This window comes from Podarcis muralis, chromosome 16 (assembly GCF_964188315.1).
Source record: "Podarcis muralis chromosome 16, rPodMur119.hap1.1, whole genome shotgun sequence".
Lineage (NCBI taxonomy): Eukaryota > Metazoa > Chordata > Lepidosauria > Squamata > Lacertidae > Podarcis > Podarcis muralis.
In genome coordinates this window covers 23,776,361-23,845,127 of record NC_135670.1, presented here as the reverse complement: position 1 = coordinate 23,845,127, position 68,767 = coordinate 23,776,361, and the positions used below count along the sequence as shown (strand labels likewise).

Below are 68,767 nucleotides of genomic sequence, written 5' to 3'. Positions count from 1 at the left end.
TTTCCATCTGGCCACTAAGGATTATCCCCATGTTACAGATTCTCCCCCTTGCACCAGTACCAACAGGTGACAAAATAGCATCCTGAACCACACCTGAGGTCAATAGACCTAGTTTGGTGGGGGTACCATACAGGACAGGTCATGTAGCGCATAGCAGTCTCTTTCCCCACCCCTCATCACCTAGCAGTGAAGCCAGCCCTGTTCATAGTACAGTGGTACCTCGATTCTTGATTGTAATCCATTCCAGAAGACCGTTCGAATTCCGAAACATTCGAAAACCGAGGCGCAAAGGACTGGCTGTATATGCAACAGAGAAAATTGAAAAACATGCAGCGGAAACCATTCGACTTCTGAGGCGTGTTTGAAAACGGAACCATTTATTTCTGGGTTTTCGGTGTTTGGGTTCCGAAATGTTAGTCAACGGAGACGATCAGGAACCGAGGTACCACTGTATATCCTACAACTCTAAAACAATTCAGCTATGTCTTTTTGATCATCGTGTATCACAGTCCTTATGAATTCAAGTTCCACTTATCTCTCTGGGATAGCGTCCCTTGTTATGTGTCCACTGGATAAAAACTTTTAAATCAGCCAAGGCACCAGGCTTAAAAATAATTGCAGAAGCAATTACGCTGGGCTTTCTGATGGATACGCCCAAAGCTCTATAGCAGAGACTTAGGCAAATGAACACTGTTGCAGAACAGGATGAAACAACCAGAATCGCGAACACTCCAAGCCGTAACAATTTCTTGCTGTTGTCGGTGGCAGCAGTTGCCCATTTTAACACAGGGAATGATCCACAGTGGATGGCTCAAAACCATCACGGCGTAATTAATTCGTGTAGGTGGGTGTGTTCATCTGCCTTGTTCAGCATGTTAATCTGTTGGCACGCTGCCCTTTGTTTCAGCTGTGAATACTGTATAGTTAAACATCAAAACAACCTCAGAAGGGAGTGGCGTCTTTCCTCCTCCACTCTTGCACCCATGAACTTACTGTGATTAGCGTAAAAGAAGGAGCTCAATTTAAAGCCAGTCCAGATTTGAGTGGGTGGAGATTAGACAACGCGGGAAGATGGCGTCCTTGATTTTTTAATCAAAATGGTTTCGGAAACAACATAAAACTTTATCTCCAACCCCATAAGAGTTTCGCTTCAGTTCCACGTGCGCAAAACATTGTACAGGGTAGGATTTGTCGAACGGTTGGTGGTAGAGTGTCTGCTTTGCCTGAGAAGATCTGAGGTTCAGTTCCCGGCATTCGTAGAAAGGGCAGCGAAAGACTTTGCCTGAAATCCTGAATAGCTGCTGCCAGCCTGTGTGTACAACACTGACCTAGACAGACTAATGGTCTGGCTTGATACAATGAAGGGCCACAGCTCAATGTCAGACCATCTGATTTGCCTGCATTCAATTACCAGCATCTCCAAGTCGAATTGAGACTGACTCTTGGCACTGTGGGTTAAACCACAGAGCCTAGGACTTGCCGATCAGAAGGTCAGCGGTTTGAATCCTCACGACGGGGTGAGCTCCCATTGCTCGGTCCCTGCTCCTGCCAACCTAGCAATTTGAAAGCACGTCAAAGTGCAAGTAGATAAATAGGTACCACTCCGGCGGGAAGGTAAACGGCATTTCCGTGCGCTGCTCTGGTTTGCCAGAAGCGGCTTAGTCATGCTGGCCACATGACCCGGAAGCTGTACGCCGGCTCCCTCGGCCAACAAAGCGAGATGAGCGCCGCAACCCCAGAGTCGGCCACGACTGGACCTAATGGTCAGGGGTCCCTTTACCTTTACCTTCTCTTAAAACCCTGAAATTCCTGGCCCTGTGAATTATAACCCTAAAATTATAATGCTCACCCAGTATTAGGAGTGGCCAATATTTGTATTTCTTCATCTGAAAATATAGTAACATCACTTTTTTTAATAAAAAAAAATGTTCTAGCTTATTATTTTTCTGCTAACCCAAGTTGTGCATTTGTTAGTTACCTTGAGAATCCTGTACTCAAAAGTGGCAGAAAGTATTTTAAATGAACAGAGGTGCCAGGAATTTTATGTGGAATATTTGGCGTACAAAATGTGTATGGTGGTCCATCCTAATTTAGGAAATGAAATGTCTGAGCTGCCTTTGACAATTATACATCTTGAATCTTATTGATAATGTAAGACTCTGCTGTTTACTTTGCTATCTTTCCCTCTTTACCAGGATTGGGGAACTTCAGGGCCTGGATCCAGATGTGGCCCTAGTCTAATGTTCAAAGACAAGCGTCTTTTTGGTTTCAGCCCTGTCCACCTGCCTCTTGGAAAGTGACCCAGGAGGGAATGCAGACCTCAAGCCAAGGAAGCGTGGAGAAAGGGGTAGAATACCCAGGTCACCAACACTGGAATGTCAAATTGGTTAGAACATGGTGCTGACAGCAGCAAGGTTGCAGGTTCGATCCCCATATGGGACAGCTGCATATTCCTGCAATGCAGGGGGTTGGACTAGATGATCATCAGGGTCCCCAGCCTTCGCCAACCTGCCACCCACCAGCTGTTTTGGACCACAACTCCCATCAGCCAGCCACGCCGAGGCCATGCTCAGCAAGAAGCAATAGGAGGGGCAGAAGCTGACAGCAGGAAACATTTAACTAAAGGCACAGGAACCCCCAAAAGTCTCAGTTGTGCTTTGCCTGTCCCCACTTGAGAGAACACAGCAATCACATTCAATTTTTTAAAAAAAATGATAAATAAAATCTCAACAAATCATTATTTAGCAACAGTGTCATTGAGATATTCTGCAAAATGTGGGTGAACATTTGGGAAATGTGGGTGCCATGCTAGTTTGAAAATATCTTTACTAATGCATAGAAGAGCAGGCACAATCTAATCCCTAGGGCAGATCGAAGAAGCTCCAGTTCAGAATTATCTAGGAGCAGGGTTTGGGGGTTTTTTTGGTGGGGTGAGGGGTTGCTGTAGTTTCCAAGCAGTGTTGCTAGGCTACAAAGAAAAGGATAACCTAAAAAAGAAAAGGGAAAAAAGAGTGATTCAGAACCAGTTGCTAGAATTTTGTGTGTGAGAGAGAGTAAATCCAGAATTGCTTTAGTATAAATTGGTAGTTATAAGTTTAAATTTAGTATAACTTGGACACGGGTGGCACTGTGGGTTAAACCACAGAGCCTAGGACTTGCCAATCAGAAGGTCGGTGGTTCGAATCCCCGCAACAGGGTGAGCTCCCGTTGCTCGGCCCCTGCTCCTGCCAACCTAGCAGTTCGAACGCACGTCAAAGTGCAAGTACATAAACAGGTACCGCTCCGGCGGGAAGGTAAACGGCGTTTCCGTGCACTGCTCTGGTTCGCCAGAAGCGGCTTAGTCATGCTGGCCACATGACCCAGAAGCTGTACGTCGGCTCCCTCGGCCAATAAAGCGAGATGAGCACCACAACCCCAGAGTCGGCCATGACTGGACCTAATGGTCAGGGGTCCCTTTACCTTTACCTTTAAATTGGTAGCATCCTTTCCACTTAACTGTTCACACTTTCCCTGGAAGGCATCAAGAAGTCAGCTTGTCAAGGCTAGATGTGGGAGAGAGAGGGACACTACTGCAAAAACAGTTGCAGGTCTTCGACTGCCTACAGCCCCAGACCCCAATACCTCTGCTCATGGTCAGTTTATCAGTGCGCCACCCCTCCACAAAATTGTGCCCCAGTCACCTCACAGTTACCAAATAAACAACAAGAAAATTAATGTGTAAACGATAAAAAAAGAACCAGGTCCACAAGTGCAGAGAATATTCCATAAGTTTGTGTATCCATTAAGTTTTTGTATGAAATATGCAGAAATGTGCAGAAATATGCAGAAAATTACCGGAATAATAAATCAAGATAACAAACTTTTTTATAAAAGAATGGAAATGGTTTATTTGATATTTACAGATAAGTTTCAAACAGATAAAAACATTGGCAAGATTATTGTAACAACCTGCAGTTTCATAAGAGTATATATTTAAAGTAGACAATTAAATGAGCGAATTAAATGAATTTGGATCTTCAAAATATATTAAAAAATAAATTTAAGGAACCGCAGAAAGAGGGGGAAGGAAGTCAAAATCTGAAATGTTAAATTGATTGTAAAACTAATGAAGTGTATAAACCTGACAAGTATAAATAAAAACTTTTTAAAAAGAAAGTACATAAAATAAATCCATAGAGCCTCATACAAAACAATGTAGAAAAGCTAACCTAATTTAACTGCTTAAAATGTAGCATCCTAGTACCAGCGATAGACGAGAACAGCCTATTTTAGGATATATTTGTTTGTGAGGTTCTTTCACGGTCTTAAGACAGGTATGAGGAACCAGTGGCCCTTCCATCATCCCTGGCCATTGGCCGTGTTTCCTGGGGCTGATGGGAGTTGTAGTCCACCAACATCTCTCTGTAGGGCCAAAGATTCCCTACTCATGCTTTAAAAAGGTAAAGGGACCCCTGACCATTAGGTCCAGTCGTGGCCAACTCTGGGGTTTCGGCGCTCATCTTTCTTTACTGGCCAAGGGAGCCGGTGTACAGCTTCCGGGTCATGTGGCCAGCATGACTAAGCCGCTTCTAGCAAACCAGAGCAGCGCACGTAAATGCCGTTTACCTTCCCGCCGGAGTGGTACCTATTTATCTACTTGCACTTTGACGTGCTTTCAAACTGCTAGGTTGGCAGGAGCAGGGACCAAGCAACGGGAGCTCACCCCGTTGCGGGGCTTCGAACCGCCAACCTGATCGGCAAGCCCTAGGCTCTGTGCTTTAACTCACAGCACCACACCACCCATGTCCTTTACAGACCTTTTAATGTGTTGGCCTGGCGGAACTCTGATAACACCCCTTCCTTGCTGGTTGGAGCATAGAGACAGGTGTGGGTTTGTGGGTGGGTGTAAACTATCCTATGGAAGAAAGGTAAATTAGACATTTGTTAGACAACCTACATTTGTTTCCAGCCCCACCCACCACTGGCAAACGGCCCCCAGAAGCTTGCCAAGAAGGAAATGTGGCCCTCATCTTGAAACACCTTCCTGGCCTGTTTTGTTTGGCTGTATTAATTGGTTTAATGGTTAGCTTGGTTGTTTCAATATGAATAAATAATGGCAGAGAATGTTTACAGTTAGCTCCTGTCGGGTGACTCTCCCTTTGAAACCTGCTCAGGTATCAGAATGGTTAACATCCAGAGATGGCAGACCTACTCCCAGGGCGAAACTGCTGAGCAACCCTCATTAGCGCAACAGCACCACAAAGACTTAATTTGTTATGTTGTTGTCAGAGCATCAGACCTGCAGTCATGAGGAAATCCTTGGAAAGGAGCCCAAGAGAGACGGACAGCATTGTCTCACTCAAAATGTTTCTGACAGGAAAGAAGCGGGGATGAAGAAATAGCAGTGCGTGCCCAGCAGGCCTGTCCCAACCGTTCTGTAAGCTGGCAAAGGACCATGGTGCAAACTGTTTCTGCCCCAGTTCCAGGAACCAAAGCTGGCAGGTGAATCTCATTTCAACAGGACAGTGGGATCCTCTGAGCTAGGCATGGATTGATCCATCAGTATCAGTTCTCTATGCTTCTTGTTTTTTCTGCACTTTTCTAAACCAATTTGGATTTATTTTTTTTTAAGTATCCTCAATAAAGCTTCACAGCGAATTTCCCCTAATATACAAATTTTTGCAAAGCAATTTTCTGTACAGGCAACTCCTCATTTATGCATATATTGGGAACACCACTGGAAAAAGCCTTCAAACAACCCTTTGAACCTCTGGAAACCTTTGAAAACCTCTACAGAACAAAAAACCACCAAACTCCACCACAAACCTCCTTGCTCTCCACAGGCCTCAAATGTCAGTGCAAAGGGTCCTGGGATTGCACTTGCAAAGGTTCGAGAGATTACTAGATCCTATTTTTGTGTGACTTTTGCCATTTTTGTGCTCTTTCAGGGCCATTTTTGCCCCTTTTCATGCCACTTCCAGGTTTGCGGTGATGCGCATGGGCGCAGTCATGTGTGTCTTGAACACGCATCAGTGGTGAGTTGCCTATAATTTAATACATTAATGCAACTTTCATTAATATGTGCATTTATATGCACACAATTCCCAGAGCGGTTTAACCGTCAATCCCTCTTCCCCAGGGAAGTCTGAGAAGTTTAATCCCTCAAAAATACTGATCTCCAGCAGTATAGAGGCTGCACCCTGGAATGCCGACCCTATCAAACCTGTTTGTTGAACCCTCTTGTCGCTTTTAGTGTGTCTGACCCTGCGCTTTTGTTCCAGTGTCTGAAAGGGGTGGAGAACGTCTCCTTGAATAGGAATGCAAAGTGAAGTGTGGTGTGGAATTATGTTAGTCTGGTCTCAGGGCCAAAACATAAATGTGCAGGCTTAGCTGCAGAGAGAAATAAAAATGGCTTTCGATACCTTCAACCATGGTATCCTTCTGGAGTGGCTGTCTGAGTTGCGGGTGGGTGGCACTGTTTTGCAGACATTCTGGTCCTACAGTGGTACCTCAGGTTAAGAACTTAATTCGTTCTGGAGGTCCGTTCTTAACCTGAAACTGTTCTTAACCTGAAACACCACTTCAGCTAATGGGGCCTCCCACTGCCGCTGCACCACCACGTGTGATTTCTGTTCTCATCCTGAAGCAAAGTTCTTAACCCAAGGTACTATTTCTGGGTTAGCGGAGTCTGTAACCTGAAGCATCTATAACCTGAAGCATCTATAACCTGAAGCATTTGTAACCCGAGGTACCACTATACTTGGATGGTCATCTCAACACCTGATTGTAAGAAAACTTGGTTGGCCTCTGGACCAAGCCCATCCACAGCTCACCTGGTCAAATTCCTTCCCACCACGGTGAGGTTTAATGAACAGTAAGCCCGCAACTTAACACTCACGTTTCTTAGGTGATCGCAACCTTACACAGGCAATCGAAAAATAAATAATTGGGGAAACGTGGGGGAAATTAAAAGATGTGGTAGCAGAAATGTCAAAAGGAGGTGGGAGAGTGGGAATCCACAGTTGGCATTGCCATCAACCATTGCACTCATCCTGGGAGAGTGTTTGGGTGTCATCAGAGAGTTGAAGAGTGCGTCAGGGCCTAGAGAGACCACGGAGGTGGTCTGAGAGCGACAGTGAGTGCTGGTTATTTTTACATCAGGTTTTTAATGGGTTGTTTAAGGGGCTTTCCTAGCTTTATGCATTTTTGTGTTTGTGCACAGTTCCCGGAAACCAAGGCTTTGCGTAAGTTGCGGGCTTACTGCGTTTCTATTTAAACGGATAACACTGGTTTCTAAATTTGCATCTGCGCAAAATTTTTCCAAATCTGTGCTCATGCTTTGCAGCAGCAAGTATCCTATTTCTGCAGGATACCAACCTCAGCAGAAGGTGCCATTTTTCAGGAGATCAAATGTCTAAGCCAGGACGGTAGGTGGAGGAGCAGCTTAAGAAAATGAGGTGCCTCCTTCTGAAAGTATGGGAGTTGGCCCCCAAACCTTAAGACTAAGGGAGATTCAAATGGGTGTTGGCCTCATTAGGCAAAACTGAGAATGACCCAAAAACTTTTGGCGTTTCAACAGGGCTTTCCTTCCCAAGAAACTGAACTAATCGGTAGAGCTACACTTTGTGGGTGTCACTAAGCAGACAACTGACTCTGCAGGATCTATAGGGGCGTGGATTCTGCCCAGCAATAATGCAGCATGTGGAACACAACACGCAACCCATTTTAGTAGGGTCATAAACAATAATGTGCTTCTTGGAACCAATGGGGCAATTGTCAAACAGAGTAAATGAGCATTGCTTTCCCTAATTGCATCATGTGTCACGTTTCATGATATGGTGCCCACCAGCCTCCCCCAGTCTGGCACCTTGCAGATTTTTTGGGACAGCAACTCTCATCAGGCTCGAAGACGACAGCCAACTTATGAAGCTGAATTCTTCTGAGGTAGACTACGGATGGATCAAAGAAAGGACTTCTTCACACAGCACATAGGAGGCAGTGATTGCCACCAACCCAGATGGCTTTAAAACAGAACCTGACAAATTCACGGAGAAGGCTATCAGATGGCTATGCTCTGCCTGCACAGTCAAAGGCAGCAACACTTCTGAATCCTAGCTGCTGGAAACTACAAGTGCTCTTCTGCTCAAGTCTTGCTTGCAGATTTCTCACAGGCATCTGGTTGGCCACTGTGAGAACAGGATGCTGGACTAGATGGGCCATTGGCCTGATCCAGCAAATTCTTCTTACTTTCTTGATAGACATCTTAGATTTAAGACCTGGAGAACTTGGTAGTAAAAGGAAGAAAACTCTGCTTCTAAAGAGAACTATAGCCAGGAGATAATAATAATATAAAAAAAAATAATAATAAATTTATATCCTGTCCTCCCCAGCCAAAGCCAGGCTCAGAGTGGCTAACAACAATAAAAGTAACAGAGTTTACATAAAATCACAATCAATTAATTGAAATGCATTCTAAAATCAATTCATTCTAAAATCAATCCAGAATCAAATTGATGGCAACCATTGGGCTAGAGTTCTATGAGGATTACCAAAGGAGGGGGTCAGACTGTTCCTTGGCCAAAGGCCTGGTGGAACAGCTCTGTCTTGCAGGCCCTGCGGAAAGATGTCAAGTCCCGCAGGGCTCTAGTCTCTTGTGACAGAGCGTTCCACCAGATTAGGGCCACAGCCGAAAAAGCCCTGGCTCTGGTTGAGGCCAGCCTAACCTCCCTGTGGCCCGGGACCTCCAAGATGTTTTTATTTGAAGACTGTAAGGTCCTCCGTGGGACATACCAGGAGAGGCGGTCCCGTAGAATGATAAACTCAGGATAATACCTTCCACACTCAGTGATACCCCACACTGATTTTTTTTAATTTTTATTTTTAAGAAGGGGTGTCGTTCACTTGTTCTCAAAAAAAGTCTCAGGATCAATCCTTAGGATCTCCAGCTAGGCCTAAAAGGGGGGGGGGGGGAATAACATGCCTGAGAGCCATTGCCAGTCAATGTAAACAATACTGAGTGATATGGACCATAGGTAGACAGCAGTTTCCTGGGTTGCTAATTACAATACTCTTTTGGGGGGTGGGGGGTGTAGCTAAGTGATAAGAGCATCTGAGGTAAGGTTACCAGATGTCCCCGTTTCCCGGGGACAGTCCCCAGATTTTGTCCCCTGACAAAATCCACTGAATTCGACTGAAGTTGAAAAGTGTCCCCGGAGTCATTGAAAAAAAAATCTGGTAACCTTAATCTGAGGTGCTCTACCGTTTGGAACCCCTGCTCTACATTTTTCTGATTAAGACCCAGAAGATCCCCCAACTAAAGAATCATGGCAAGAAAAATTGATGGACTATGCAGAGCTGGCAAAACTGACATATAAGCTACGGGACAAGGATAACTGTGACTTTAAGGATGAATGGGAACCCTTTACAAAATATTTGAAGACGCAACAAAGCGAACTGGACTCCTTGGCAGGTTTTGAATAAACATTCGCAAACTTTTTATTGATAATAATCAGCTATATAGTTTGAGGATCTATACAACTTTGTAACATGCAGAAAACAGCATTTTTAGAGAAACCAAAGACTGGAACTGAGGGAAGTCGGGGGGTGGGGTTATGTGTGGGAGGGGGAGGGAGGAAAAATGGGGGGGACCAAGGATGATATGTTTTTGGATAATATGTCTTGTTATAATTTTTGAATTAAAAAAAAAAAAAGACCAGGAAGATCATCCCTACAGAAATTGCAGGCTTAGCCTTTGTTCGTTGCAATTCCACCTCTGACTGCAATGTCCCTCCTTTATCCGACCAGCTCCAACTGTGCAAGACAGCTCCCCACTCCTCTGTTTTGTTCTTCTCCAGAACATCTGCCTATTGGGTTACTTCTCTTCTGGGTTTCCAACACGTCCATTGCTTTCCCACCCTTCTCAAAATACTTCCCACAATGGGGGATTTACACACTTGCATGATTTCTGTTGGCAGCTCAGTTGAGCGGCTGTAGCTGTGACCAGGTGGCCTCCGATTCAAGGTAGTAGGCCAGCCTTCGCCAACGTGGCGCCCTCTGAATCGTTTGGAGTTCAGCTCCCATCATCAGCCCCTGTCAGTGTGGCCCTGCTGGCTGGGGATGATTGATGAGAGTTGTGTAGTGAGAGCTGGACCCTAAAGAAGGCTGATCGCCGAAGAATTGATGCTTTTGAATTCTGGTGCTGGAGGAGACTCTTGAGAGTCCCATGGACTGCAAGAAGATCAAACCTCTCCATTCTGAAGGAAATCAGCCCTGAGTGCTCACTGGAAGGACAGATCCTGAAGCTGAGGCTCCAATACTTTGGCCACCGCATGAGAAGAGACGACTCCCTGGAAAAGACCCTGATGTTGGGAAAGATGGAGGGCACAAGGAGAAGGGGACGACAGAGGACGAGATGGTTGGATAGTGTCCTCGAAGCTACCAGCATGAGTTTGACCAAACTGCGGGAGGCAGTGGAAGACAGGAGTGCCTGGCGTGCTCTGGTCCATGGGGTCACGAAGAGTCAGACACGACTAAACGACAACAACAACAAAGATCTGGAGGGGACCAGGCTGCTCTCTCAAGCTCTCAAGCCTGCAGGGTGGAGAGCAATATTGACCCACTTTGCAGGACTGTTAGGAATACAGGGTGCTGCTTCATACTGGGCCAGACCATTGGTCCATCTAGCTCAGGGTTTCTCAAACGTGGGTCTCCAGCTGTTTTTGGGACTACAGCTCCCATCACCCTTAGCTAGCAGGACCAGTGGGCAGGGATGATGGGAATTGTAGTCCTAGCTGGAGACCCAAGTTTGGGAAACCTTGATCTAGCTCAATACTGTCTACAGTGACTTCAAGACTTCAGTCACGGAACGCTTCCAACCCTACCTTGAGAATGAATTTGGGGCCTTCTGCATAAGGATAATCAAGAGTACAGTGGTACCTCGGGTTACATAAGCTTCAGGTTACATACGCTTCAGGTTACAGACTCTGCTAACACAGAAATTGTGCTTCAGGTTAAGAACTTTGCTTCAGGATGAGAACAGAAATCGTGCTCCGGAGGCACGGCAGCAGCAGGAGGCCCCATTAGCTAAAGTGGTGCTTCAGGTTAAGAACAATATCAGGTTAAGAACGGACCTCCAGAACAAATTAAGTACTTAACCCGAGGTACCACTGTATAGTCTATTGCTGTTAGCTTGTAAGAAACAGCTCCCCACTTGCAATTCCCAGCAACTTTAACTGAGAGGCAAATTGCCTCCAACCATGGAGGCTGAACATAGCCACCAGGGCTAGTAGCCTAGCCATGGATAGCTATACCAGCTTGCCTGTTTCTGTCTTTCCACTTGCCTACTTCACGTGGAGAGCTCATTGCTTTTGCCTGCTGAGCTAAATCTCACTGGTTCCTAATGCAACTCTGCTAAGTTGTTATCGCTTCATCCTGCACTGCACGCCCAAGATCAGGCTCGGATTTAATTCCCTTCCAATCCTCTACAAATCCCTCACATGACCCATCTACTACCTGACACATTTATCCCTCCCTGGGATCAAATGGGAAGGTGGAATTTTGAAAAAGGCCCCAATAGGACATGGGAGACCATTCTTGGAACCCTCTCCCCAGAAAAACTCGCCAGGCACCAACACTGTCCATTTTTAGGTACCAAGCAAAAACATGCCGGTTTACCCAGCATAACACTGTATGAGTGTGGACTGCTCCACACTTTAGTGGAGTACAAGTCTTTTTATTTTTGTTAATGGATTACTACTTTTATATTCTTATGTTTTATTCTGTGTTAGAGGTTTTTAATGTTTGAGAAGTTTTCTGTTTTAATGCTCTATAAGTCACTTTGAGGCATTTTGCAAACAACGATGAACAAGTATAAATAATAAGTGACGATAATTGAATCTAAAACAATTCTTCAGCTTAATGGACAATTTGATGTTATTTTCAGCTCCAAGCCATGGCGGTGCATTAAGAAGTTTCTTCTGAAATTCACTGCAATTTCTTAAGATCCATGTACATAATACATAATACCTTTAACCAAACCCAAATGATTTATTTATTGATAAAATAATTATATGCTGTCATTCATTTTAAAAAATGCCAGAGCGGTTTGAAACAATGGTTCATAAAAGCCATACAATAAACCATATTAAAAAGTCAGAAACATAAACCAGCTAATTGCTGCAGAAATATGTACTGTATCCTTAATTGCTTGCAGAAGCATGGCAGCAGGTATTTAAAAGTCACATCAGAAGACACCTGCTGAATCTCTATTGGCAGAAGATTCTACAGGCCTGGGACAATGACACTAAATGATGTTCTCGCTGTTGTCAGATAGGCCTCACCAACCTGGGGAATAATAATAGTAATATAACACCAACAACAACTTATACCCCGTCCATCTGGCTGGGTTTCCCCAGCCACTCTGGGTGGCTTCCAACAGTTGATTAAAAATACTTTAAAACATCAGTCATTAAAAAAACTTCCTTAAACAGGGCTGCCTTCAGATGTCTTCTAAACATCATAAAGTTGTTTACTCCTTTGACATCTGATGGGTGTTCCACAGGGCAGGCGCCACCACCGAGAAGGCCCTCTGCCTGGTTCCCTGTAACTTTGCTTCTCGCAGTGAGGGAACCGCCAGAAGGCCCTCGGCACTGGCCCTCAGTGTCAATGATGGGAATGGTCAATGATGCTTCTCCAGATGATCTCAGTGATGGAGCTGGGATATAATTATATATTCCACAACAGCTCCATAGCAGGGAGCTCCATCCAGTTAAGAATCTTATATGTTCCTATGTAAGTGGTTACCAACCTTTTTGGGCCCATGGGCACATTTGCAAACTGGAGAAACTGTTGGGGGCACAGCACACACACAGCAACCAAGCAGTGGTACAACAGCATGCTTCTCTGAAGCCTAATTTCAGTAGGAGAACGGCTATGTGGTCATATGGGCACCATGTTGGTGAGCCCTGGTATTTATCCTTCTTGATTCAGGGTAGTCCAACATAGCTAGACTCTCTCCAACTCTCTCATTCAGAGCGTTTTAGATGATATAATATTGATACAGTTGAATTAATACAGTAGGGAGATTGTGTCAATTGGAACAATTGATTGATTGCTTTTGGTGGAATGGAAATATAAGGGAGAAAGGGGGGGCATTTAATATATATCACTGAGCTTCTGAGGCAAATTTTGAGAACAACCAAATATTGAAAGATCATCAGCATCTGCTGGTGTCTATCTGTCCCAAAGCCGGGGAAATATACATCACAAATAAAAATAAACCTAGAGAGTCCTACTCACTCAAAATAAAGTTTGACTGTAGCCCATGGGGTTTCCTCGCTATCCAGTTTGTTGAGCTAGGATGCAACCCCTATTGCGTTTAATCTATGAGATTATTTTAAAAATGCTTTTTACCCTAACGAAAGGTCCCAGATCAGTTTCTAAAGCAAATAAAAGTAATACAAATTAAAAAAAAAACAATCACAATTAAAATCAGAGCCAGGTAACACAAAATCAAGCAATGGGCCAGTTAAAACCCCATATACCCCCACTTCTTTAGGGATAAGTCCCGTTGAGGCTTATTTCTGAGTAGACAACAGGATTGTGCTGTTTGTTTGTTTTTTAATATCAAACCTTTTATTTATTTATTTATTTTTTATTTGCATTTTTAATATAGAGATGGAAAAGAAAAACAAACACATCCCACACCCCCTTCCTCCCCCACCAGTTGTACAACTTTCATATCAATCTTGACATACAACTTAATACCCGGTGACTTCCCTTCCACCCTTTTCCTGGTTCTTTTTATTTTTCTATTAAATGGAATATTCCAAATTCTTCATATTGCAGAAATATTCAAATTTCTTCATCAGTTGTAAATCCCATTAACTTCTATGCTGTTGGATTTACTCAAGACCTGCTAGGTTATTCACTTGTTTATACTGGTTCTGAAAATATACAGCAAAAATTCCCCAGTCCTCCTTTATATTCTTTATCCTCCTTTCATCTCTCTCTCTCTAATTTTTATTTATAAAATTTCTTTACAATTTCAAATATTCATTTTACATCCTTAAGATCTTCATCCTTCTCTTTCCATGGTTCATTTTACACATCATATAAATCCCTGCATACTTTACAAAAGCTATACCATTCAGTCTTCCATTACTGCATCCATCAAAACTTGTTTACCCTGCTGAAATGATCTGAATGCTGCCAGCCTTTTCAGCTGTGATCTCTTTTTGTGCGTGCTTGTTTTATAGTTAGGCAGCTCCCAGCACTTCACCTGACAGCAAGCAAGTCGCCTTGCAAGCGCGCACGGCTTCACTTGCTGAGCAACACAGGAAAAAGGTTGCTGCTGCCGCTGCGCCCAGATGGCGCGCATGATCCTTTCCCCACCGACCTCGACGGGGCTTACTTCCGAGTAAGCACCACCAAGATCTGCCCCATTTTCAGGCTGCCCATCCTATTCAAGGCTAACTTGGGAGTGGGGGGGGGGGGTCTTGCGCACCGTTTTGCGCTACCAGCAGGCTGCCCATCCCGCGCGCCCTCTTTGCTTCAGAACACAAGCCCGGCTGAGCTCTACACCGGGCTTACTCCCGAGTAGACCTTTCCTTTGGCTGCCGGAAGGTTTCGCAACCCGTCTGGCTCCCGGGCAGACTTTGCTCGGTGTGCCCGACCTGGGCTCCCCTTCTCGGGCCGTTGCTTCCGCGAGGGAGGCGGATTCCTCCTGCTCTTCCTCCTCCTCCTTCTCCTCCGCTCCAGGGCGAAGAAGGGCAGGAGAGGCGGGCCTGCTGCTCGACGACGCGATGATGGCGGCGGCCGCGGCGGCGGCTTCGGGCTCGGCCGGCCGGGCGCCGGTGCTTCTCTCGTGCCTGCTGAGCCACCTGGGCGGCCTCCTGGTGGCGGCGGCGGCGGGGCAGGCGCAGGTGGAGGTGCTGCTCTTGCCGCCTCCTCCTTCTCCGCCGGCGCCCGAAGAGCAGCCGGCGCAGGCCGAGGGAAGCGGCCCCGGCGGCAGTAGCTACACTCTGCGGGGCGCGCTGCTGGGCAGGCCCGGCCTGGAGCCGGAGCCGGAGCGCGGGGAGAAGCGGCCTCAGGAAGAGGGCGAGGAGGAGGCGGCGGAGGAGGAAGCCATCCGGGGCAGCCTTGTCCTGGTGAGCGGCGGCCCCCGGACGACCCACTTCCCCCCCGTCGCCCTTCTCAATGTACCCCCTCCCCTCCCCAGATCTACTTGGGGATCCCCCCTTCCCCGTTAAAGATTCACCCTCAGGGCCCATGCCAACCCCTCCACTCCCTGTACAGAATAATAACAGCAACAAAATACCATCCCCTTTCCCTCCCCCTCACTAAAATGGCTGGGTAAGAACCTGCTGCTCCCTGCAAATAATTATAATTATAACCATTGTCTGTCTGTCTCTCTCTTCCCCCCCACCGCCCCACAACAAAAGGGCTAGGTAGAAACAGGCTCCCTGTAAATAATAATACAGTAATAAAAACAATAACAGTAACAAATGCCATTCTCTTTCGCTTTCCCATGGCTGGGTAGGTACCTGCTCCCTGCAAATAGTAGTAGTAGTAGTAGTAGTAGTAGTAGTAGTAGTAGTAGTAGGAACCTGCTCCCTGCAAATAGTAGTAGTAGTAGTAGTAATAATAATAATAATAATAATAATAATAATAATAGTAATAATAATAACAACCATTGTCTCTTCTCCCACCCCCCAACAAAAGGACTAGGTAGAAACAGGCTCCCTGTTAACAACAGCAGCGGCAGCAGCGGCAGCAACAACAAATACCCTTTTCTCCCCCCCCCCCAAAAAAAATGACTGGGTAGGAACCCGGCTCCTGTTAAATAATAGTAATAATGATAATAGCAGCAACAAATACTGCCCCCCCAACAGACCCCATGATTAGGTAGGAATCTGCTCCATGTAAATAGTAATAATAGTAATATAATAATGACAGCAACTTGCCCTTCAGTATCAGGACCCCTGGGGCAGGCTACCCTAATTTAAAATCTGATATTGAAAACAGTTAAAACAAGCCACAGGAATAGGGTGGGCCGTAAAGCTCCCATCTCAGGTGTCAAAGGTCAGGGTGGACCCCTCTTTGCCTTCCACTCACTCAGTTGAGTGGTGATGGTGATCCTCCAATATCTGCTGGAACCCCCTTGGAGGTTGTCTTCTGCAACTTGTCAGTCAAATGGCATCCCCTTCCCTGCAGATAGGCGGAGAGAGTGGCCTGTCATATCCCTTTCCTCTTGGGAGTGTTGGCAAGCTGGTCATGACCACGGGTGGCTACAGACCCTAACTTTGAGTGCTCACCTCTTTCTCTAGGTGGGGGACACCGACCCCGAGCTGAAGGATGATGACAGTTGGATTGGCGTCGTCCCAGTGGGCGAGGAGCAGGCGGATCTCCCACGAGGCAGCAAGGAAGAGTCCTTTACCACTGCTGTGGTCAACAAGGTGAGTCTCCTATTCTCCCTCCAGTTGCTGTGACCCAACCTTCTTCTTTTGGGGTAGGTTCCTAGGATGCTGCGTATACGGAATCAGATGACCATTGGTCAGTCCAGCTCATTATGGTTCACAATGACAGGCCGCAGCCCTCCTGGATTTCAAACAGGGGAAACTACTTAGAAATGCTGGGGATTGAACCTGGGACCTTCTGCATGCCATTTTAGCTTGGTTTAGAGCAGGCATGGCCAAACCTGGCCCTCCAGCTGTTTTGGGACTACAGCTCCCATCATCCCTAGCTAACAGGACCAGTGGTCAGGGATGGTGGGAATTATAGTCCCAAAACAGCTGGAGGAGGGCCAAGTTTCACCATGCCTGGTTTAGAGCATGGTTTCCCAAACTTGGGTCTTTCAGCTGCTTTTGGACTCCAATTCCCATCATCCCTGATCACAGGTCCTTCTAGCTAGGGATGATGGGAGTTGTAGTCCCATCTTGGAAAATTCAGTACAGGTGAAAGAGAGCAAGTGCTTTTTCACGTAGCACATAGTAAAGCGGGTTAGACAAATTCATGGAGGAGAAAGCTATCGGTGGCTACCAACCATGATAGGCATGCTACAGTTGGAATACCATTTTCTGGAAACCACAGGAGGGGACAATTCACTTGTGCTCAGGTCTTGTTTGCGGGCTTCTCAAAGGGGCATTTGGTTGGCCACTGTGGGAAGAGGATGCTGGTCTAGATGGGCCATTGGCTTTATCCAACAGGCTCTTAACATTTTTACATTCTTATTTGAGTGAGGGAAAGTTGCTGTTTCTCGAGACAGGGTCAGCATTGAACATTTAACTACAGTTGTACCTCGGGTTAAGCACTTAATTCATTCCGGAGGTCCGTTCTTAACCTGAAACTGTTCTTAACCTGAAGCACCACTTTAGCTAATGGGGCCTCCTGCTGCCGCTGCACTGCTGGAGCACGATTTCTGTTCTCATCCTGAAGCAAAGTTCTTAAGCTGAAGCACTATTTCTGGGTTAGCAGAGTCTGTAACCTGAAGCGTATGTAACCTGAAGCGTATGTAACCTGAGGTACCACTGTATGGCGACCCTGTCAGTAGTGAGGTGTTATGTAACACATCCCTCTGATGTGTCCCCCAGAATCAAGTGCTTCTCAGATTGCTGGGGTTTTATACGTTCTTCTGTTTTGAGATACATTTTCTCGTTGCAAAGGCAGCAAGAGACTATCGATATAAGGCATGGGTGAGGAACCTCAGGCCTTGGGGGCCAAATGTGGCCCTCCAGGTCTCTCCGACTGGCCCTTGGGACTTCACAAGGCCACACCCCTCACTGGCCCCATGTCACACCCTCCAGAAATGCTTTTGCCAAGCTGGAATTTGTCCTTGAGCTCTGATCATGCTTCTTGCTTGCCTGGGTTGACTATAGTACTGTATTGGCCCGAATATAAGCCGCACCTGAGTATAAGACGCACCTTTAAAATTCAAGGGTGGGGGGAAGAAAAGAAAAAGACAGTACCCGAATATAAGCCACTCCCTTAAAATTCCGCAGGCACTCACACCCGTTTCATGTGTCTGTTTTAGCAGCAATATCGTAAAAAAGCCAGTTTTTGTAAGGTCACGAATTTAAGCCGTGCTTTATCTTTTCATGGTCGGAATTTGGAAAAAAAGTGTGGTTTAAATTTAGTCCAATACAGTGTATAAAAACTAGCTTGCTGTAGCTCTGCGATTTCTCCCTCTGCAGATGAAGCGCGCCCTTGTCTTGGGGGCCTCGGCTTTGCTCATCCTCGCGCTGAATCAGAACGCCATCCGTGAGGTGAGCAGCATCCCTCCCTCTCCTTTGTCCTTCTGGCTGAAGGGTGGACCTCAGTTGGCCTGAAGGAGCCACCAGCGGCCCTACCAGCGGCCCCTTTAACCTCTCGCTTTCCTCTTCCCTGCTGCAGTTGGATGTCTCCCAGGTTCTCTCCAAGCCTGTGATTGTTGTCCAGACTTCAGAAAATGTTACCAAGCTCCTCGGTGCATTGCTACGGTGAGACTGGTTGGGTTTTGGGGAGGGCAGGAGATCCCACATGAGGTTCCCATTGCTGGCTCGGGCAGGCAGGTCAACGTTGGTTTGTTTTACAGTGGTACCTCGGGTTAAGTACTTAATTCGTTCCGGAGGTCCGTACTTAACCTGAAACTGTTCTTAACCTGAAGCACCACTTTAGCTAATGGGGCCTCCTGCTGCTGCAGTTCTTAACCTGAAGCACTATTTCTGGGTTAGCGGAGTGTGTAACCTGAAGCGTATGTAACTCAAGGTACCACTGTACTTTCTTGAAGGATCCGGAGCAGCTGATGAGAGCAATTTAAAAGCAATGGAGAATGTTGCTAAAGAGCACCTGTCTTGGCCTGTCAATGCAGAATGATTAGGGATGGAGGCAGGCAGGCATCTTTGGGGAAAGTCAACCCCATCACCCCCACTGTGCTCTGTCACAGAGAGAAGCTCTTTGCACCTATCCTCTGTTCTGAACAGAAAGAAGGGGTGGTGTCTCTTATGCATTGAATATTTTCCAGGGTATTTTTACGGAAATCTTTTGTGGGCACCCTTTGAGGTCCTGGCAGACATAACTGGTGCCTGCAGGGGCCACATTGGTGACCCCGATCTGACAATTCTTAATTTTCTTCTTAATTTTTGCCTGCAGAGGTCTTCGGGCAACAGCAAAGATAACATACCAAGCGGTGCTACTGGAAAATGTGGTATGTAATCCTCAAGGGAAATGGGAGCTTATCTTCCAGTTGGCACAGTACATATTTAAACCCCCAATTCCCCCATTGTTCAGCAGGGGAACAAGATGTGTGGGCTGGTCATCCAATGGGTTAAATATTTGCTATCTATCCTCTTGCCTGTTGGGTGCCTCCCCTTTGTCCGCTTCCATGATTGGACTTCAGCCTGAAAACTTTCTCTGTGTGTTTCTTCTTTATAAGGGAGTGACCTTGACTCTGTGGTCAACCTGTGGCCTGTCCCGGGGGGGTCTCTATGGAGAGTGGCAAGGAGTCATCTGCACAGGAGAGAACAGCTCAAGAGTCCAGGTTGGTACCCCTTGCTGGATCAAAGGGGGCGGGCATTCTGCTTAAAACCATATTGATCCCTGCGCCATAGCCGAATTGGGCCAACTGCTCTGTGAAGGGCCTCCCTGCCCAGGAAATGAGAGCAGCAGTCGTCTACTATAATTAAGATTACTTTGTTATACGCCAATGGCAAAAGTACTGCACGAGATGATGTGCAGGAATTTCATTTTGTGACAGAGAGATGGGGTAGGGCTGTAGGTGTGTCTTTAAAAAGTATTTCTGTTCAGCTTGGACATTCCTGGGAAAAATGGTTTCCAAGAGGATAATGAGAGCATATATTGTATTTCATTAGTGTGTTCCCACCCCAACTCATATAGGAAGTATATAAGATCTGTTCTTACATCAGCTGTTGCATGCTTTCCTCTCTTTTTTTTAAACTGGCTGGTTTAGCAGAAGGGCTAAAATTCTAGATTAAAGATCTCCCTTCATAGGACAAGTTCTGGGGTACGTTGACTGGGAAACTTTCCAATCTGTACGGTCTGCATTTCAACATGCCATGCCTTTGCATAAATCGCAGGCATTTTACGGAGCTTGGGAGACCCATCAGCACCTCACCTGTCTGTCTTCCAGGGAACTGCAGTATCTCAACAGTATTCCAGTACCCGGAAGCGCGTTGCACGGCTATTCTTTTTAACTATCAACAGGTGGAGTTTTTCTTGCTGTGCTGTTAAGAAATGCCCTCATATTTAGTGGTGGTTCTGGTGCCCCCCCCCCAAATGAAAATGATGCGCCCCTCTGCACCATCGCTATAAGAATGTAAGAAGAGCCTCCTGGAATCAGGCCAATGGCCCAGCTTAATCCAACGTCCTGTCCTCACTGTTATCAACCAGATGCCCATGGAAAACATCTTGAGCTGTATAAATTGCATTGGTAGATCTGGTGCCGGGGTCAGTCCACCAACCCTTGTAATAGACAACAGTCTGATGCCATCTTGGGCTACTTCCTTTCTCTCCTGACCTAGAACTGTTATATGTGATGGGGCCATACTTCTTATGTGGTGTGTGTCCTCCTTGCAGAAGTATCTCCAACAGCTGTGGAACGCCATCTTGCTCATTGCCTTGATCCTGTGCACAGGCGTGATCATGCAGGCACAGCGACAGTCTCGGCACAGCCGGCTCGACCAGGACTCCGAGGTAAGTTTGCTCTCTGCCCTGCTCACCCCTGGCAGAAAGCTCCCATCTGGGTTTCAGGCTGAGGCTCACCCCGGGCTTTACTCCTGCAGCTCGATCTCAAGCAGCACATTGTGCAGAGGCTCTCAGCACTGAAGACTCGGCGCTACCACCCCGGGAAGCTGCCCCGGAGCTGGGCTCACGAGATCGACAGCTGCGCCATCTGCTTGGACCGGTTCCACAAGAACCAGGTAGCGCTTGCCGAAAGGCTGGCGCGTCTCGGTGCCTCGCAGGATGCAGCAGGGTTTCTGTGGGAGGGCTTCTGCATCCTCTGTGTTTTTAAAGTCTGCATCTAGAAGCTATGAGTGGAGTTGGAAGTCTATGGTGTATCTAGTCAGACACGGTGCATGCGCAGCCACAGCTCTGCATGTGCAAACTCTCGCACATCACCACCTCCCAGCTTGTGTGCCTTAATATTGCGGATGCAACCTTTCATAGACTTCACTGCCACAAAGATTAAAAGGTTATTTTAGCCACTAAAAATGAACATAAGAACATTGGAAGGGTCCTGCTGGATCAAGCCAAATAACAGTCTGATCCCAGATTCTTTTCTCACATCTGTCAACCAGATGTCTGTGGCAAGCCTGCAAGCAGGAAAACAGCAGAAGATAGCCATCGTGGCTAGTAGCCTTTGATAGACGGATCCTCCATGAAATTGTCTAAACCCCTTTTAAGGCCATCCAGCTTGATGGCCATCGCTCCTTTTTGCAGGAGCAAGTTCCATAGTTCAGCTATGTGCTGTGTGAAGAAAGAAGTGGTCTGTCCTCGGTCTGTCCTCCATCAGGTATCCAAGATACCTGAGTTTTCAGGGATGCATTTATAAAACCTTCAGGCCACAAGCCTTCCACAGTGGTGTTTGCTAGAACTCAGTGCCTGCTTAATGTAACAGCAAAAGAAGGGTGCTGCCCGATAAAGGCTCTTCCACCCCCCTCTAGCCATGAGCAAATTTGAAAGAGACATAAGACGGGGAACAGATCAGACTATTGGTCCATCTTGTCCACGTCTTTGACAGAGAGCATTAAGTTGTCAAAGGCAATCTGACCACTTAAATCGGTTCTGCTGGGAAGTGAACCCAGACCTTCTGCATTCAAAGTTTGTGCTCTCTTACTGAATTACAGCTCTTCTCTTAGAGTAGTCGACAAGCCCACACAATTAACCTACCTAAGATTTCTCTAATCAGGTAACGGGCCCTGCTTAATGTGCATTACATTGTAGTTGCCCCATATGGTGATCTTTCCCTTTTTCAAATGGGAGCCGGGGGTGGGGTGGGGTGGGTGAGACTCTTTCCTTCTTCCCTGCCCCACAGCCTCTGGGTTGAGCTCTTCAAAGTGGGACATGCAGCTCTTGAAACTGTCTCAATCTGCCCAACAGTGTCTCCGGGTGCTTCCATGCCTGCATGAGTTTCACCGGGACTGTGTGGATCCGTGGCTCCTCTTGCAGCAGACCTGCCCCCTCTGCAAACACAATATTTTAGGTAAGCCCCTTTCCCCACCCGCCACGGGACCAGCTGCTGCCCAGATCTTCCCACTTCTGCTTTTCACCAGCCACTTCTGCAGACGTGGGGCTGGGAAGGTTAAACACACTTGGGAGCTGAAACACCATATATAGACCTAGTTGGCTGCCCTCTCCCTTTCCAGTGCCCTGCCTTGGCGCTGACGGACAGCAGAAAATTGCCCCGTCTTGAGTCTTGTCTGGAAGTCGCATCCTCTAATCCTGGCTGCATGGAGGCTGACATACTTGGCGGCAAGGGAAAGGCACTCTGCATATCCTCAGAGGCAGTCTTTATTATTGCTTTACAATCCCAGCATCACAACTTGGGTTGAGCCCCAAATGTCAGCCCACAATTTGTATTTTCAGTTCATGCTCTCCTGTGAGGTCACAATGGCCAGAGATTACTAGAAGAGCGACCTAGAATTGGCTTTGGTGATCTAGTTGCCGAGGTGGGAGCCCCATTCTGCCCTACCTACCAAGCCCAGAATTTCATCTTCCCATTCAGCCGCCGGAACAGGAGGATGGAAAGCCATAATGATGTTTGCTGTTACTTCCTCATTTCTTAAATGTGTGTCCCTTAAAAGGGGGAAGTGGCCTCCTTTCTCGGGTGGAGGAAGCAAACGCACTGAGCCTTGGTATTGGTTGGTCTGTCTTTCTTTTCTTTAAAACAGCTTTCTCTCTGAAGGCTCAGGCCTTTTGCTCTTGGGTCTTTTTAAAAAGAACAGCAAGCAAGCAATCGAATTCTCCATTCGGGGAGTTTTGCTCTTTCTCAGAGGCACTCTTCTTCTATTTTGTTTTCTGCTGCCCATGCCAACCGTTCATCCACTTCCCCTCCTGGGATCCATGTTGCACATCCCCCTCTCACCTTCCCCAACCCTGTGGCCCTTAGAGCAAGGTTGGGGAACTTGCAGCCCTTGAGATGCTGCGACTCTGTACTCCCAGCCAGCATGACCCCAGTGGTCACGACACCCGACACCACAAGGACCACAGCTTCGCAATAGCGGCCGGAGCGCTGTCTCACCAACAGCCTCATGGCCTGGGGGATCTCTGCCTTTCTAGTAAAATACCCCCTTCTCTTTTATTTCCTTCCCTGCCTAGGAAACTGCTGTCAAGACAGTTAGCACGACGATTGCCCGCCTTTACGGATCAATCTGCTTGTATTTCAAGGGAGAGAGCAATTTTCCCCAGTGTGTTTGGACGCCGTGGCAGCTGCTCGGGACATGGAGGAAATGACTCTCTTGGAACTTGGGGCTCCTTTGAGATGGGAAGCGTGTGTGTGTGTGTGTGTGTAAAAATAATAATGTGTTTGTTCTCTGGCCTTTTCTGTGCTGGGCTAAATCAATTGCACCATTGGTGGAGCATCTGTGCAGTATGAACCCGGGGAGGAGGGTGTATGTGTGTGCTGAGGTTTTCTTGAAACTCTGCTTGTACCTTGTTTTGCCACCTTGCAAGTCCCCCCCCCTTCCCAGCTTGGACTGTTCCTGATGGGAGGAGGCTTCGCTTGCTTAGGGTTGGGGAGGGTGGGGATTTTGAAATGCTTGCTTTATTTATACTAACTTATTAGAGAGAAGGGGCTGGGCAAGACTGCAGGGGGTTATGGAGGGGCTGCAGAGCCCTCTCTGGAGAGCGCCGCGGCACTCGAGGCACTGCTGGGGTGTGTAAAGAGCCACCTGTACTAATAAAAAGGAGGAAAAAATCTAAGCAACAAGACGCTTGACTCAGCAGCATTCCATTGCAATCCCGTCTTTCCCCCTGCCTAGAACATTCCCCTTGGCGATGGAAGGGCTACAGGTGGGGCAGCCTGACCCCCACTTGCCTTGCAGGGGCCTCTGTCAATGGGGGGAGGAGACAGCAGGGATCCCTTGGTGGGACAGAGGACAGTCCTGAGCACATCCCTGGGCTGCAACTAAGTTGAGATTCTGTTTGGGATGGTTGTTGTTTTTTTAAAACACTTTTAAGAATATGACCCCCCTGCATGAACCCCCCCCCCCCCAGGTTTAGTTGTCTCATACCGATTGATTGATGTCATAATTTTATTGCACATGGTATTATTTTAATTATGTCCACAACTGTAATTAATGGAAGCTACTTTGTTCTTGTGAAGCACGAGTTATAAGGTTCAGAAATACTGTAAAATAATTCTAGGAAGCCTCACTCAAAGGGGAACTGGAGGCGGTCGATCCAGCTGGAAGGCAGAGGGGCTTAGAAGGCCTGTACTTGCAGCAAACTAGGTTTAGAAACATGCTTTTAAAAATAACAACATTGAGATTCTCCAAATGTTGAACTCCATTTACTCTGCTTTTTTGCTGTGTGTTCTTGTCTAGAACCCACACACAGCCTTTAGCAGGGAAGAGTTCTTGGCCTTTTCCACCCAAGTTAAGACGAAAAGCATCTGGCTTTACCCCCCTAGGTCAGAAAAGGAGCTAAGAAAAATTGGACATCTGCGTTACAATGATCTGCTTCTTTTCTGCAGGGGATCCTTGACTGGGCCACTTCCCCTCTGAGGATCCCCTCCACCACTGCATTTCCTGTTGGAAGATGCGGAAGAGCTAAACACACAAATTACTTTAACTAGGGAGAAGTTCCACTGGCCGCAGCCCCTCCTGGCCATCACAGTTGTGACATGTATATTGTTGAGGTTCTTACTCCCACCTTCCTAGTCTGCTTTTGGTCCAGTCACACTTGGAGAACCTTCCTCACCCTGCCAAAGAATGCCAGTTCTGTGCTCAGGTGACCATCCTACCACAATGGACTGGATTTCAGGGGAAAGAAGCTAATACCCTCTCTTTCTCGCCTCTCTGTCATTTACAAACTGAAATTGGTGGGGTGTTTTTGGGAGGGAGGTTGATTTTTTAAAATGGAAGCCAAATTCCCCACGCTATTGGGGTTTTTTTTTTTTTTTTGCAGGGAGGTTACTAGACCTGGCAACTCAGAGCAGGGCAAAAGACTCAGAAAGATGGTTCCTGCATCCTTGCCTCAGTGAACTCATCAATTACCTATAAAGACTTTGGTGAGACTCACCTGGAGGGGTCACCATTGCAAAGGTGCATGACCACCTGAGCACAGGAGCAGCATTGCACCGGTGATTATTTGCAGCCAGGGAGCGGTCCAGCGATTTGGTCTCCCTTCGCCACCAAACCCCCCCCCCCACTCCCCGCTTTGCTTTGGAAATGTTGTCAACCTTCTGAACTTGCTCTGCAGGGCCTTTTTATTGTTATTTCTGGTGTTTCCTGTTGCAACGGGCCGAGTGGCCTGGGGTTCTGCTTTTCCCTTTCCCCCGGGCGTGGGCTCGGATGGCTTGTTCCTCAGAGATGAAGGTGAACGCCGATTTCCGGGAGGCCTCTCCTGTGAACGGCTTTGTCTGCTGGCTTCGGAAGGGGGAGCCGTTCTTCGAGGCATTGCGGGTGCTCTTAGATCTGTGTGGGGTTGGGCTCCCTGGGCTCTTGGGGCTGGCAGGAGGCCTCAGCGCTGCTCCCTGGGCACTCGTACGTGCGGGATGCCTGCGGAAGGAACGGAAGCAAAGAGGGGGGTGAGGAAGGGCCTTTCTTTGTTCATGGTCGGAGGATGCTGCAAACCAGAACACTCACCTGGTTGGCGTGTGCGTCCCGCTGTCTTGGGGAGAGGACAGATTCCACAGCTGGGTTGGAGGAACAAGCTGCGGCGAGGGGAGTTCCATATTAAATTCAGGTATGGGTGACACCTCTGTTTTACTTATTTATACAGTGGTACCTCTGGTTAATTCGGGCGCGGGTGGCACTGTGGGTTAAACCACAGAGCTTAGGGCTTGCCGATCAGAAGGTCGGCGGTTCGAATCCCCGCGACGGGGTGAGCTCCCGTTGCTCAGTCCCTGCTACTGCCAACCTAGCAGTTCAAAAGCACGTCAAAGTGCAAGTAGATAAATAGGTACCGCTCCGGCGGGAAGGTAAACGGCGTTTCCGTTTGCTGCTCTGGTTCGCCAGAAGCGGCTTAGTCCTGCTGGCCACATGACCCGGAAGCTGTACACCGGCTCCCTCGGCCAATAAAGCAAGATGAGTGCCGCAACCCCAGTGTCGGCCACGACTGGACCTAATGGTCAGGGCTTCCTTTACCTTTACCTCTGGTTAAGAACTTAATTCATTCTGGAGGTCCGTTCTGAACCTGATACTGCTCTTAACCTGAAGCACCACTTTAGCTAATGGGGCCTCCCGCTGCCGCTGCGCCGCCACTGCACAATTCCTGTTCTCATCCTGAAGCAAAGTTATTAACCGGAGGTACTATTTCTGGGTTAGCAGAGTCTGTAACCTGAAGCGTCTGTAACCCGAGATACCACTGTAAAGCAATTTATATACAACCAACCCCCAATTTGTGCCCGTCGCCATGGCTCTTCCCATTTTGGTGCTACCTTAGGCCCTTCCTGCTGGGCTGCCTCTCTCATTTTGGCCACTGCGGTTCGGAGGCGCGAGTTCTCTTCCTCCAGGATGCTGATACGAATGTTGTTGGCCTGCAGCTGCTTGCCCATGTCCTCCATGACGTCCCCAGTGCCTGTGACAGAGCCAGCGAGGACAGACTGGGCATCACGGACTCACAGCATTGAAACTGGGTGGGGGGGGGGGTCAACTCAACAACCTCTTTCTCTTCCCTAAACTATCCCTTTCAGATTACTAAGGAGGCCTTGGCCTGCAATAGGAGCACATCTGGACACTGGAAGGATCCTCATAGTGAGTTAGACCATTGCCCCATCTTGCTCAATATTGCATACTCAGGCCGGCAGCAGCTCTCCAGGGTTTCAGGCACGAGACCCCTGGAAACTGAACCTGGGACCTTCTGCCACTGAGCCTATTATTTGCTTATGTGCTTATTTAGGGAAACAGTTTTTGCTAAATGATAGGAGACGTTACCTAATGGTGAGAGGTATTGGCCATGACAGCTGTGGTCTGCCTTTGAATGCCAGTGACTGAAAATCACAGATAGGGAGAGATGCTCAGGTCCTTCTTACAGGGTTCCCTTGGGGGCATCTGGTTGAGCACTGCAAAATCAGGATGTTGGGACCAGATGGGTCCCCTTTGGCCAGATCCAGCACCCAGACTCTGATGGTGTTCTTAGGTGCAACTTCCAAGCCCCTCCCCTTCCTCCTATTAGCTCCTCCCCCTGGCACAGGGGACCTCCCTTCCCTTGGCCTCCTTACCTTCATACTGTGCCTCAACAGGGATGTGAAGGTCTGGGAAGAGGACCAGCAGCCTCTCCCTGTCCTTCAACTCCTCAATCAGCTCTTTCAGCTCAGAGACGGTCGTCTGCAGCTCAGACACACGCTGCTCCAGGCTCAGCTTTTCCTTCTGCGCTCGCTCTGTCTGCTTCTGCAGCGAGACAGATGGGAAAGGATGCTCACTTTTCTTTGGACTACCACTCCCATCAGCCCCAGCCAACACTAGGATGCTGGGGCTGTCGGGAGCACGGCTGATGGGAGTTGTAGTCCCAAACAGCCGGAGGCCACCGGGTTGGCAAAAGCTGGCATAGATTATGGCATATAAAAGTTTAACATGGCAAAACAGCTAGAAATTTTTTCACCGCAGTTTGATGAGAATTCTCATCCTTCTCTGTGCAATTTGTCCTGTGCTGGGGAGACATGGCCTGGGTCTCGCCAGAGGAGCCCATGTCAGGCGTCCCTACCCTGCCCACTTCCTACAGACCTGCTGGGCTGCCAGCTGGTGCTGGATCTCCCACTTCTCCTCCTGCATCTCCTTCAGCCTCTCCTTCAAGATGTACTGGTCCTCCTCCCTGTCAGCCAGGCTGGTCTTCAGCTGCTCACACTCCTGGTCCAAATTATCCAGCTGCTTCATCAGAGTCATTTGCTTGGTCTGCAGGGACTTCAGCACGAGAGGGGGAGATCTTGTTAGTTTGGACTCAACAGATGCAAGGTGGAAAGCCAATGATCAGCTGATTCGTCATGTCAAAGGGGCAGGTTGTAAACGGTGGGGGGGTGACAGGTTAAAGGCACCCCACTTTGCATTCTGCAGTGCTCAGCAGTAGAGCATCTGCTTCACCTGCAGAAGGTCCCAGGTTCAACCCCCAAGTAGGCCTGGGAAAGATTCCCTGCGTGAAACACTGGAGAGCTGCTGCCAGTCAGTGTAGACAGCACTGAGCTAGATGGACCAGTGGTTTCACTCTGGGATAGCTCCACTCTGGGATAGCTCCACCGGTAGAGCATGAGACTTCATCTCAGGGTTCTAGGTTCGAGTACCTACCACCTTGGTCAAAAGATTCCTGCATTGCAGGGGGTTGGACTAGATCAGTGTTTCCCAAACTTGGGTCTCCAGCTGTTTTTGGACTACATCTCCCATCATCCCTAGCTAGCAGGACCAGTGGGCAAGGCTGATGGGAATGGTAGTCCAAAAAAACAGCTGGAGGATCCTGGACTAGATGATCCTTGTGGTCCCTTCCAGCTCTATGATTTTGTAATTCTAAGAAGATTCCTATGCGCTGCAACGGGGAATGAGATCTGACCCGCCTCCTCTGCCATGGGGCTGCTGGGAGTTAGAGTCAGGGTGCTGTATTGGTTAGAGTGTTGGACTAGGACCTGGGAGACCAGGTTTCGCACCCCCACTTGGCCATGAAGCTCACTGGGTGACCTTGGGCCAGTCCTATCTACCTTGTAGGTGGGTTGTGGGGAGGAGAACTAGTATGTAAGCCACCTTGAGCTCCTTACAGGAAAAGGTGGGAGATGAATGAAATAAATAACAGCATCAAGACTAGGTTGCCCACCCTGATGTCCCCAGCCACACCTCTTTGTGCCGGAGCACGCTCTCAGCTTTGGCCTTCTCCTTCTCCAGCTCAGTGATGGCCCCGTTCAGCTGTTGCTTGGTACTCTCCAGTTGGCTCGTGAGGACCCCAAGCTGGTCTTTCAGCTTGTCCACCTCTGCTTTGCACACCTTCGTCTCCCTTAACTCCTGCAACAGCTCGCGCTTCGCTCGCTCTGGGGAATGCACAATAGCTCAAGAGCATCATGTCGCATGCTAGTGGTTTGCAATTTCAGATTTCAGGCAAGGAAGCAAGAGTTAGACTCGTCCCAGAGGCTGGCTCTTAAATACAGTGGTACCTTGGCTCTTGAACTAAATCCGTTCCGGGAGTCCGTTCGACTCCTGAAATGGTTCAAAAACCAAGGCGCAGCTTCCGATTGGCTGCAGGAGCTTCCTGCAATCAATCGGAAGCTGCGGAAACCGTGTCGGGTGTTCGGCTTCCAAAAAATGTTTGCAAACCGGGACACTCACTTCCAGGTTTGCACCGTTCGGGAGCCAAAACGTTTGAGTACCAAGGCATTTGAGAACCAAGGTACGGCTGTACATTCAAAGTTAAATGGCAAAAAGCGGTGGCCACAATCCAACACAGTTACTCGGAAATAAGCGCCTTAGCATTTCCATTCATTCTTTCAGCAAACTGAAAAAGGCTCCCCACTATAGACCACTTTGGCAACAAATAATAATAATAATAATTGTACCCCTCCCATCTGACTGGGTTGCCCTAACCACTCTGGGCAACTTGCAGCATATACAGAAACAAAATAAAACATTGAACATTAAAAAACTTCCCTATACAGGGCTGCCTTCGGATGCCTTCAAAAGATTGTATAGTTACTTGACGTCTAACGGGAGGGCGTTCCACAGGGTGGGTGCCACTACCCAGAAGGCCCTCTGCCTGGTTCTCTGTAGCCTCCCTTCTCGCGGGGAGGGAACTGCCAAAAGGCCCTTAATGCTAGATCTCAGAGTCGGGGCTGAACGACGGAGGCGGAGGCGCTCCTTCAGGTATTCACCTGAGGCTGAGGGGAGTGGGGGGCTGGCCACCCTCTCTCAGCCTCCACACGGAAGAGGAAGCAAGCTTGTTTTCTGTTGCTCCAGAAGGTAGGATCTGAACCACCAGATTCAAATGACAAGAAAGAAGTTTCCGAGGAAACATTCGGAAGAACTTCTCGATGGCAAAAGGTCAGTGGAACAGACTCCCTTGGAAGGTGGCAGCCTCTCAGTCACAGGGCATTTTTAACAAGGTTTGATGGCCATAATAATAATAATAATAATTTATTATTTGTACCCCGCCCATCTGGCTGGGTTTCCCCAGCCACTCTGGGCGGCTTCCAACAAAGATTAAAAATACATTCAAATGTCAGACATTAAAAACTTCCCTGAACAGGGCTGCCTTCAGATGTCTTCTAAATGTTAGGTAGTTCTTTATCTCTTTGACATCTCTTTGGCCATCTGCCCAGCTTTATTTAACTGTGATTCTTACATCGCAGGGGCATGGAATAGATTGCCTTTGGGACCCCTTTCAACTCTACAGTTCTATACCTCTATGATCCCTCTTTCCTCCATCTGCAGTACAGAGAAAATGACACTATTATTTGGGACAGTTAGCAGGACTGCAACAAGATACCGGTTTGTTTTTACAGTCAAGCAGTGTATTTTGTGAAATAAATTACATGAAATGTTCTGAATCTTGGGAATGGCCTATATGAAAAATGCTGCCTGGTGTTCCTCTTACCCAGCCCTTGGATGGTGTCTTCCTGCCGTTGGAGCTTCTCTTTCAAGGTGGAAACGTTCTGCTCCAAGGCAGCGGCTTCTGGAAGTAGTCAAACAATGTCACCGGTCAGCATGGACCGTAGAGGAAAACAGGAAGCTGCCTTATGCTGAGCCAGACCCATCGATCCATGTAGCTCGGTGTGTCTGCACTGACAGCCCGTTGCTGAGACGGAAATGCAGGAGCCCTTTGGAATCAAAGGTTTGGGACAGACTGGGGTCACATCCATACCATACATCTAAATGACATGGTTCCCCTCAAAGACTCATGGGAACTATAGTTTGTTGAGGGAGTGTAGCTCTCTGAGGGGTAAACTATAGTTCCCAGGATTCTTTGGGGAAGCCATGTGCTCTAAAGATACGTATATGCAGCCACAGCCTGGCAGGTATCGGAATGGAGAATGGGCAACCTGTTGCCCTCCAGATGATGTTGCACACCTAAATTGCAGGTTTAATCCCCGTAAGGGATAGCTGCACATTCCTGCATTGGAGGGAGTTGGACGCGATGGTCTACAGGGTCCCTTCCATCATGATTCTATGATTCCCATCTTTCCGGACAACTGGCTGTGCTGGCTGTAGCTGTTGACAGTCACAGTCCTTGGGGTCTCAATTTTCAGCGGTGCCCTGTGCAATGCCAAAATTTAGCACGCACACACACACCCGTCTTGCACTTTCCTGTCTACAATATATTTGTGGCACCCCCAAAGCTCCACACCTAGTGCAACTCAACCGAACCAGTTGCGCTCCCTTAAACCTGCCTGACAGTTGGAGTCCAAAAAACACCCATAGGGCAGGTTTCAAGATAGGTCTAACTATACAGTTGTACCTCAGAATTTGAACCGAATCCATTCTGGAAGTCCGTTTGACTTTCAAAATGTTCGGAAACCAAGGCACAGCTTCCAATTGGTTTCCGATTTTGCAGGTGCACCGGAAACAATAGCGGAAGCCACGCTGGACATTCGGCTTCCAAAAAAATGTTCAGAAACCAGAACACTCACTTCCGTTTTTTGATCGTTTAGGAGCTGGAACGTTCGAATCCCAAGGCTTTCGGGAGCCGAGATACGACTATGTTCAACATACATGAGAAGTGCTAGAATTTTTGTCCCGCTCCTCTCCAGCTTCTGCTTCTGCCTCTGATGCTGGACTTCTCTCTGCCACAGACTCCTCCTGCTCACTAAACCCTGTTGCCTCTTTGGCTTTTGACACCTCCCCCCCCCCCCAGTCTGCTCCCTCTGACCACTCACCCTACTCCAATCCCCTGGGGGTTCCCTTGGGGATTCCCCAGCTGCTGCCTCCCACCACTCCTCAGCATCCAGCCAGTCTGTGACATAGAATTTCACTTCTGAGAGGAGGAGGAGGAATTTGGATTTGATATCCCTCTTTATCACTACTTGAAGGAGTCTCAAAACGGCTAACATTCTCCTTTCCCTTCCTCCCCCACAACAAACACTCTGTGAGGTGAGTGGGGCTGAGAGACTTCAAAGAAGTGTGACTGGCCCAAGGTCACCCAGCAGCTGCATGTGGAGGAGCGGAGATGCGAACCCAGTTCCCCAGATTACAAGTCCACCGCTCTTAACCACTACACCACACTGGCTCCCAGGGATTCCCTGGGAGAAGCCAGGGCTATGAAAATGGTACAAATTTCCTTTAAATACATGGCGTGGATGTGAGCTGGCTGAAAGAAAGAGACGGGAAAGGATGCTCACTTTTCTGGAGGTCCTCCTTGCCCATCCGCAGGGTGGCCATCATCTGCAGGTTCTCCGTATTCCTTCTTTCAAACGCCTGCTCCGCCTCCTTCCTCTTCTGCTCCTGCGCCTCTCTTTCCTTCTGAAGGCGGCTATCAAAAGTCTCCAGCTGCCTCTTGAGCTCGCCCTTCTCCTTCTCAGACTCTTCCAGCTCCCCCTTCAGAGGGTTGATGAGTTCCATCAGCTTCCGGAGGTGCTTGTTGATCCGGGAGAGGTCCTTGCTTTGCTCGGACGCCCAGTAGCTGATGTCCACAGCCGTGAGCGGCTTGCGGCCCAGGGTCTCCTCCACCATCTCCAGGAACCTGCTCAGAGACGACGGGAGGTTCTGGCTGCTGCAGATGCCGATGATGGCACTGCCCACTTCCCGGAGGCTGAGCTGCGCCCTCTCGCACGCGTCGCAAGGCACCAGGGATGACTCGATGGTCTGACAGTGGGTGCTGCAGATGGGCTTGGCGGCCCCCTGGGCTGGCGGTGCCTCTGAGGAGGTGGCGGGGCAACCGTCCAGCAGCCTGCTGCTGGCCGATGAGGTCAAAGGGGAGGACCGGAAGCTGGGCAAAGTCACATCTGACTCCGAGAAGCAGATTTTTAAAGACTCGTTCTCAGCTTTCGCCTCCTGGAAGGAAGCATTTGTGCCAACAGCATCCTCTCTGCTGCGTTTTTTCTAGGTATAAAAGAGAAAGGGCGGCATTAACTTTCCAGGTTTTTATTTTATTTTGGGAGGATCACAGGAGAGGTTTGGGGGGGGAAAGGAAGTTTGGGCATGTGCTGTGATCAGACATAAAGGTAAAGCTAAAGGTACCCTGACCATTAAGATCCAGTTGCGGATGACTCTGGGGTTGCGGCGCTCATCTTGCTCTATAGGCCAAGGAGCCGGTGTACAGCTTCCGGGTCATGTGGCCAGCATGACTAAGTTGCTTCTGGCGAACTAGAGCAGCGCACAGAAATGCCGTTTACCTTCCCGCTGGAGCAGTACCTATTTATCTACTTGCACTTTGACGTGCTTTCAAACTGCTAGGTGGGCAGGAGCTGGGAACGAGCAACGGGAGCTTACCCCGTCGCGGAGATTCGAACCGCCGACCTTCTGATCAGCAAGCCCTAGGCTCTGTGGTTTAGACCACAGCACCACCCGTGTCCCGTGATCAGACATGGTTTGATACTAAGAACATAAGAAATATAAGAACGTAAAAGGAGACTTGCTAGATCTTGTTTGGCATCCATGGCCAACTAGATGCCCCAATGTGAAGCATGAATGCAGGCTGTATGTGCAAGAGCCCCCACCCTACTTGCGATTCCTGGCAACTGACATTCAGAGGCGTACTGCCTCAGACACTGGAGTGAGGACATAGTCATTGTGGCTAGCAGCTACCAACAGCCTGATGTTCCTCCATAAATTGGTCAAACCCTCTTTTAAAGCCATCCATGTTGGCAGCCGTTACCACATGCCCTTGTGACTGTGACTCTTAACTCTTCCCAAGGATTCAAATGACGGCAGCTTGGCCTGTGCTGATAGCAGAAATGGTTGACTCCACCTTTCCACCCGTAGAAGTGCTCAAGGAGCTTTTCCAGCACTGAGCTTATGATGGAAGATCATTTGTATCTTGCCTGCCTGTTTGGATAACTGCAATGTCTTATGTGCTGTAGTGTGAGCAACGCAACAAAGCTTGGTTGGGGCCCTGCAACCTTCCAGATGTCGATGGAAGTCCAGCTCCCATCAGCCCCAGCCAGCAAGGCTACTGGTTGACTCAGGGATAATGGGAGTTGTAGTCCAGAAACATCCAGAGAGCCACACATTCCCCATCCTTGCTGTAAACGGCAATCCTGCAGCCTGTGAAACATCAAACCCTCCCTGTCAATGATTTTGGCAGCCTGAGACTACAGCCTAAGTGCATGATTTATGTTGACAGGTGGGTATCACCATCTCCAACTCCTCGAAAGATTCCATCAACCATGTCTACAAAATTTTTTTTTAAAAAAATACAATCACTTGGGAAGACAGGCGAACTAATGCCAGTATACTGGAAGAATCAAAGATCACCAGTGTTGAAGCAATGATTCTTCAACATCAACTTCACTGGACTGGTGATGCCTGATTATTGTCTTTCAAAGAAACTAATTTATTCCGAACTTAAAAATTGAAAGCCTAATGCTGGCAGTCAACAAAAGAGGTTTAAAGACTCTCTTAAGGCAAATCTAAAAATATGTTGTATAAACACCGAGAACTGGGAAACACTGGCCTGCGAGTGCTCCAATTGGAAAACAGCCTTTACCAAAGGTGTCTTGGACTTTGAAGACGCTTGAACTCAGGACGAAAGGGAGAAACGAGCTAAGAGGAAGGCACGCTGGGCAAACCCTCACCATGGTCAACTCCCACCCGGAAACCAATGTCCCCACTGTGGAAGGATGTGTGGATCCAGAATTGGCCTCCACAGTCACTTACAGACTCACTGTTAAAACAGTGTTTATGGAAGACAACCTTACTTGGCTACAAGAGATCGCCAAAGAAGAAAGAAGAAGATCGGATTGGAACCTCAAGCACCTGTACAGCCAGCCCTGCATCTCCTGGGGGGTCTTTCAGCAGCAGGCCTCCCGGGTGCTTTCAGATTTGCATGGAAATATTCTTGGTACTTTCCCACTGCTTGGAGAAGGGAGATAAACCACACCTATCTGGCCAGAGGAACGTTTGGTCAGTGTGCATGCAGAAGCAGACCAGCCCACCAGGGCAGCCTACCTCAGAAGCCAGCTGCTGGTAGAGGGATCCCAATTTCAGCATGCTGTTCCAGTACTTCTTCACAGCCAGCCCGATAGACATGCATGGTCCTGTTGTTCTGGATGGGGGCACGGCTTGTTCACTGGTTAGGTTCTCCGTGTACCTGGTGAAGCTTTGGAGCAGCAGCAGCAACCTTCAGAGGACAGAAAGGACATCCTGCTTTAGTTTTGTAGTTTGCGTTTCAACCCCAATTTTCTTTCTGAAAGGAAGCCCAAAGCAGCTACTGGCAGCATACCAAAAAAATGTTCTCAAAACCAACCACCACACCCTCCAATGTGTTCTGGGCCAGCTGAAGTTTCCAGACAGGATTGTAGGAAGCTACCATTGGTCCATCTAGCTCAGTACTGTCTACACTGACTGGCAGCAGCTCTCCAGGGTTTTCAGACAGCGATCTCTCCCAGCCCTACCTGGAGGTGCTAGGAATGGAACCTGGCACTGCTCTGCCACTGAGCTACAGTCCCTCTTCTTTAAAGAAAACCCCATATATTGTGGGATACAACATAAGCAGTCAAGTACAACACTTCCTGTTTGCCTAGGGTGGACACAGACAGGGGGATGTTGATCCAGCCAGTTGAACTTCCTGTTACACCTGGTCTGGAGCATCCTCGCCCTGCATGTGACCAGGTAGGTGGGTGTGACCCTTGGAGATCTCACAAAAGGTCCAGTCGCACAGCCACCTTCCCTCTTTTCATGCCTTTTCTTCTCTTGGACTGCACTGCTGGCTCTCTGCCAGCAGCGCATGGACCCACCCTTACAAGGATGTAAGCCACACTGTATCTGTAACTACAAGCTAAAGCCTGCCTTCAGGGATCCAACTGTAAACTGAATGTGAGTAAACTTCTTGCTACTTTTAAAAGAAGCTTCTTGTGTCTTTATTCTTTTTGGGAGGAATAAAAGGGGTCTTACCAAGAATAAACTCCAATCTGAACAAAACCAGATTGAATTGCTAAAGAGACTCAAATGAATCTACCAACTAGCTTTCTGCTGTGTAAAGGGGAATGAGCTCTGCTATATATATATGTGTGTGTGTGTGTGTGTGTGTGTGTGTGTGTGTGTGTGTCTCTGTGTGTGTGACTCACTAACGTGAGTTTGGAAGGATAACATTTAATCAATATATCCTCTCCTAGTATCCACAACATTCCCACATATATAATGGATGCAGTAATCTAATTCAAAACCTGGCGCATTCATTGGGGTTTACTTCCATTCCAAGTTAAGAGTGGCTCAACAAGGAATCATTGCAGAACCGCCGGACCTACCCTCACCTGTCAATCACTAGTTCCAGAAGAACCACGTGGGAATGATGGGTAAACTCAGGGTCATTCTGTGCAAAGTCGTAGTGCTCAAGCAAAGCAACCAAGTCCAGGTCACAGGACAACTTATCAGGAAACTTCCAAGACGGGTAGCGAACAGCCCCGGCTCGGGTGAAGACGCTGAGGACGGTTCCCTGCAGATCCGTTATGTCCTTCCGCAGACTCTCCATGTAGTTTTGGTTAACCAGCAAGGTCACCATGTTGCCACGCTGATGTCATTCCACCAACCACCAACCGGGTCTTAGGGCAGATGTTCCTGGGAAAAGCACAAGCAAGACCACCTACCTTCATCAGGCTAGTCAAGGTAGGGAGAAAGTCGCAAGAGGGAAAAGGTTAAGCTTCCTTCCTGAGTTCCCTAAAAATCATGCCCCAACCGTATTACAAGCATGGGGAACCTGTGGCCTCAGGTGTGAATGTAGCCTTTGTGCCACCCCTTATCCAGCTCTCTAAACATTCCCCAGGCCACATTCCTCCCTAACTCTGGTTTCACTAGGCCGTACAACCAGAAAAATTGTGAGCCACTAGAGTTTGCAGCAGCATAAATTTCCCCAATAAACACTATTTTTCTCCGTTACTTTAAAGCAGTGTACAAAACACATTGTCTTGTCAGCAGTCTCAAAAACTGCCTTGCAAAGTAGGCATGATTAACTTAATTTGCTCCCTGCTTGCTAAATTTGTGCTGCTTCTTGTAGCCTGAAGAGACGGCCTCTTAAAACTAGCATTTGGCAGGTATGCTACTGCATAAAATGGGATGCAATCCTCCAACACACATTTTATTAGGAAGCAACACAAGGAAACCAACTCCCAGGACATTGTGCATACTAAAGGTAAAGGACCCCTGGACGGTTAAGTCCTGTCAAAGGCAACTATGGAGTTGGGGCATTCATCTTGCTTTCAAGGGAGTCGGCATTTGTCCACAGACAGCTTTCCGGGTCATGTGGCCAGCATGACTAAACTGCTTCTGGCACAACGGGACACTGTGACGGAAACCAGAGCACACGTAAATGCCGTTTACCTTCCCACCGCAGCAGTACCTATTTATCTACTTGCACTGGTGTGATTTTGAGCTGCTAGGTTGGCAGGAGCTGGAACAGAGCAACAGGAGCTCACCCCATCACGGGGATTTGAACCACTGACCTTCCAATCGGCAAGCCCTAGGCTTTGTGGTTTAGACCACAGTGCCACCTGCACTTTGTATACCTTGCATACTAGGTTAGCATTTCCTATAAATGCTAAACCTGGGGGTGGGAGGTGAAAGGAAGGAAGCAAGGCACTCTGCACATGCTCAGACACACTCTTGCTGAAGTGCCTTTAAAGGGTCCCTCTGTGGGTTAAACCACAGAGCCTAGGACTTGCCGATCAGAAGGTCAGCGGTTCGAATCCCCGCAACGGGGTGAGCTCCCGTTGCTCGGTCCCTGCTGCTGCCAACCTAGCAGTTCGAAAGCACGTCAAAGTGCAAGTAGATAAATAGGTACCGCTCCAGCGGGAAGGGAAACGGCGTTTCCGTGCACTGCTCTGGTTCGCCAGAAGCAGCTTGGTCATGCTGGCCACGTGGACGCTGGCTCCCTCGACCAATAAAGCAAGATGAGTGCCGCAACCCTAGAGTCGGCCATGACTGGACCTAATGGTCAGGGGTCCCTTTACCTTTACATTGCGGGGTGTGTGTGTGGAGTGGATCTTCACCAAGGTGGGTTGATGGGAGGAGGGTCCTGACTGGGGTGCAGTGCCAGGCTGGCTAGCAGAGGCAGCCACGAGTAGCCCAGGCTGGCGAGATTCCCTGTTGCCAATAGACTTCCTCACCTTCCCGCCCAAAGGAGGGACGAGGTGGGCAAGACCCACCTGCCAAACAGCCGCCGCCGCAGCAGCCAGGCTCTTCCGCTCTTCCCAAGCCTCGGCTGCCATGGCAACCCCGAGCTTCTTAGGCGCGCCCCCTTTGCAACTGAGCGGATAAGCCCCGCCCTCTTTGCCACTCAGCCGATAGGCCCCGCCCTCCTGCCTTCTCTATAGAGATACGTATAGGAAAACCTGCGTTTCATAAAACGTTCGGTTCGCGTTTGACCAGTCGCTCTATGCAGAGCGGAGCCATGTTAGGGAAGGATTCCGGGAGGGCAGGGGGATGTCCGTCCCAGTGTCTTCCGACACTTCGAAGATCCAAGATTTTTATTGTGGCACTTTAGAGACCTAAGGGATGTACATACTGCGATAGCAGAGTTTCCTTGATCAGATGCATTAAAGTTGGATAATTGGGCTGCTAGATCAGAACGAAATCCCGGTGGGAGGGGAGGGATGTGTGGAAGAGAATGCGAAAACGGGAAAAGTCTGACAAACTGTTTTTAAATATCAGATGCACGCAATAATAATAATAATCGCACTTGCCCCCGCTCACAACAATATTGGCCAGAATTGGGTGGAAGGAGGTGTTCCCTTGACATCCCTCAGGGTGAAACTCATCTATACTGTGCTTGATATTAGAACAGGATTGAACAGGATGAGATTTACTTTCGAGTAAACATGCATAGGTCAGGTGTATCCTTTATTTTATTTCAAAATCATGTTTTCATTTGCAAGGACATAAACAAATAATGCGCTCGGGTCTGGAAGTGAAGGTTAAAGGCTCTGCAAGTATTTGCCTTAACTTTATGTGAAGAATCAGGGGAGCCGCAGACTCTCAGCGTCTCCCGTGCCTCAAACGGGCTCGAAGAGGACAACGCGCATGCGCCAAACAGCCCCCCCCCCATACTTATACCGCTCCTCCTTTCTTTGACGTGGCCGCTCTGCATGCGCGCGCAGCCACGGCTGACGGCGACGCCATTTTGTCGCCGAGCTCGGTGTTTTGTTGAGCGCCGCGCGTCTAACGTCGGAGCGAAGAGCCGCCATGCCGGCCGGGCCTGTGCAGGCGATGGCGCCTGCCCAGCCAGCGCCCCCTGAAGCGAAGCAGGTAATTTTCGGCCTGATCCGTTTAGCAGAAGCCCACTCTCTGAGGTTCCTTCATCTTTCCACCCCCCCCCCAACCCTGGTTAATGTCCAAGGCCTCCTGAAGGGGGAGGTCCTCCTCCCAGGATGCCTTGCGGGACGAGAGCGGTGCATGCTGGGAGGCGTAGTTTGCAGCCCGCGGGTGCGTGGATGTCTGGGAATTTTCTAAGGTGGGGAATGGGGAACCTATGCCCCCCACAGGTTGCGTGACTGTCAGCTCCCATCATCCCCAAACGGCCTCGGTCCTGTATACCTGAAGGAGCGTCTCCACCCCCATCGTTCAGCCCGGACACTGATACCTCGCGCCGAGGGCCTTCTGACGGTTCTCATTGCGAGAAGTGAGGTTTCAGGGAACCAGACAAAGGGCCTTCTCGGTTGTGGCGCCCGCCCTGTGGAACGCCCTCCCGTCAGATGTCAAGGAAATAAGCAGCTATCCTATTTTTAAAAGACATCTGAAGCCAGCCCTGTTTAGGGACGTTTTAATGCTGTATTGCTTTTAACACTCGATTTGGAGCCACCCAGAGTGGCTGGGGAAACTCAGCCAGATGGGCGGGGTAAAAATAATAAATTATTATTCTCATCCCTGGCCATTCTGGCTGGTGATGATGGGAAATGTTGTTGTTTATTAAATTTATACGATGCTTTTTTTTTTGCCACGACGGCTCAAAGCCACTTAGAAAAATGGGTTTAAAACAGAATTCATGGACACATTAAAACTGGTTCATTAAAACATCCTACCCACTCTAAAAGGCCATGGATAATTAAAAGCCAAAACCTGGGTTAAGAAAGAAGGTTTTTGCCTGGCATCTGAAGATCTATAACAATGGTGCTGCCACCCTAGACTACTACGATTATTATTATTACATCTATCCACACACACAAACACAGAGCATTCTTTCCCAGACCCGGACTCAGGACAGTGTGATCAAATTAGAACAACACAGATAAAATTCAAAAGATTAGCAACATATAAAATGTAATACTTAATAGTTTAAAAGTAACTAAACTATAAAATAATTAAAACAATATAAAAGCAGATCCATTGAAAGACATAGTGAAAACAACACAGCACTATTAAAAACAACAGTTGCTTTAAAAACCACCCCCCCAAAGCATGTTGGAATAAAACAGTCTTCATCTGCTGGCAGAAAGACAACAAAGGGTGGGATGGGGGGTTGAAAATGAGGTGATGGTTACATTTCTAAGGCCATCCCACTAAGAAGATTTAAACAAGGTCCTTTGATGTTTAGCTCAGTCTTTCACAACAGAACAATCCTGCAATAGAGACTATTGCTTTGAGGTAATACTTGCTTTTTTTCCTCAGCAAACTGGTTTTTGAAAGATCCTTGGTCTGCTTTCTTTTTATGCCATATTCGCTTTTAATTGCAGCCAGAAGATGAACCGAAAGAAGAAGCAACACCAGCCAAGCCCGTGGTGGGAATTATTTATCCTCCTCCAGAGGTTCGGAATATTGTGGACAAGACAGCCAGCTTTGTAGCCAGGTAGGTCACACTAGACTGGACTCTTGGAATACCAGCTTCTTGCAGTGATAAACTAAGAGGGTGGTTGAGGCAGCCTCAGCATGCATAGCTAATCAAATGTGCTAAGGGACAAAGTCGGTGAGGACTCAGAATTGGCAATAATTTTTTGTGTGGGTTGGATACTGTGCCTGTCCTTGGTGGCTTTTGAGGAATTTTAAATTTTGGTTTGGTGCTGATTTTTGCTATACAACCTTTCCAGAAATGGTCCTGAGTTTGAAGCCCGTATCCGGCAGAATGAAATCAACAATCCCAAATTTAACTTCTTGAACCCCAACGATCCTTACCATGCCTACTATCGCCACAAAGTCAATGAGTTCAAGGAAGGCAAGGCACAGGAGCCCTCGGCAGCCATTCCCAAAGTCATGCAGGCACAGCAGAGTGCACAACAGCAGCTTCCCCAAAAGGTAAGCGGTTCCTCTCTTCTCTTCATCTGTCTCTTACCTTTCATGGTGCTGCAGGAGGGAAGGCCATCTGCCAACAAGTTTCTCTTGGCCTTTTCCTTCCATTCATGCCTCACTGGCAGAAGTGAGGAACTTTTGGCCCTCTAGATGTTGCTTACCTACAACACCCATCAGCCCTAGCAAGCAGGGTCAGTGGCCAAGGGCATTGTAGTTCAGCGACATTGGGGGGCCACAGGTTCCTCCCACCAGCTCACTGTGGAGCTAAGAACAAACTTCACCAACCTGCTGCCCTCTAGATGGTTTGGACTGCAACTACCATCAGCCCCGGCCAACATAGCCAAGCCATCTGAAGGGCACCCGGTTGGCAGAGGCTTGCTAGGAATGGTTCTAAACCACAGAGCAGCAAATACAGGGACCACCTGACCTGTGCACCTAAGTGAGGTTGGGTATGAGTGGTGATCCATTTCTGTGTTCCTTCTGCAGGTACAAGCCCAGGTGATTCAGGAGACTGTGGTTCCGAAAGAGCCTCCTCCGGAATTTGAGTTCATTGCAGACCCTCCCTCGATCTCAGCCTTCGACTTGGACGTGGTAAAGCTGACAGCCCAGTTTGTTGCTCGGAACGGCAGGCAGTTCCTCACCCAGCTGATGCAGAAAGAGCAGAGGAATTATCAATTTGACTTCCTGCGCCCGCAGCACAGTCTCTTCAACTACTTCACCAAACTGGTTGAACAGTACACTAAGGTAACAAATCTCAGATGCAGGGAGCATTCATTTGAACAAGCTTGAGGATAGTGCTATTTACGCAAAGCGACATGTGCATTTCAAAGTGACAAACTTTGAAGACTTCCTGTCTAGGTTGAAGAGACATACTTGCAAGGATCCTGGAGGGGAAAGTAGGGACACCCCAGGCATTAAGGTGCCCTAATATTGATTGCACATTGTTTGTATGATCATGGCAAGATAAAAACAAAATCTGTTCCATAGCAAACGGGGGAAGCAATGGCAATGATAGCAGAATTGTTCTGTTTTTGTTAAAAACATAAGAATAGCCTGCTAGATCATCTGGCCAGTGGCCCATCTAGTCTTTCTCACAGTATCCAACAAGGTGCTTGTGGGAACCCAACAAGCAGAACATCAGCATTCTCCTCCTGTGGTTTCCAGCAACTGGCATTCAGAAACACTGCTGCCTCCAAGTATGGAGGCTTTGTCTAATAGTAGCTGGCTTGCCTAAGTCATAGCTATATCCCTTGCCAATTATGGCAAATAGTTGCCATCTTCCCTACAACCTGTGCACATGTACTGTTCCTTAAAGTGTTCCTACTTTCAGGCAAAGCTGTGCATAGACTTGGAGAGGGGAAAGCACAGAATTAAGCTTTTCTTTGAAACATTGACAACTCAACAAACAAGTTTCTAGTCCTCATGACTGCTAAGATATACTTGAAAACGTGCGGCGTTTCCTGCTGATATCTCAGAAGCTGAGTGGGTGGATGAATAAGACCTCAAGTGTCGCACATACCTCCCAGCCCATTACTATGACTTGCAAACCTGGAATAAACTATAAAAATAACTGGCAAAAGTTATTTTGCATAATTTATGCCTACTGCAAGCTTTTCTTAATGCAGACTATTGATTGCTTGGGCAAGAAGAAAACCCTAATTGGAACTGATGTCTCAGTAGCCTATTGAATTTTTCCCCCCAGATCTTGATTCCACCCAAGGGTTTGATCATAAAACTTAAGAAGGAGGCAGAAAACCCCAAAGAAGTATTGGATCAGGTAAGCAGTTAAGAGTTTTTTACATGACTGCCCTTTGCTAGGTTTAAATAATCTGAAAACACTCTTCTGAGCTAACCATCTTATATCGCTTTGAATTTCTGCCAATACTCGGTGCAGTCCTATAGAGGTATATATGTTACCCAGGTGTAATCTTCACTGAGTTCAGTGGAGCTTCCTCCTAGGTAAGCAAGTGTAGGATTGCAGTCTTACATCTCAGTGGCCTTATTTGTAATAGAGGCAAGGTGGACTTTTGATTCTCCTTTTGTGATTGTATCACTTCGCGTTACTACCAAAGACCTTTTTATTTTATTTATTGCATTTCTATTTCACCTTTCCTGCAAAGGGGCAAACCTTCTGTGAGGTAATGGCTGGCCCAGGTCACCCAGTGAATTTCATGGCTGAGTGGGGATTTGGACCCAGGACACAGTCTAGCACACTAACCGCTACACTGCCTCTCAAAATATCCCACAATGTGTAATTTTCAAATGAGTCTACAATCATCAGATTCTTAAGTGCAGTGATCCAATTAATCTGTTTACTAGCCTTGGTAGCCAGCCAGCATCTGCAATTACCACCAACCCAGCTCTTCCCATGACTGAAGTGGGAGGATATGGCCTTGTCAATGCCTTCAAGCTGAGTTTCGGGGGCACTTGAAAGCAGTCGACCTTGATGCTTATCGAGAATGTATCCAAAAACACAGTTACTGGTTTTTTTTAAAAAAGTTACTTGATGCTTTGTGCAGGCATGTTACAGAGTGGAGTGGGCCAAGTTTCAGGAGCGAGAGCGGAAGAAGGAAGAGGAGGAAAAGGAGCGAGAGCGCGTTGCTTATGCCCAGATTGATTGGCATGATTTTGTGGTGGTGGAAACCGTGGACTTCCAGCCCTCCGAGCAAGGTTGGGTCATTTACTTTGCTGAAATGCATAGCATGACCTCTCAAAGCCTCATTGAATCCAACATAAGAAGGCTCTGGGCATATGTCCGGAAGGGAAAGCCGCTTAGACTCAATGAAAATATTGAATAACTCATCTGTTATCCCTCCAAGGAAGCACTATATAGCTACTTTCCAACAAAGTCCTTCAGCAACCACCTGCATATTACTTTATTATTATTATTATTATTATTATTACCATTATCATTATTATTCTAGTTAGCTGCTTGTTACTCAAAGGTCTCCAAGCTACTTACATTCAAAAACATAAATATAAACACATTATACCATAAAAACAGAACACATCAATCCACAAAACAGCCACAGGAAACTTGGGCAGCAAACTTAGTAACATCTCAAGTCTATCAAAAGCCTGGGGGGGGGGATATACATCTTTATGTGATGTCAAGTAGATATTGCTAAATGTGCCAGGTGGGCCTTGCTGGAGAAAACACACTCGGAGCGATAACTGAAAAGGCCCTTCTTTTCCTCGTCATCCTCTGAGCCTCCCTCGGAAGGGGAGTCCTGGAGAAGACTGTAATATACTTGAAAAGCAGATGCAAATAAAATGGAAGCGGCAATCAAGACCTGCATTTGAATTCTGCTTCTTGAATCCCACAAATACCAGAAAAAAGTGAAGCTAACAGAGCCCCCACCCCCTAGCCCAGAAGTCCAGTCACTTCCCACTGAGGTGGACCCTTAACAAGGAGCTTGTCTAGGGAAGACACATGATGCTTTTCTCAGCTGTGTAACTTAAGTTTCACCAAAGGTATGATCCCCCCCTTTTTTTTTTGCAGGGAACTTCCCACCTCCCACCACTCCCGAGGAGCTAGGTGCTCGAATTCTCATCCAGGAGCGCTATGAGAAGTTTGGAGAAAGTGAAGAAGTGGAGATGGAAGTGGAGTCAGATGATGAAGATGAGAAACAAGAAAAGACTGAGGAAGCACCATCTCAGTTGGACCAGGATACCCAAGTGCAGGACATGGATGAGGTGAGCAATTAGTCTGCGGGAAAGTCTTTTCGGTGTGGCGAAGCTTGAAAGTAGTCTTTCTGAATCTCTTAATCCCCATACTCAGTAAAGTAATGTTCGTAAGAGTTTGTTTCTTGTGCTGCATAGCTGGTGTCCTGGACCTTAATGCTCTCCTGAACTTAAATTGGGGCTCAAGTTTTAACGTCGGGGGGGGGGGGGAAGGTTCCAAAAGTTTTAGAGGATCTTTGTCCTTTAGCCGTAAACCTACAAGGGATGAGAGAGGGTTCTGAAACAGTCTAGTCAAGCCCCGTAAGGGTCCTTTGCATAACATGCTGCACATTCATATTCCCACAAGTCTGTTGATGGTTTGAAGTTTGAAGTACATTTCACAAGCTCAAGGCTTGAACAAGCCAGCCCCAAAGGTATGATAGAATCATCAGTTGGAAGGGACCCTGTGGATCATCTAGTCCAACTCCCTGCGATGCAGGGATATGCACCCATATGGGGATCAGACCCATGACCTTGGCATTATTAGCACCATGCTCTAACCAATTGAGCTAACTGGTGCTAGCTTAAATCGAGTAAGGGACTTGCTTAAGCCTGGTTTGTCTTCTTACTAAGAAAATTGAGTTGAGCCTTTCAAGAGAATCATGCTTCATGATCCTTCACTTAAAAATTTTTTTTTGAAGGGCTCTGATGAAGAAGATGAGAGTCAGAAAGTTCCACCACCTCCAGAAACTCCGATGCCACCACCTCTTCCTCCTACTCCAGACCAAGTCATTGTCAGGAAAGATTATGACCCTAAAGGTAAGCTTGGGATTAAGATCAGGTGGGGTTTTGTGAATGGGTTGCATTCCAGATCCAGTGGTCATGTGAAACATTTCTAACTGTATATCTCTCCTCTCTCCAGCATCTAAGCCTTTGCCACCAACTCCGGCCCCAGATGAGTATCTTGTCTCCCCCATCACGGGGGAGAAAATCCCTGCCAGCAAAATGCAAGAACATATGCGGATTGGGCTTCTGGATCCCCGCTGGTTGGAGCAAAGGGATCGCTCTCTCCGGGAGAAGCAGAGCGATGATGAGGTCTATGCCCCAGGTCAGTCCAGCAAGGTTTTAGTGGTCTTTTATCGACATACTTTTTTATTGAGTTAACCTTGATTACATGTTTATGCATGTCTGAAGGAAACTAGTCAGATACTAAAATGCTCTTCTGAAATAATTAGAATCATTCAGTGTTAATAAATTGATAGATAAATGAATTACCTTGGATTAACTTTAGTTTTATAAGAGGACAGCTATCAAGCGACAGGTAGGCCTCAAATTTCAAAAGGCGTTTTGGGGGCAGGTGTGTTTACTACACTGCAATTCTGTAGTAAAACATTTAACGTATTTTCCTCTCCAAACGGGGATGTTCAAAGCAGCTAATAAAGGTATATAAAAGAAAAAACGATACCCAGTAATAATTCAGAATGCAATAAGTATATATTTGAATATCAACTACATGTCAGCTGCTCTTGAGTTTTTTGATGAAAGAATGGGCTTTATAAGCATAAGAAATATATAAAAACCTGTGCCTGGTTTGGGTTTTCCAGAGCCCAGACAAAGTAGTGAATGGAGAAGGTAGAACACTATCTTGGCGGCCAAAATTTTCAGATGGCTAAATTTTTCAGGGCATCCCATTTCTGTCTGCCCATTTTATGGGAGTAGCGACAACAGATGGCTTAGACCCTATGAGCAGTGCCCTATCTTGAAGGACCAAAACAAAAAAACCCACCATGGCAAACTCTCCCATTTTACTCATACTTTCCAGGCTTGGACATTGAAAGCAGCTTGAAACAGCTGGCTGAGCGCCGTACCGATATTTTTGGTGTTGAAGAGACAGCTATTGGCAAGAAAATTGGGGAAGAAGAGATCCAGAAACCAGAAGAGAAGGTATGGCAGGGAGCCAGGCTAAACAGCGCTCTGCTACCGGAAGCGTGAAGGGAAGGAAGCCTCCTCCTCCAGAGGCTTAACTTTTGTTAGTGTGAAAGCAAGAGGCACTAAGACTCACCTGTTTTCTGTTTTACTAGGTGACCTGGGATGGCCACTCTGGCAGCATGGCCCGAACTCAGCAGGCAGCTCAGGCCAACATTACCCTTCAGGAGCAGATTGAGGCTATACATAAGGCCAAAGGGCTGGTGCCAGAGGATGACAGCAAGGAGAAGATTGGGCCGAGCAAACCCAATGAGATGCCCCAGCCCCCACCCCTCTCGTCAGCCCCAAATATCCAAACCAGCGCTCCGCCAATCGCATCAGTGCCTCGCCCGCCCTCGGTAAGCCCCACTTGTTCCACAGGAAGCTCCTCTGCTTAACAGGAGACTTCTTCTGGCTCTGCCAAATGGGTTTTAATTTGCATCTTGTAAGCTGAATTGCCTTGCTTGGGAAGGGTCACGTCTCAGTGGCAGAGCACCGGCTTTGCATGCAGAAGGCCTCTGGTTTGATCCCCAGCATCTCCAGGTAGAGCCGATAGAAATTCCCTGTCTGAATCCCTGGAGAACTGCTGCCAGTCTGTGCCAGCGATACTGAGCTAGATGGGCCAGCATGGCCTGGTTCAGCATAAGCAAATTCCTGTGTTCTTACGTCTTCTAGATGCCACCACCTGTCCGTACAACAGTTGTCAGCGCTGTTCCCGTCATGCCTCGCCCACCGATGACTTCCGTGGTCCGCTTACCTCCAGGCTCTGTCATCGCTGCTCCGATGCCACCGATCATACATGCCCCTCGGATCAACGTCGTTCCAATGCCACCTTCGGCCCCGCCCATCATGGCTCCCCGGCCCCCTCCCATGATTGTGCCAACAGGTCAGTGCTGAACAATCTCACCTCGGGCTAAATAAGTTTTGGGAATTGCGGAAGCCGGTCAGGATTGCTCCTGGTCTCAGAATTTGCTTCTGTTGGCGCATTTTTCTCAGTGGTCCTATAGCTACCGCGTTAAGCAGTTGCACTTTACCTGCAAGTCTTTGATCAAAAGTTTCTGCAGGCTTCATTGGGATTCTCTACCAAAAAGCCATTTCTTCAATGGAATTAAGCCCTGGAGGTCAACACCCTGCTAAAATTTAGTCACTGCATTTGCTGAATGAATTATAACAGTTGTGTTAAAATTGGTGACATCTTTGGGTTTGAAAGATGCCACAGTGACAGCTTTACCCTATGTATTGCCTTGTGATGATCACCATGTGTCCTTTTTTTAAAAAAAAGATCTGTAGTTGGTAACTGTTATACAGGTGACTCCTTTCTCCCAAAAGTTTGAGGTCTAGAAAAGAAGAGGGGGGAAATGTTGGGCAGGAACAGAATTCCCCCTACTTGTTCCAAATTGGTTGTTCCCCTCTCCCAAAATGAACTCAGAATTTCATCTTCATTCTCCCTAGCCTTCCAATTCCTTTTCTCACATGAAAGGTTAAAAATTGTTGCATAGTCTATTGTTTATGCTCCATGACCTTTTCCTACCCATAGCCCCTTTTCCACAGAGAAACTGAGGCAGACTGCTTTCAGTTTCTTCCATGGCCCAAAATCATTCTTCCCACCATCTATGGGGATGAGGGTAGACTAGATCTTGCATTTTCAATCCTCTAGGATGCTTCACTGATGTACAAAGACTGTGGTGCTGGCTGCATTTACACAGGAGTTGGCTTGCAAGTTTTCTGTCTAAATCAGAGACCTGTTCTTCCACATAGGTATGGAAAAGCACACACTGCCAACCCCAGTTCTTGAACCCAATAAGTTGAAAGTGTGCTCTGTGACATTACAGTATATTCTTGACCATTGTGTGGGACAAAGGAGCGGCCTGGAACCTTTGTGCTTTCCTGTAGAGTTTTCCGTTTTAAATAATGAAATCTAAATAGGCACTATTTTATTATCTCATAGGTTTCAGGTGAGCTAAGCCATTGACTAATTATATTTAATTGTTACAATATAGGATACAGACAGGGACCAGTCAGCAGTCCAGGTAACTTCTTAAGTGTCATTGTGACCTCGGAGGTAACTCAGCTAATCACTAACCTTCAAGTCGAGCTCTTAATTTGCATGCCTTCACTTCTCTTGTCTGTCCAGAGTGGTATCGGGGATTCCTGGCTGTGGTGTGCGTCTCTGTGTGTCAATAGTTCTTGACCTTTTGTAGACTACTTGGCCTGATTGTCGCCGCTCTTCAAAGATTCTTGTGGCTGCATGCTAGCTTGGGTGCCAGTTCTCCAGACACTGTCGTTTTGCAAGAGAAACAAAGGCAGGAATAGAGGAAGAGCCACTCGGTGCCCTTGGAAAGAGCCAGAGTCTTCTCTCTGTGTTTCAGTTGCTTCACACCCATTATAGTTGTTGCAAAGTAGCTTTAAGCCCCCCCTCATCTCGCATTTATGGTCTGGCTGCTTTGTGTGTGGCTCTTCCTCTTTTCAATGACCGCCATCCAAGTTTGAGATAAGTAGCTCAGGGTACATAAATAAGATGCTATCGAGTCACTTAGATCCCTGGCTGTCACGTGGAAGTGTTCTTGTCTGAAATTTTTGTAATTCTCTTAAATGCTTAATACCCCAGTCATTCCAAGCCAAAGACTTCACAGTGGAGTTGAAAGATCTGTGTGTTTTTTTTTTAAAAAACCAACGTGGGTGGAAAGTCGTCGCCAGACCCAAGTATTTGAAACCCAGGGAACAGAGCAAGGCCAGATTCACATATTGCATTTTTAGCTGTACACTTCTGGTCAGGCACATGTGCAGTTGCAGCCCAGGATAGTTCATGGGGGCCCTTAAGGAAACAAGGGCAACTTGACCATAGCAATACTTGTGTCATAAAGCTCACGACTAGCATTAACTTCCTACGCAGCTGAAGCAAAGCCTAGGAAAGGGACTTCAGCCTACTCTGGGATAGCAGATGCATCACATGTGTTTAGGTGCGTTCATCTCCCCCCCCCTCCCCGCCCCATTTATTTAACCTTCATTTTATTGCTACAAAGCAGACCTTTCTACATTCCCACATTTTCCTTACTTAGAAGCACTGAAGCTTAGACTTCCAGCAGGTGTGATGTCCTGACTTTCGCAGTGCTTGGATAGGAGAAGCTGACAACTTTTCCTAGGCTTTTTAGCTCAACTAATCTCATTTTAACACAGCTTTTATGCCTTGGGAGTTTCTACTTACTGTTGCTTTTCTTTTTTCTTTTGGTCTCTTTTCTTTCCCTAAAGGCAATGGTGCCAAATGTAACTCTTTCAAGAGATTTCCATTCCACCTTCTTGTGACCAGGAAATGTATTTTAAGGATCCATACTTCTCTCTGGTGCCAGGGACAGACACCATTGGAGATTGCAAAGGCCACTGGTCCCTCCAGAGTCATTAAACTTTTCTTATTAAAAAAAAAAACCCTGCTATTTTTATACCCTGCCTTTCTATAAAAATCAAGCAAACTTGTTGCTTACGTTTTAAAAAACACATATAAAACGCTTTAATATTTAAAGTAACCATAGCAGCGTTCAAAAGAATAAAAGGCATTTGATACATGAGAAGTAAAACATTTTTTTTTTAAAAAAAAGATACAACTCCACACCTTCACAATGACTGGTACTATGCATAACCAATAACACCATTCTGAAAGTGCTTTGGTGAACGAAAAGGTTTTTAGCATACACCAAAAACACCTTATTTCTAAAGGCTGGGAGGTGGGGAGCAGAGACACAAATGCTTAGTTGTTTCATGCAAGCAAGCTCATAAGTGAGTTGTTTTGCCCTTGATTAGCTTTGGAAGATGCCTCCACACATGCTTCCTGTGCTACCTTCTCAAGCAGAAATGGAGATGGGACTATACCAGGCTTTTTCTACATTTGACACCACTGCTTTGGGGTTCTGTCCACGTCTTTTGCTCCAAACACCACTAGTGTTTTTCTTGCAGAACAAATACTCTCCCCTCCCCCCACCAGCTTTTGTTCCAGCTCCTCCTGTGGCGCCAGTGAGTGCTCCGGCCCCTATGCCTCCTGTCCACCCTCCACCTCCCATGGATGATGAGCCGGCCTCCAAGAAGCTGAAATCTGAAGAGAACCTGATGCCGGAAGAGGAATTCCTGCGCAGAAACAAGGTGTGTGCTTAAATAAATAATGGTGCTTTGATCTTAGGCCAGAGGAATCTTCTAGCGGCTTGGGTGATCAGCGACCCTTCACATTCCGATTAAGCTGGGTTGCCAGCCTGAAGTTCTCCACTTGCAATCTGACTGGGGGAATTTGCAAGGGAAAGGAATTCAAAAGGTGGAAGGGCAGCCTTCCAGGAAGAAGCAGAGGTCTCTTTATCTATTTTCTCATCGGTTCTCCCTCCTTCTCCTTTGTCAGATTTGACAGATTCATGGGGGAGATGGCTATCAATGGCTGCAAGCCACAATGGCTATGCTCTGCCTCCACAGTCAGAGGCAGTAATGCTTCTGAATACCAGTTGCTGGAAACCACAGGACAGGAGAGAGCTCGAATCCTGCTTATGGATTTCCTACAGGTTGGCCGCTGTGAGAACAGGATGCTGAACTAGATGGGCCATTTGCCTAATACAGCAGGCTCTACTTGTGTTCTTAAGCACCCCCCCCCCTTTAACAGTGTAATTCTGCTTACTCCCTTAGGGCCCAGTCACGGTCAAAGTTCAAGTTCCTAACATGCAGGACAAGACAGAATGGAAGCTGAATGGTCAGGTGCTGGTGTTCACCCTCCCTCTCTCTGACCAGGTATGTGGCCCAAGCAATGGGTGGCCAGTTTCTCTGTTGTCAGTGACTGCTTTGCTCTTCAGACAGTTATCTGGGATTTGGAAAGAGTATTTTGCTGCATAAAATGATCCCCATCTTTATCAGCGGCCAGGTGCCATTAAGAAAACCAGCGCTTGTGGAGTGCAGGTGTTGCAGCAGAGAGTTATATATAAAAATGTTAGATTATGTGGCTCTTCAGGAACTGCAGCTGCTGCAGAATGCAGTAGCCAGATTAATTGTTGCAGCCAGGTGATTGTACCTTTTAACACCTGTTCTGGCTGCACTTTACTGGCAGCCCGTGCATTTCCAGGCCCAAATCAGTGTGCTATAAGGTTTACGCAGTTCAGCACCACACTGCTTAATGGAATGTCTCTCCCAATATGAATCTACCCATGCATCAAGATCTACACCAAACTCTCTCTTCATTCTGGAGAGGTTCAGAGAGTTGCTCCCTGTTTGTCGAAAAAAAGCTTCGCATCAAGGCCCACATGGTGCTGATACTGTCTTTTTTGGCGCCAGTTTAAAACTTTCCTCTGTTCTCAAGCATTTGATGTCATCTAATGGGCTGCTTTTCCCGATCATCAGTTTTTAATTTTGGGGGGAAAGGCTGCTTGTATATTCTTCCAGTTTTTACATTGCTGATTTTAATGGGGTGTATGTGTTTAGTATTAAATATTGGATTGCTTAGTTTTAAACACTGTATATTTACATGTATTTTATATTTCTATAAGCCAGCTTGGGAAAAGCACCTCAGAAATATAATATTATAATAATAATAATAATAATAATAATAATAATAATAATAATAATAATGCTGTTAACATGTAAAGATGCACAGCAGGCATTAAAAGAGAGAACAATGTGTGGCTGTTTATAACCATGAAGCAGCAGGCAAAGCTTTTACCATTCCTGGGTGTAAAATACCTGACCAGATTTAACTGATGAGTCACCATTTGACATCCCTGCTCCCTGATTCATTTCTCTCTTGATTGATACAGCTTTCCTTTTATGACATTCATTGCAAACCTTTTCCTTTCTATCATGTTATGTTTCCCAAGCATGTGCTTTACAAGTCCCTTGTATAGTGCCCAATTTCATTGATGGTGTTTGTGGGTTTCTTCTGGTTCTTAGGTTTCTGTTATCAAGGTCAAGATTCATGAGGCCACAGGAATGCCTGCTGGGAAACAAAAGCTCCAATATGAGGTGGGTGTGTGGTCCCGTTGGCCCTTAGTTAGTTAGTTAGTTAGTTAGTTTGCCGTTCTTCATTCATAGATCTCAGGGTTCACAACATAAAAATACAAGATACAAAAGACATAATAAAAACAAGAACAAAAACAAACCAATAACCTCTCTCCTCTCCACCGTCTCCCACAAACACATTTAAAAGGGTATGTAGCATGTTAATCAACTAAAGGCCTGGCTGAAGAGGAACATTTCTGCCTGGCGCCTAAAAGTATTATAATGAAGGCGCCAGCTGAACCTCCTTGGGGGGAGCATTCCACTTAACCCTGAGTGTCTTAAGATCCCAGCCTTATCTGTTCCCTTGCCTTTTTCAAGCTTAAATCGCAAATGCCATGATTCGCATTCCATGCTGAGATATGAAGGAAGGGCTATAACTCAGTGGTAGAGCGGTTGCTTTGCATGCAGGAAATCCGATATTCAGTCCCCAGCATCTCCAGGTGGGGCTGCTGGTCAGTGTAGACAATGATGAGCTAGATGGACCAAATGTGTGACCTTGTCCAAGGCATAGCTTCCTGTGGTTTCCTTCTGGTGCAAAGGGTGGGTTCTGTTTTCCTTGCCAAGCACAAAGCTTAGCACTGTTCAGACCCTCTCGTGTCTTGTCTTTTCAGGGCATCTTCATCAAAGATTCCAACTCTCTGGCTTATTACAACATGACCAGTGGGTCAGTGATCCACTTAGCACTCAAAGAAAGAGGAGGTAGAAAGAAGTAGGACTCCATTGGCAAGGCAGCTGCCACACAGCATATGGCACAAGACAAGCTGCCAGAATCTGCCAGCTCCTGAGTAACATCCGCATGGCGTTCCCGCATGGGCAGCGCTTTGTACCTTCAGCTTGTATCTGGTAATCCCTTCAGCTGGAGAAAGTTGTTCATGCCCTTGGAGTCACTGTCAATTATTTTTCAAGTTGATGTGTGTATATTTCAGCAGCTCGTGCTATATATTCACAATGTTATCAGAATCGCTGCTTGGCTAGCATTTCTTTTCAGTGGTCTTCTGTTTTATTTTCTTGCAACGTTTTGCCTCTGCGGCTAAGATCTCTCTTAGCTTTGATTAGATCTGACCATGTACATTAAACTTTTGGAAGGGGCTTGCTGGCATATAAGAGAATGATACCTTCTGGATGAAACATTTCAGTTTAACTTCCATATTCCAAATAACTAGTGTAATAAAAGCATTTGTGATTTTCCATGTGAAATCTCTGAGCTCTGATGTCTTTTGCATCGACCTGGGTTTCCTGGGAATGGTCAGACAACAGAGATGGAGTCGTCAACAGGCTCATCACAGCTATCTGCCAATCACCCATTCCCACCACCCTTCTGAGTAATACCCCTCCCCACCTTCTTACTATATAGAAGGATCTGGCAACTTCTGTTTCAGTGTATCTGAAGAAGTGTGCATGCACACGAAAGCTCATACCAAGAACTAACTTAGTTGGTCTTTAAGGTGCTACTGGAAGGAATATTTTTTTTGTTTTAACAGAGATGGAAGAAGCTGATAACCCAGTAAGCCTGCAGTGTGAGCTCTTATTCAGAACAGTGGAATCGGTCAGGATTCCTGGAAGCAGCTTGCATTAGTCCAGCATAATTTTTTACTCCCCATCCTCCTGCTTTGGAGCAACTTGCCTCCTCCATTGCATTGCTTTTGAGTTGAGAGAAAAAGAAGTCACTTGGTTCTTGGCTCCTGGCCTTCTGTATTAAGTGTTTGACCAACACATGAGCTTCAAGAGGCTTGCGCTAGATTCCTCAGAATCTTGCCAAGATTTAACCCTCTTAGTTTGGGAGATTATGAACCTGACAAAAGTGCAACACACTTTCATTGACTTCAATACAAAATATGGAAATGATTTTAAATCTGTGTGTCTTTTTTGCAAATCACTCCTTGTCTTTCCACCCAAGACATACTAAAGGCTGAAAGAAGCCTTCAGAGGGCAGTAGATTAAGATGCTGTTCAAGTCTCTTATCTTTATCCCCTGCAGTACAGCCACACTTGCTTATTGAGTCTGTAGGTTTTTGATAATCGAAGGCTGTAATTTTGGTGGCAGAGGCTTTTGGAGCCTTTTCTTATCACGGCTAAAGAGTTACACAATACAGTGGTACCTCTGGTTGTGAATGGGATCCATTCCGCAGCCCTGTTCGCAACATGAGCAGAACGCAACCTGAACATGCCCGGGTCGTGATTCGCCGCTTCTGCGCATGTGTGTGACGTCATTTGGAGCGTCTGCGCATGTGCGAGTGGCGAAACCCAGAAGTTACCCTTTCCGGTACTTCTGGGTTGCCGCGGGACGCAACCTGAAAAGACGTAACCTGAACCAAACGTAACAAGAGGTATGACTGTAGGTTCTAAATTAGCCTGTCCCAGGCTGGTGCCCTAAAGATGTTTTGGACTACAGTTTCCATCAGCCCCAGGCAGCATTGCTGCTCTAACTGGGACTGATGGAAATTTGAGTCCAAATCATTTAGAAGGCTCCGTCCTAGAGAAAGCTGTTTAAATCATTGGTCTTTCAACTGTTGAGGCAGTTTACTATGCAAATAGATGGTAAAAATATTACAAAGCAAGTCCCAAAGGGCATGCTTGGGCTAATGTTGGGTGCCAGGTCTTGAAAGCCTGCTGCTCTAAATGCTGCGCTACATGCTCCAAATCCCCCCTGTATCTTTGGCACCTATTGTTTAGGTGCTCACAGCTAGAGGCATCCCCTTCCAGCCTTTTCCTCCCATACCCCTGATCATTAGAGAGTTGTTGCCTGCTTCCCTTAAGAGTGTCCAAATTAAATGGCTATCACAAAGCAGTGTTGCTTTTTCTCTCTCGGCTTTCCACAGGGCCAAAGCTTAGTGGCAGACCTCCTGCTTTGCATGCAGACTGTGAAGAATCCCCAACACTTCAAGATAGAGCTGAGACTGCCTCCTGCCTGAAAAAGGAGTTTGGGCACTGTTGTGCTAGGTCAGGGGTAGGCAACCTAAGGCCCGTGGGCCGGATGTGGCCCAATCGCCTTCTCAATCCGGCCCGTGGATAGTCCGGGATTCAGTGTGTAAAATGTGTGCTTTTATTTAAAATGCATCTCTGGGTTATTTATGGGGCATAGGAATTCGTTCATTTCCCCCCCAAAAAATGCTCTGAGGGACGGTGGACCGGCCCACAGCTGAAAAAGGTTGCTGACCCCTGTGCTAGAGGAACCAGCGATCTCAGTTGGGTATAAGGCACCTTACTGTTTAAGACAGCTGTTTTGTAACAATCATGAGACCTCAGATCTTTATTTTTAGAGGAATGACCTCATTCTCTTGGCAGAAAGTCTCCGGTTCATTCTGCAGGTAGGGCTGGGGAAATGTACCTTGCCTGAAATACTGGAAAGCTGCTGCCAGTCAGTGCAGACAGTACTGAACTAAACAGACCAATGGTCTGAGTGCATTAGGCAACTTCCTGTGTTCTCAGCTCACTTGTTCTCTGCAAAATCAGCTGGACTCATACTGTAGACTAGATTGACTTTGCTAACTCCCTGGTCCATGGCCCAAATGATTGTCCTTTAACCTGTCTATGCTTCCCTTTTGGGGTGGCAGTTGATGTCCCAGACTTAGGGTCTCCTTGGCCTGGAGGATTTATGAATGGGCATAGGAAGGCCAGGAGGAGAGAGGTGGAAGTGGTTCTCCTAACATGGGCTGGAATGCAAGCTGCCAAGCGTGAAGACACCCCAGTTTATGGAAGTCTTCAGCTCTGCAGTCTCACAGCTTGAGCGGACCCTTGGGAACAAATGTGGCTGACGTATATATGATTGTGCTGTGCCTGGGGAATGGAACAAACCCGGCTACAATTGAGCTTTGAGAAGCAGCTGCCTGGGTTCTGCCAAAGCCACCCAGAAACCTTTTATTTGGAAGCCTTGGTGATAGATTCCAGTCTCTCAGAACAGTCTTGTAACCATGTTTGGTTCCATCTGCCCTTTTGCAGTACTTCAGCTGATTTCAGACAACTTAATCACTTGCAGGTCTTTTCTGCAAAACACACATTTCTCTGCTGGCTGGGATGTATGTAGCAGATTTCATTTTTTGTCAGGCTGTGGCCCATCTACCCTGCTCTGGTTGCTGTGGCTTCCCTCTGGGGCAGGTGGGGGGGACCTTCAGCTCTCCTGATGTTGTTGAATTACAAATCGCATCATCCGTGGACATTGACAATGCTTTCTTGGGCTGGTGGGAGATGTCATTCAGCAACATCATCTGAAAGGTCCACCACACCTGGTCTGCTGCGGTCTTTCCTGAAATCTCATGGGTGGACATGTTGGTCATTGAAAACAAGAGCCCCACTGGATTAGGTCAAAGGCTCAACTAGTCCAGCATCCTTTTCTCAAAGTGGCCAACCAGATGCCTCTTTTGGGAAGCCTGCAAGCAGGACCTGAGAGCAAAAGCAGAACTTGCCCCACTTGTGTTTCCCTGGTAACTGGTATTCAGTGGCGTACTCCTTTCCAGCAGTGGAGGTACAGTGTAGCTGTCATGGCTCATAGACAGCTTTTTATCTGCAAAGCATGTGGTTTACCACTACTGTATGCCTAGGACTTGCCAATCAGAAGGTTGGCGGTTCGAATCCCCGTGATGGGGTGAGCTCCTGTTGCTCGGTCCCTGCTGCTGCCAACCTAGCAGTTCGAAAGCATGTCAAAGTGCAAGTAGATAAATAGGTACCGCTCCGGCGGGAAGGTAAACGGCGTTTCCGTGCGCTGCTCTGGTTTGCCAGAAGCGACTTAGTCATGCTGGCCACAGGACCAATACTGTACGCTGGCTCCCTCGGCCAATAAAGCGAGATGAGCGCCGCAACCCCAGAGTCGGTCACAACGGGACCTAATGGTCAGGGGTCCCTTTACCTTTACCTATGCTACAATAATACTGCATTTAAAAAACAGCAACTAAGTTCTTCGCAAACGTGGGACACTAAGAGGCTAACTAACAAAGATGATTAAGAAACTATCCTGCTGGCTCTATCTAGTCTAATCATCAGGCCCCAAACTTCCATCTATATTCCAGCTTTCTGGTTGTTGTTGTTTTTTATGTGTTCAACTGTGTTTCTGGAACCTCACAAATAGGATCTCTGAAAGCAGCAACTTCTTGGAAAGGGCAGCATAGGTACAAGAGAGCGGAGAAAGGGAGAGAAATTGTCTTGTGTTTACAATTTTATTTATTACATTTATATACCATATTTTTTCCCAAGGAGCTCATGGTGGTGTACATGGTTCTGCTCCTCCCCATTTCATCTTTGCAATAACCCTGTGAGGTTGAGCAGGCTGAGAGAGGGTGACTGGCCCAAGGTCACCCAGTTCATGACTGAGTGGAGATTTGAACTCTGGTCTCCCAGGTCAGAAGTCCCAACACTCTGGTTAGACTATAAGCTCTAAAAGAGGATGAGGCAAATTCAAGGAGGATGAGACTATCAGTGGCTACTCACCCTGATGGATATATCGTTCTACCACTGTATCAGAGGCAGTATGCTTTTGCATGCCAGTGTCTGGAAACTGCAGGAGGGAAGAGTGCTGTTAAACTCAGGTCCTAATTGAGGGTTTCTCAAAGGTATCTGCTTGACCACTGTGAGAACAGGATGCTGGACTAGGTGAACCATTGGCCTAATCCAGCAGACAAGTTTTTGGGAGGTTTAATAAAGGTACTATCACAAACACTCTTAAAATGACTGCTTTTTCAGCAGTATTCAAGAATGGGCATTTTTTTGTTATGGTGAGCAACTGTGGAAATCCTTTTATTTTAGGGTGCCAAGGACACCTTTAAAATGTAACCCAAAGGAGTGTACTTTATGCACTCGGGGAGCGTTGCCGCTGGATCTGCTTTACCATATCCTGCATTGACTCTTGAGTTAACAAATTTGCTTCTCCTGCCTGAGCATTCACACAAAGGTGGGTTCGGCTTTCTAAACACACACCCACACCCACACCGGCTGTTTTCACAAGACAATTTGCAAAAGAGCCACCTTTGTGGCTGATGTCGGATGCAAAATAGATAATCTGAAATCTGCTTAGCTTCCAGTGCGAGGGAGAGTAGATGGTTGTGGCCAACCGCTGGGCGTGTATTGTTCATCCCAATCCACCCACAAAGGATGTGCCGTTCCCTGGTTGGCTAGGCCTTTTGGATGTGAGCCCACACTACCCACATGCAAGTTGTGAGGTTCTTCCCAGCCCAATTAGGAGACAAGATAAAAATCTGGAAGAGATACTTATCTATGCAACAACATGCATCTCTGGGAGACGCACCTGTGTATAACAGCAAATTGTGCAGATAACATTGGCAAAATGTTGCTTTGAGTAGAATGAAAGCTCCAGACAAAGCCCTGAAGCAGAACCCAAGCGTGGTTCCTACACGTCTCTGATGAAGTGTGGCTGGAAGGAATGGAGTCATTTTGCAACCCACCCGTCACCTTGCCTTGCCTTATTATACATGTACTTTGTATATGCTCTGATGATCCTGTTTAATTTTGGAGGCAGCGATGCTTCTGAATAATAAGCCACAGGAAGGGAGAGTGCTCTTGGGCTTGGGTTCTTCTTGAAGGTTTCTCACAGGCATCTTGTTGGCCACTGTGCGGAAGGATGTCAAGACTAAATGGGCCATTGGCCTGATCCAGCAGGCTCTTATCTTGTCCTTGCCAGTGGCAATCTCCGCCTTCTGGTCTCTGTCGTTGGCCAATTATTATCCTTGCCTGCTTTTTGAGGCAATTCTGGAGTTCTTTTTCAAAGGTGAATTGTTCCTGTTGTTCTTCTGCTGTTAATCCCTTGCTTCCCTTTGCGGTTTTCTTAAGAGCTAAATTATGGGGGGGGGGGGGGGGAGTGTGCATTTTTGCCCCAAATGCACAACTACAGTGGTACCTCAGGTTACAGACGCTTCAGGTTACAGACTCCGCTAACCCAGAAATAGTACCTTGGGTTAAGAACTTTGCTTCAGGATGAGAACAGAAATCATGCTCCGGCGGCACAGCGGCAGCAGGAGGCCCCATTAGCTAAAGTGGTACCTCAGGTTAAGGACAGTTTCAGGTTAAGAACGTACCTCCAGAATGAATTACGTCCTTAACCCAAGGTACCACTGTACATAAATGGCACACACAAACACACAAACACGATAGCATCATGTAGTACACCGGCAGTCATTTTCTAACGGAAGTTTACCATGTTTATTTAAAATACAGTGGTATCTTGGGTAAAGAACTTAATTCGTTCCATTCTGTTGGTTGAAAGATTGGCTACTTCTTGAGAATACAGATATTTTGGATTTAGAAGGGTTCAACAATACCTTTGGGTGGTATGCATATCTGTGGTACGACAAGGTTAAAGCTCACAAAGCTTTTAAAATTATATTGTCAGGAAAGCATTGTACAATGTCTGGATTAAGTATAAAGATTTGCTGGAAAACAAAACTCCCAGGTGGTTATCTCCAATGGAGGCAAAGGCCGTGAAAAAACTTAATATGGAGTCGAAATGGCCGAAATATTGGGAAATTGTGGAACAAGAGGGGGATAAATTGAAATTGCAGAGTTATGAGAAATTGAAAAATAAAGTGCGAGACTGGCTTCACTATTATCAAATAATGGAGGTTTTTAAGTCAGATAGGAAAAATGGTTTCCAGGTGGAAAAATCGAAATTGGAGACAGAACTGTTAGAGCCCAAAACTAAGAACTTGTCAAAAATGTATAACTTGCTGTTGGAATGGAATACACAGGATGAAACAGTTAAATCAGCTATGATCAAGTGGGCACAAGATATTGGTTACAACATTATGTTTGAAGACTGGGAACGGTTGTGGACCACCGGTATAAAATTTACGGCATGTAATGCCTTAAAAGAAAATATTATGAAAATGATTTATAGGTGGTACATGACCCCAGTCAAGCTTGCAAAAATTTACCACTTGCCTGATAATAAGTGTTGGAAATGTAAAGAGACTGAAGGTACATTCTTTCACCTTTGGTGGACGTGCCCAAGGATTAAGGCTTTCTGGGAGATGATTTATAATGAAATGAAAAGGGTATTTAAATATACCTTCCTGAAGAAACCAGAGGCCTTTCTCCTGGGTATGGTCGGCCAATTGGTGTCAAAGAAGGATAGAATATTTTTTATGTATGCTACAACAGCAGCAAGAATACTTATCGCAAAGTATTGGAAGACAGAAGAACTACCCACCGTGGAAGAATGGCAGATGAAAGTTATAGACTATATGGGATTGGCAGAGATGACCGGCAGAATCTGAGACCAGGGAAAAGAGACGGCGGAAGAAGATTGGAAGAAATTTAAAGACTATCTTAAGAAATATTGTAAAATTGCTGAATGTTAAGACGATGTTGATTCCGAAATTAAGTGGTTGTTAGCTGTAATGATTATGTAAATATGAAAAGAAAGGTCAAAATTTTAATGGAAATTAGGGGAAGGATTTGTTGAAGAGAATTAATTAGAGATTGGAATGCAGTAAGGGGAGGTATGAGGAGGTCGGGAAAGTAAGTTTTATGAACATAAGGGAATGAAGTTATACATGTGTTTTTTTGTTTTTTGTATGTATTTTTGTCTTTTTTGTTTTTTGTGATTTTTATGTTATATAAATTTGTGAAAATGCCAATAAATATCTTATATATATATAAAAAACTTAATTCGTTCTAGAGGCCTGTTCTTAACCTGAAACTGTTCTTAACCTGAGGTACCACTTTAGCTAATGGGGCCTCCTGCTGCTGTCGCATCGCCACTGCGCAATTTCTGTTCTCATCCTGAAGCAAAGTTCTTAACCCGAGGTACTATTTCTGGGTTAGCGGAGTCTGTAACCTGAAACATCTGCAACCCAAGGTACCACTGTACTTTCATACAGCGTTTAAAGGTCAAAACATTCTCAAGGCAATATGCAATGTAAAACCTGAAACTCTCTGTGTGTTCGTGTGTTTTTATTGCAAGTATCTAAACCGACAGTATTAAAACAACATTCCAAGTTGAAAAGAAAATAAAGCAATAACTGTACAAACAGCAAGCATCAATTAAAAACAGACTGAAATATCCACGTCTACAGGGCCTGTGTAAAAATAGGAAGGGACCCAGGCATAGCTCTCTCATGGAAGGCCATTGCAGCGCATCAGGACCAAAAATATGTGCCAGATGCCCTCCACATGTTTTGAACCACATCTCTCCCGCACAGACAGACAATGGTCAGAACCGATAGGAGTTCTTTATAGTCCAAAACAGGGGATTCCACATTGGTGAAGGATGTAAAAGAAGGATTTTCTGGCTAGCTGTACAACTGAATGAAGTGTATCAATATGAAGAAGCCAGAGTCTCCATATGAGCTTTCTAAACAGTTTTAAAGAAACAAGTATTTTAATATGTTAAATATTTTCAATAAAATGAAAGTAACAAATTGGTCATCACGCCTGAGACTTTGCAGGACCAGGATATACGATGGGATGTGTGTTTCTGTGGCTTCATTCCTCCTGAGGAATTTTGGTAGAATTCCTCTTGTACATTTTGCTATATACCGGTATTTCTGATTTTAAAAGGCAAAGGGACCCCTGACCGTTAGGTCCAGTCGCGGATGACTGGGGGTTGCGGCACTCATCTCGCTTTACTGGCTGAGGGAGCCGGCATACAGCTTTTGGGCTTAAAAACTGAGTCCTATCCTTGGGAAAGCTCAGAAAATACAGGAAGGAAGCCTGTCATATATTTGAGGGGCCCAAGACTACCACCTCAGCTGTATTCTTGGACCAGAACTCGTGACATGATAAAAGATGGAAAACCTTTGAAGATACATCTTATTAAGGCCTCGGCCCAGGTTCAAGCTTGGGGCCACTGGACACATTATGGATTCTGAGAGGGTGGCGTGGGCGCCAGTCACAAAATGGCTGCTGTGCGGGAAGTGGCAGAATATAGAATGGCTGCTGCATCTGAAAGAGAGAAAAACAAAACAAAAACAGGAGCACAAAATGGTCCCTACCATCAGCAGCCCCATTGGGGAGGGGGAGGCACCAAGCCTAACACAGTAGCTTCCAAGCTTTCTACCTTCTGACATCCGTATCATACCCTCCAACTGCCCTGAAAATGCCAGGATTGTCATGAAAACCTTGAAACCACCGCTGCTCCACATTTTTTCATGCAGAGTCCCAAATTCCCAAGGGGCCTTTCCTACAGTACAGCGTTTCAGCATGGTATTGGAAGTTCAGATGCATACGTCCCTATAGCAAATTTATTAGAAGAAGAAGAAGAGGAGGAGGAGGAGGAGTTTGGATTTGATATCCCACTTTATCACTACCCGAAGGAGTCTCAAAGCGGCTAACATTCTCCTTTCCCTTCCTCCCCCACAACAAACACTCTGTGAGGTGAGTGAGGCTGGGAGACATCAGAGAAGTGTGACTGGCCCAAGGTCACCCAGCGACTGCATGTGGAGGAGCGGAGATGCGAACCCGGTTCCCCAGATTACGAGTCCACCGCTCTTAACCACTACACCACACTGGCTCTTAGATCCCGCTATCCTTTCCCCGCCCCCCAACCTGAGATCAAATCAGAAACTGGGGTGACTTCTGTAAATCCAGGACTGTCCCTGTAAAATAGGGACACTTGGAAGGTCTGGAATTCCAGTTTAACGATGCACTTCAGGAAGATGTGCGGACAACAAACATGGCTGCCCCATTTTGGCCTACAATCCAGGGCCACTCAATAAGGGCATGAGGCTGACCTGTGGCGCTTCAGGTCCACCCTACTTAAACCTAGCAGGGGATTCACATCGCCCTCTCCTGAGGCAAAACATGACCAGACTGGGGAGCTCTATAATGGTGGGGAAGCTGTTTCTCATGGAAGTCTGTTGGCCATTATGGGCCTTTGTGAGGAACCTCCAAAACCACTCAGCTCACAAACATCTCTTACGTACATGCAAACACACATGAATAATACACGCACTTACACACAGCACACACATAATCCCATGAAAGTGGCATTCGACTCTGCAAAGTCCTTTGTCCCTCTTGGCTGGCGATAAATTGTCACCCTTTCTCGCACAACAATGCGCCCCGGCAGCATATGGAATTTGTCACAGCCCAGCCATCGGCCTGCAACTAATTTAGAGCACAATAGGACGGGCTATGCTCTTTTCCCCCCGTCTCCCCGCTTTTCTTTCCTCACACTCGGTCCGCCGTAATAAACACCATCTGCTTTCCCTTCCTTCTTGCGCTGATTTGCAGGAGACTCAACGAAAAGAAAATAAGATGAAAGGAACTGACTCCTCGCTGCACCTTGCCCTGTTTGCGGAGCTCAGCTCTCCCAAATACCTCCCGCAGCAGGGTATGTGAGAATTTGCTTCGCAATAGGGGTGGAAAGGAAAGGAAAATATAAAATACATTCCATAGGGCATGAAATGGCCAGGCCTTTTTAATATTGAAGCAAAAGAGAATTACCCATGCCCTATAAATCTGGCAGAACCAGGCCCATACACAAGGATAGCGGGAAAATACAGGCCAATCTAGTGTGTATGGACTGCAACCTTACTGCGAGGCAGGGCCCAGCCCTAGAAGGCTGTTGCTCACATTGTGTCCTGCAGAAGATAAAGGGTGCTTGCTGATCTGTGCAATCACAGAAGATGGTTGGGGAGGTTCTATTCTAAGACAGCCTTTGCCAAGCTAAACACTCCAGATGTTTTGGGCTATAGTTTTTGGGCTGGTGGGGGTGGGTTCTGGGAGTTGTAGTCCAAAACATCCAGAGGGTTGCCGGTTTAGTGCATGGTGTAGAGAAAGCAGATATTTTTGTTGCATTGATTTGTTTGATTTACTTTAACAAAATAGAAAAAAAATTAAAGGAGGAGAAACTACTGTTCCCAGAATTCTTTGGAGGAGGCCGTGACTGTTTGATGTGGTATGAAACTGCTTTTAAAATATTGTGCAGATGGAGCCTAAGTTACAGCCTTTCCCCAAGAGAAATATATTCCTCCTAGGAATACAGGAACACTTGCCTTATACCGAGTCTGATCAATGATCCATCTAGCTCAGTACTGCCAACACTAACTGGCAGCAGCTCTCCAGGGCCTCAGGCAGCGAGTCTCTCCCAGCCCTACTTTGAGATACTGGGGATTGAACCTGAGATCTTTGTTGAATGGTTTCTTTAAATGTAAAGGTTCTTCATTGTTCCACTCCATGTGTATGTCTTTAAGGGGCCAGAGCAAGGGCCAGAGCAAAATAACGAGACCCAGCTTTACAGCTGTGAAACATAGCAGGTGCTGCTGAGTTGTATTGATTAAGCTGTGTCAGCAATTGGGTGTAGTCAGTGGCGTAGTGTGGGGGGTGCAGGGGCCGGCCGCACCGGGCGCAACATCTGGGGTTAGGGCAAATCCACAGGTTAGGGGGCGCAAATCCACGGGTTAGGGGGCGCAAATTACTTGCCTTGCCCCGGGTGCTGACAACCCACGCTACGCCACTGGGTGTAGTATATAAGGAGCAGCACCTAGCTCTCCCATTACCCTGGGGGATGGGTTGGTGGTTGGGTCTGGTTTGTTGTCGATGTATTTAGTGTATAAGGAGTTTTTGTTTTTGTAATTAAAACCTTGTTTAAGTACTTTTCGAGTCCCTTTTTAATGCATGGTCTCCCCAGCAAGCTCTCTGCAGCGCTACCATACTGCAAATAGCCAACAATCTTATGCATACAAAGCAGGTGCTCTACCACTGAGCTACTGCCCTTCATCTAAAAATAAATTAAGATGCTAGTCTAAAAAAATAGAGCTGAGTTAAAGAGGAAGCTGCCTCCTATTGAATCAGACCACTGGCCCATCTAGTTCAGTGCTGTCTGCACAAACTGGCAGCAGCTTTCCAGGGTTTCAGACAGGGAGTCTCTCCTGGAGATGCCACTGGAGGCTGGACCTGGGACCTTACACATACAATGCAGCTGTTCTACCCCTGAGCTATGAACCTTCCCCTCTCCAAGCAACCATTGAAAAAGGGTGGGGGAATAAATGAAGGGCTCATTGATTGAGATTCATCTCCGATGGATGCGGGGCGTGAGATTCTCCCTTCACTTGTCTGTGAGCCTATCCTCCTCCCTCCGCTGCCAGACGATGTTTACAGACAACACAGGTGTTCATCTGCGTTGCGAGCCCTCTGGCACCGTCCCTGGAACATCGGAGCTCTTTCCACAATGAGGGATTGTGCACTGCAATCAGAGGTAGCCAGATCTGGGGACCAGAATTTGGCAACTGGCTGAAAAACTGAAGGAAATGAGCATGCCATAATTAGTTTAATTGAGCTAAATTATATACATAAACAGTCTAAGACACGTCGGGGGCCTTCTTCCACAGGGGTTCCCCAGCCTTCATCCCCTCCCCATGTACTTATCGGTCTCTCACACACAATTTCACACACAATTTCTGCCTGGGTGCCTGCCAGGAGTTTTTTGATAGCTGCAAGGCCGGCTAAAAAAACTCCCATCGATTGAGCTTTTCATATACTTTGCCTATAGTATTCCTGTCTTTGAACAGCCTAGCCCATGCTAGCTCTACATTTATCAGAAAGTGGTCACCTTTTATTTTGGCTGGGCTCCTGCATATTCCAGTTTCCTCCTTGTAGCTGCTAAACAAGCCAACATTCAACAGGTGCAGCTGTGGCAAACTTCATCTGTTGAATTTTGACTTGACTCACATTTGTCTGTCCTAAACCTACTACCAAAAAAATAAATAGCTATGGTTTCCCCAGTAGTGATGTATGGAAGTAAGAGCTGGACCATAAAGAAGGCTGATCGCCGAAGAATTTATGCTTTTGAATTATGGTGCTGGAGGAGGCTCTTGAGAGTCCCATGGACTGCAAGAAGATCAAACCTCTCCATTCTTAAGGAAATCAGCCCTGAGTGCGCACTGGAAGGACAGATCCTGAAGCTGAGGCTCCAAGGCTTTGGCCACCTCATGAGAAGAGAATATTCCCTGGAAAAGAGAAGATTCTCTGATGTTGGGAAAGATGGAGGGCACAAGGAGAAGGGGACGAGATGGTTGGATAGTGTTCTTGAAGCTACGAACATGAATTTGACCAGACTGCGGGAGGCAGTGGAAGACAGGAGTGCCTGGCGTGCTCTGGCCCATGGGGTCACGAAGAGTCGGACACGACTAAACAACTAAACAACAACAACAACAACAACAACAAAACCTACTACCAAACGATGCTCTTGGGTGACTCTGAGTTTGAGTGTTATGAACATGAAAACTTTGTTCCTGCCGCTGATCACTGTAGCTATATGTGAACTAGGAATGCTCCTCAATAATGTAAGAAAAGCCCTGCTTCAAATGGGTCAAAGGCCCATTCAGTCCCACATCCTCACTGCAGCCAACTAGATGCCTACAGGAAGTCACAAGTAGGTACCAAGTGCAACAGCAATCTCCCTAGTTGTGATTTCCAGCTACTTTCTAAGGCAGGAGTCAGGAGCAGGCCAGCAATAACTCACAAGGAGTCAACGAACTTAACTCTTTATTCAAAGAAACAAAGCAGCTCAGGCCTAGTGAGCACAGGCAACTCTTCCCAGTAGATTTTGAAGTTGCAAGAACCGAAGGTCCCTGCCTTCCCATAGCTCTCTAAATTTCCTCCTTCCCTGGAGCAATCTGAGACTTCCTTGCTTTGTCTGTCTTTGTTCCGCCCTCTTCATACCTCTTCTGGTTCTGGGAGACCAGGGAAGAGGGAAGCCGGTCGCAGCAGAACAGGGAGTCTCCCTGGCTTCTTCAGCAGCCTGCCTCATCTCTGTCTCCTGGCCCCCCTCCTCTCCTGCCTCTGAGGCTGGACTGCTCTCTGCCACAGACTCCTCCTGCTCACTAAACCCTGTTGCCTCTTCAGCTTCCGACACCTTTCCCCCCCCCCCACTCTGCTCCTTCTTCTCCCTCTGACCACTCATTGTCCTCCTACCACCAACCCCCTGGCTCTGAGCCTTCTTCGCGTGGGGGGGGGGGAGTTCCCAAGCTGGTGCCCCCCCCACTCCTTTGCATCCAAGCCACTCCATGACACCAGAAGTCATCAGTTCTCAAAGGTTTTGAGGGCATGGAGGCCCTCTTGAAGCAGGGATTGGGAACCTCCAGCCAGTGGGCCTTATATGCCCCAGCTTCCTCACAAGCCCCCCCCCCCCACCTGCCCTCCCCAAGCCTGACATTCTTTCCTGCAGGCAAGAATTGCACAGTGTCTAGGAGGGCATGTAGCATTTATTAATACACATGGGAAAGAATGTGGCAATCCTGCTTTTAGGGAACATTGAGTAGTGCTTTGGGGAATGGCCATCCCTGGCCAGCTTTGGCTGAGTTGGCTTCCTGTATTAACCACTGGGGGGCACTGTCTCTCCTTAAATGAGTACACACTCGAGTGCTCTTAATTCAGATTAGAGCTGGGGCACAGGTTGAGGTGATCACAGGAAGAGTGCTGAAAATGATGGATGACCTTCAGAAAGTGACTTTCCTTTGCTACCACTGTTAGGTGCAGCTGGAGAATTTCTGTACCAGTGCTGGGGAGCTGTCTGATGCTGCTGGGGAAGCTTTTTCAACCAGACACCCAAATCGACATTATGGCCAGAGTTACATATTAGGTGTATTGCACTACATCCATCATCTATGGACAAAAGTTATCTAGAGATTTACAGTAATCTCACACTAAGTTTATTATGAAGATGTGCTTTGGCTCCTTAACATGCTTCAGTCTCTTACCCTGGGGTAT

At 47.1% G+C, this 68,767-nt stretch overlaps 4 protein-coding genes and 1 long non-coding RNA gene across 8 annotated transcripts; 2 read left to right on the top strand and 3 right to left on the bottom strand.

The window, feature by feature from the left end:
- Positions 1-12,000: 12,000 nt before the first annotated feature.
- Positions 12,001-13,613, bottom strand: LOC114586281 (uncharacterized). Its single transcript, XR_003704092.2, has 2 exons — positions 13,276-13,613; positions 12,001-12,321 (listed from the first exon to the last, which is right to left on the bottom strand). It is a non-coding gene; the product is annotated as an uncharacterized LOC114586281 (long non-coding RNA).
- An 841-nt stretch (positions 13,614-14,454) lies between these two features.
- RNF215 (ring finger protein 215) lies at positions 14,455-23,901 on the top strand. 2 transcript variants are annotated; one of them, XM_028709522.2, is made up of 10 exons: positions 14,458-15,125; positions 16,305-16,433; positions 18,168-18,239; positions 18,367-18,452; positions 19,105-19,159; positions 19,388-19,492; positions 20,548-20,664; positions 20,754-20,891; positions 22,072-22,174; positions 23,290-23,901. In XM_028709522.2, exons 1-10 carry the CDS (start codon positions 14,781-14,783, stop codon positions 23,310-23,312), a joined length of 1,173 nt encoding a protein of 390 aa, XP_028565355.2. In that variant the 5' UTR covers positions 14,458-14,780; the 3' UTR covers positions 23,313-23,901. The 2 variants fall into 2 exon arrangements, with proteins under 2 accessions (XP_028565354.2, XP_028565355.2); XM_028709521.2 differs by lacking the exon at positions 22,072-22,174 and having other exon boundaries at positions 14,455-15,125.
- Positions 23,902-24,206: 305 nt separating this feature from the next.
- On the bottom strand, positions 24,207-29,082 carry LOC114586984 (coiled-coil domain-containing protein 157-like). Its single transcript, XM_028710863.2, has 6 exons — positions 28,950-29,082; positions 27,858-28,034; positions 27,356-27,524; positions 26,573-26,712; positions 25,779-25,846; positions 24,207-25,691 (listed from the first exon to the last, which is right to left on the bottom strand). The coding sequence occupies exons 2-6, from the start codon at positions 28,014-28,016 to the stop codon at positions 25,406-25,408; spliced, it is 822 nt and encodes a 273-aa protein (XP_028566696.2). The 5' UTR covers positions 28,017-28,034; positions 28,950-29,082; the 3' UTR covers positions 24,207-25,405.
- Positions 28,041-38,544, bottom strand: CCDC157 (coiled-coil domain containing 157). 3 transcript variants are annotated; one of them, XM_077920409.1, is made up of 7 exons: positions 38,357-38,542; positions 36,509-36,812; positions 35,205-35,376; positions 32,438-33,137; positions 30,697-30,774; positions 30,504-30,527; positions 28,041-29,140 (listed from the first exon to the last, which is right to left on the bottom strand). In XM_077920409.1, exons 2-7 carry the CDS (start codon positions 36,754-36,756, stop codon positions 28,917-28,919), a joined length of 1,446 nt encoding a protein of 481 aa, XP_077776535.1. In that variant the 5' UTR covers positions 36,757-36,812; positions 38,357-38,542; the 3' UTR covers positions 28,041-28,916. The 3 variants fall into 3 exon arrangements, with proteins under 3 accessions (XP_077776535.1, XP_028565357.2, XP_028565358.1); XM_028709524.2 differs by lacking the exons at positions 28,041-29,140; positions 30,504-30,527; positions 30,697-30,774 and adding an exon at positions 30,785-30,919 and having other exon boundaries at positions 38,357-38,543; XM_028709525.2 differs by lacking the exons at positions 28,041-29,140; positions 30,504-30,527; positions 30,697-30,774; positions 32,438-33,137; positions 35,205-35,376 and having other exon boundaries at positions 36,505-36,812; positions 38,357-38,544.
- A 791-nt stretch (positions 38,545-39,335) lies between these two features.
- SF3A1 (splicing factor 3a subunit 1) lies at positions 39,336-54,308 on the top strand. The gene is made up of 17 exons (XM_028709385.2): positions 39,336-39,494; positions 40,919-41,031; positions 41,270-41,474; positions 41,955-42,212; positions 43,171-43,245; positions 43,988-44,138; positions 44,971-45,164; positions 45,833-45,950; positions 46,054-46,239; positions 46,954-47,075; positions 47,213-47,455; positions 47,772-47,982; positions 49,097-49,126; positions 51,073-51,227; positions 51,753-51,854; positions 53,004-53,075; positions 53,723-54,308. The coding sequence occupies exons 1-17, from the start codon at positions 39,432-39,434 to the stop codon at positions 53,822-53,824; spliced, it is 2,400 nt and encodes a 799-aa protein (XP_028565218.1). The 5' UTR covers positions 39,336-39,431; the 3' UTR covers positions 53,825-54,308.
- The last annotated feature ends 14,459 nt before the right edge of the window (positions 54,309-68,767 follow it).

Coding starts and splice junctions, on each gene's coding strand:
- CCDC157 (XM_077920409.1), bottom strand. CDS start 36,756: ATGGTGACCTTGCTGGTTAACCAAAACTACATGGAGAGTCTGCGGAAG. Junction 30,775..32,437: donor CAAGGAGGACCTCCAGAAAA/GTGAGCATCCTT, acceptor GACTACTTCCAG/AAGCCGCTGCCTTGGAGCAG. Junction 30,528..30,696: donor AGACACCATCCAAGGGCTGG/GTAAGAGGAACA, acceptor TCTGTACTGCAG/ATGGAGGAAAGAGGGATCAT.
- RNF215 (XM_028709521.2), top strand. CDS start 14,781: ATGATGGCGGCGGCCGCGGCGGCGGCTTCGGGCTCGGCCGGCCGGGCG. Junction 16,434..18,167: donor CCACTGCTGTGGTCAACAAG/GTGAGTCTCCTA, acceptor CTCCCTCTGCAG/ATGAAGCGCGCCCTTGTCTT. Junction 19,493..20,547: donor AGAACAGCTCAAGAGTCCAG/GTTGGTACCCCT, acceptor TCCTCCTTGCAG/AAGTATCTCCAACAGCTGTG.
- LOC114586984 (XM_028710863.2), bottom strand. CDS start 28,016: ATGACTCTGATGAAGCAGCTGGATAATTTGGACCAGGAGTGTGAGCAG. Junction 27,525..27,857: donor ACCAGCTGGCAGCCCAGCAG/GTCTGTAGGAAG, acceptor GTCTCGCTGCAG/AAGCAGACAGAGCGAGCGCA. Junction 25,692..25,778: donor GGGACGCACACGCCAACCAG/GTGAGTGTTCTG, acceptor TTCCTTCCGCAG/GCATCCCGCACGTACGAGTG.
- SF3A1 (XM_028709385.2), top strand. CDS start 39,432: ATGCCGGCCGGGCCTGTGCAGGCGATGGCGCCTGCCCAGCCAGCGCCC. Junction 44,139..44,970: donor CTTCCAGCCCTCCGAGCAAG/GTTGGGTCATTT, acceptor TTTTTTTTGCAG/GGAACTTCCCACCTCCCACC. Junction 47,456..47,771: donor CAGTGCCTCGCCCGCCCTCG/GTAAGCCCCACT, acceptor TACGTCTTCTAG/ATGCCACCACCTGTCCGTAC.